This window comes from Sorex araneus, chromosome 6, assembly GCF_027595985.1.
Source record: "Sorex araneus isolate mSorAra2 chromosome 6, mSorAra2.pri, whole genome shotgun sequence".
Lineage (NCBI taxonomy): Eukaryota > Metazoa > Chordata > Mammalia > Eulipotyphla > Soricidae > Sorex > Sorex araneus.
The window spans coordinates 61777904-61849576 of NC_073307.1; positions in this window are offsets into that span (position 1 = coordinate 61777904).

The following is a 71673-nucleotide window of genomic DNA, read 5'->3' on the forward strand; positions in this document are numbered from 1 at the left end:
GAGCGCACTGCGCATGCGTGGCGGCCAGAGCGCAATGCGCATGCGTGGCGGCAATAGAGCACTGCGCATGCGTGGCGGCCAGAGCGCACAGCGCATGCGTGGCGGCCAGAGCACACAGCGCATGCGTGGCGGCCAGAGCACACTGCGCATGCATGTCGGCCAGAGCAGACAGCGCATACGTGGCGGCCAGAGCGCACTGCGCATGCGTGGCGACCAGAGAGCACTGCGCATGCGTGTTGGCCAAGGCGCACTGCGTATGCGTGGAGACCAGAGTGCACTGCGCATTCGTGGCAGCCAAGGCGCACTGCGCATGCGTGGTGGCCAAGGCGCACTGCGCATGCGTGGCGACCAGAGCGCACTGCGCATGCGTGTTGGCCAAGGCGCACTGCGCATGCGTGGCGACCAGAGCGCACTGCGCATTCGTGGTGGCCAAGGCGCACTGTGCTTGTGTGGCGGACAGAGCGCACTGTGCATTCATGTCGGCAAGAGTGCATTGCGCATGCGTGGAAGCCAGAGCGCATTGCGCATGCGTGGCGGCCACAGCGCATTGCGCATACTTGGTAGCCATGACAGAGTGACCTCATATGGGGTGATTGGCGGGAGCCAATAGATGAGCGCGACCTCATGTGGGGTGATTGGCGAGAGCTATAGACCAAGTCAGAGGCGGGGCAACCAGGCTATATAAGGACTGCCATTACCCGGGTTGTTGTTCTTTCTCATGCGTGGCGGCAGAGCGCATTTCGAATGCGTGGCGGCCAGAGCGCACTGCGCATGCGTGGGGGCCAGAGAGCACTGCGCATGCGTGGCGGCCAGAGCGCACTGTGCATGCGTGGCGGCCAGAGCGCACTGCGCATACGTGGGGGCCAGAGCACACTGCGCATACGTGGGGGCCAGAGCACACTGCGCATGCGTGGCGGACAGAGCACACTGCGCATGCGTGGCGGACAGAGCGCACAGCGCATGCGTGGCGGCCAGAGCGCACTGCGCATGCGTGGCGGCCAGAGAGCACTGCGAATTGGTGGCGGCCAGATCGCACTGCGCATGCATCGGGACCAGAGCGCAATGCGCATGCGTGGCGGCAATAGAGCACTGCGCATGCGTGGCGGCCAGAGCGCACTGCGCAGTCGTGGCGGCCAGAGCGCACGGCTCTTGCGTGGCGGCCAGAGCACACTGCGCATTCGTGGGGGCCAGAGCGCACTGCGCAAGCGTGGCGGCCAGAGCGCACTGTGCATGCGTGGTTGCCAGAGCGCACAGCGCATGCGTGGCGGCCAGAGCGCACAGCGCATGCGTGGCGGCCAGAGCACACAGCGCATGCGTGGCGGCCAGAGCGCACTGCGCATGCATGTCGGCCAGAGCAGACAGCGCATACGTGGCGGCCAGAGCGCACTGCGCATGCGTGGCGACCAGAGAGCACTGCGCATGCGTGTTGGCCAAGGCGCACTGCGTATGCGTGGAGACCAGAGTGCACTGCGCATTCGTGGCAGCCAAGGCGCACTGCGCATGCGTGGTGGCCAGGCGCACTGGGCATGCGTGGCGACCAGAGCGCACGGCGCATGCGTGTTGGCCAAGGCGCACTGCGCATGCGTGGCGACCAGAGAGCACTGCGCATTCGTGGTGGCCAAGGCGCACTGTGCTTGCGTGGCGGACAGAGCGCACTGTGCATTCATGTCGGCAAGAGTGCATTGCGCATGCGTGGAAGCCAGAGCGCCTTGCGCATGCGTGGTGGCCACAGCGCATTGCGCATACTTGGTAGCCATGACAGAGTGACCTCATATGGGGTGATTGGCGGGAGCCAATAGATGAGCGCCACCTCATGTGGGGTGATTGGCGAGAGCTATAGACCAAGTCAGAGGCGGGGCAACCAGGCTATATAAGGACTGCCATTACCCGGGTTGTTGTTCTTTCTCATGCGTGGCGGCAGAGCGCATTTCGAATGCGTGGCGGCCAGAGCGCACTGCGCATGCGTGGGGGCCAGAGCACACTGCGCATTCATGTCGGCCAGAGCGCACTGCGCATGCGTGACGGCCAGAGCGCACTGCGCATGCGTGCCCGCCAGAGCGCACTACGCATGCGTGTTGGCCAAGGCGCACTGCGCATGCCTGGCGACCAGAGCGCACTGCGCATTCGTGGCGGCCAAGGCGCACTGCGCATGCGTGGCGGCCAGCTCGCACTGCGCATGCTTGGGGGCCAGAGCGCACTGCGCATGCGTGGCGGCAAGAGCGCACTGCGCATGCGTGTCGGCCAGAGTAGACAGCGCATGCGTGGCGGCCAGAGCGCACTGCGCATGCGTGGCGGCCAGAGCGCACTGCGCATGCGTGTTGGCCAAGGCGCACCGCGCATGCGTGGCGGCCAGAGCGCACTGCGCATGCGTGTTGGCCAAGGCGCACTGCGCAAGCGTGGCGACCAGAGCGACTCGGCATTCTTGGCGGCCAAGGCGCACTGCGCATGCGTGGCGGCCAGAGTGCATTGCGCATGCTTGGGGGCCACAGAGCACTGCGCATTCGTGGCGGCCAAGGCGCACTGCGCATGCGTGGCGGCCAGAGCGCACTGCGCATGCGTGGCGGCCAGAGCACATTGCGCATGCGTGGCGGCCAGAGCGCATTGCGCATGCGTGGGGGCCACAGAGCACTGCGCATGCGTGGCGGCCAGAGAGCACTGCGCATGCGTGTTGGCCAAGGCGCACTGCGCATGCGTGGCGACCAGAGCGCACTGCGCATGCGTGGCGGCCAAGGCGCACAGCGCATGCGTGGCGGCCAGAGCGCACTGCGCATGCGTGGGGGCCAGAGCGCACTGCGCATGCCTGGCAGCCAGAGCTCATTGCGCATGCGGGCGGCCAGAGCGCACTGCGCATGCGTGGCGGCCAGAGCGCACTGCGCATGCGTGTTGGCCAAGGCGAACTGCGCATGCGTGGCGACCAGAGTTCACTGCGCATTCGTGGCGGCCAAGGCGCACTGCGCATGCGTGGTGGCCAGAGCGCACTGCGCATGCGTGGGGGCCAGAGCGCACTGCGCATGCGTGGCGGCCAGAGCGCACTGCGCATGCGTGTCGGCCAGAGCAGACAGCGCATGCGTGGCGGCCAGAGCGCACTGCGCATGCGTGGCGACCAGAGCGTGCTGCGCATGCGTGGAGGCCAGAGCGCATTGCGCATGCGTGGCCGCCAGAGCGCACTGCGCATGCGTGTTGGCCAAGGCGCACTGCGTATGCGTTCCGACCAGAGCGCACTGCGCATTCGTGGCGGCCAAGGCGCACTGCGCATGCGTGGCGACCAGAGCGCACTGCGCATTCGTGGTGGCCAAGGCGCACTGCGCATGCGTGGCGGCCAGAGCGCACTGCGCATGCGTGTTGGAAAAGGCGCACTGCGCATGCGTGGCGGCCAGAGCGCACTGCGCATGCGTGTTGGCCAAGGCGCACTGCGCATTCGTGGCGACCAGAGCGCACTGCGCATGCGTGTTGGCCAAGGCGCACTGCGCTTGCGTGGCGGACAGAGCGCACTGTGCATTCATGTCGGCAAGAGTGCATTGCGCATGCGTGGAAGCCAGAGCGCACTGCGCATGCATGTTGGAAAAGGCGCACTGCGCATGCGTGGCGGCCAGAGCGCACTGCGCATGCGTGTTGGCCAAGGCGCACTGCGCATGCGTGGCGACCAGAGCGCACTGCGCATGCGTGTTGGCCAAGGCGCACTGCGCATGCGTGGCGACCAGAGCGCACTGCGCATGCGTGTTGGCCAAGGCGCACTGCGCATGCGTGGCGGCCAGAGCGCACTGCGCATGCGTGTTGGCAAAGGCGCACTGCGCATGCGTGGCGACCAGAGCGCACTGCGCATTCGTGGTGGCCAAGGCGCACTGCGCATGCGTGGCGGCCAGAGCGCACTGCGCATGCGTGTTGGCCAAGGCGCACTGTGCTTGCGTGGCGGACAGAGCGCACTGTGCATTCATGTCGGCAAGAGTGCATTGCGCATGCGTGGAAGCCAGAGCGCATTGCGCATGCGTGGTGGCCACAGCGCATTGCGCATACTTGGTAGCCATGACAGAGTGACCTCATATGGGGTGATTGGCGGGAGCCAATAGATGAGCGCGACCTCATGTGGGGTGATTGGCGAGAGCTATAAACCACATCAGAGGCGGGGCAACCAGGCTATATAAGGACTGCCATTACCCGGGTTGTTGTTCTTTCTCATGCGTGGCGGCCAGAGCGCACTGCGCATGCGTGGGGGCCAGAGCGCACTGCGCATGCGTGGCGCCCAGAGCGCATTGCGCATGCGTGGAGGCCAGAGCTCATTGCGCATGCGTGGCGGCCAGAGTGCACTGCGCATGCATGGCGACCAGAGCACATTGCGTATGTGTGGCGGCCAGAGCTCATTGCGCATGCGTGGCGGCCAGAGCGCACTGTGCATGCGTGGCGGCCAGAGCGCACTGCGCATGCGTTGGGGCCAGAGCACATTGCGCATGCGTGGCGGCCAGAGCGTACTGCGCATGCCTGGAGGCCAGAGCGCTCTGAGCATGCGTGGCGGCCAGAGCGCACTGCGCATTCCTGGCGGCCAAGGCACACTGCGCATGCGTGGCGGCCAGAGAGCAATGCGCATACTTGGTAGCCATGACAGAGTGACCTCATATGGGGTGATTGGCGGGAGCCAATATATGAGCGCCACCTCATGTGGGGTGATTGTCGAAAGCCAATAGACCACGTCAGAGGCGGGGCAACCAGGCTATATAAGGACTGCCATTACCCGGGTTGTTGTTCTTTCTCATGCGTGGGGGCCAGAGCGCACTGCGCATTCGTGGCGGCCAGAGCGCATTGCGCATTCGTGGTGGCCAGAGCGCATTGCGCATGCGTGGGTGCCAGAGCGCACTGCGCATTCATGGTGGCTAGAGCGCATTGCGCATGCGTGGGGGCCAGAGCGCATTGCGCATGTGTGTCGACCAGAGCGCACTACGCATGCATGGCGGCGATAGCGCATTGCGCATGCGTGGGGTCCAGAGCGCACTGCGCATGCGTGGCGGCCATGACAGAGTGACCTATATGGGGTGATTGGCGGGAGCCAATAGATGAGCACCACCTCATATGGTATGATTGGTGAGAGCCAATAGATGAGCGCCACCTCATATGGGGACTGCCATTACCCGGGTTGTTGTTCTTTCTCATGCGTGGCGCCCAGAGCGCATTGCGCATGCGTGGAGGCAAGAGCTCATTGCGCATGCGTGGCGGCCAGAGCGCACTGCGCATGCCTAGCGGCCAGAGCGCACGGCGCAAGCGTGGCGGCCAGAACGCACTGCGCATGCGTGGGGGCCAGAGCGCACTGCGCATTCATGTCGGCCAGAGCGCACTGCGCATGCGTGACCGATAGAGCGCACTGCGCATGCGTGGCCGCCAGAGCGCACTGCGCATGCGTGTTGGCCAAGGCGTACTGCGCATGCGTGGCGACCAGAGCGCTCTGCACATTCGTGGCGGCGAAGGCGCACTGCGCATGCGTGGCGGCCAGCGCGCACTGCGCATTCGTGGGGGCCAGAGCGCACTGTGCATGCGTGGCGGCCAGAGCGTACTGTGCATGCGTGGCGGCCAGAGCGCACAGCGCATGCGTGGCGGCCAGAGCGCACTGCGCATTCGTGGCGGCCAGAGAGCACTGCGAATTTGTGGCGGCCAGAGCGCCCTCCGCATTCATCGGGGCCAGAGCGCATTACGCATGCGTGGTGACCAGAGCGCATTGCGCATGCGTGGCGGCCAGAGCGCAGTGCGCCTGCGTGGCGGCCAGAGCGCCTTTCGCATGCGTGGCCGCCAGAGCGCATTGCTCATGCGTGGAGGCCAGAGCGCATTACGCATGCGTGGCGGCCAGAGCGCACTGCGCATGCAGGCGGCCAGAGCGCACTGCGCATGCAGGCGGACAGAGCGCATTGCGCATGCGTGGGGGCCAGAGCGCATTGCGCATGCGTGGCGGCCAGAGCGCACTGCGTATGCTTGGCGGCCAGAGCGAACTGCGCATGCGTGGCCGCAAGAGCGCACTGCGCATGCGTTGGGGCCAGAACGCATTGCGATTGCGTGGCGGCTAGAGCGCACTGCTCTGCGTGGCGACCAGAGCGCACTGCGCATGCGTGTCGGCCAGAGTAGACAGCGCATTCGTGGCGGCCAGAGCACACTGCGCATGTGTGGCGGCCAGAGCGCAATGCGCATGCGTGGCGGCCAGAGCGCACTGCGCATGCGTGGCGACCAGAGAGCACTGCGCATGCGTGTTGGCCAAGGCGGACTGCGTATGCGTGGAGACCAGAGTGCACTGCGCATTCGTGGCAGCCAAGGCGCACTGCGCATGCGTGGTGGCCAAGGCGCACTGCGCATGCGTGGCGACCAGAGCGCACTGCGCATGCGTGTTGGCCAAGGCGCACTGCGCATGCGTGGCGACCAGAGCGCACTGCGCATTCGTGGTGGCCAAGGCGCACTGCGCATGCGTGGCGGCCAGAGCGCACTGCGCATGTAAGTTGGAAAAGGCGCACTGCGCATGCGTGGCGGCCAGAGCGCACTGCGTATGCGTGTTGGCCAAGGCGCACTGCGCATGCGTGGCGACCAGAGCGCACTTCGCATGCGTGTTGGCCAAGGCGCACTGTGCTTGCGTGGCGGACAGAGCGCACTGTGCATTCATGTCGGCAAGAGTGCATTGCGCATGCGTGGAAGCCAGAGCGCATTGCGCATGCGTGGCGGCCACAGCGCATTGCGCATACTTGGTAGCCATGACAGAGTGACCTCATATGGGGTGATTGGCGGGAGCCAATAGATGAGCGCGACCTCATGTGGGGTGATTGGCGAGAGCTATAGACCAAGTCAGAGGCGGGGCAACCAGGCTATATAAGGACTGCCATTACCCGGGTTGTTGTTCTTTCTCATGCGTGGCGGCAGAGCGCATTTCGAATGCGTGGCGGCCAGAGCGCACTGCGCATGCGTGGGGGCCAGAGAGCACTGCGCATGCGTGGCGGCCAGAGCGCACTGTGCATGCGTGGCGGCCAGAGCGCACTGCGCATACGTGGGGGCCAGAGCACACTGCGCATGCGTGGCGGACAGAGCACACTGTGCATGCGTGGCGGCCAGAGCGCACAGCGCATGCGTGGCGGCCAGAGCGCACTGCGCATGCGTGGCGGCCAGAGAGCACTGCGAATTGGTGGCGGCCAGAGCGCACTGCGCATGCATCGGGACCAGAGCGCATTGAGCATGCATGGCGGCCAGAGCCCACTGCGCATGCGTCGGGGCCAGAGCCCATTGCGCATGCGTGGCGGCCAGAGCGCCTTTCGCATGCGTGGCGGCCAGAGCGCATTGCGCATGCGTGGCGGCCAGAGCGCATTGCGCATGCGTGGCGGCCAGAGCGCACTGCGCATGCAGGCGGCCAGAGCGCACTGCGCATGCAGGCGGACAGAGCGCATTGCGCATGCGTGGGGGCCAGAGCGCATTGCGCATGCGTGGCGTCCAGAGCGCACTCGCATGCATGGCGGCTAGAGCGCATTGCGCATGTGTGGCGGCCAGAGCTCATTGCGCATGCGTGGCGGCCAGAGTGCACTGCGCATGCGTTGCGGCTAGAGCGCACTGCGCATGCGTTGGGGCCAGAGCGCATTGCGATTGCGTGGCGGCCAGAGCACACTGCGCATGCGTGGGGGCCAGAGCGCACTGGGCATGCCTGCGGGCCAGAGCGCACTGTGCTTGCGTGGCGGCCAGAGCGCACAGCGCATGCGTGGCGGCCAGAGCGCACTGCGCATGCGTGGCGGCCAGAGAGCACTGCGAATTCGTGGCGACCAGAGCGCACTGCGCATGCGTCGGGGCCAGAGCGCATTGCGCATGCATGGCGGCCATTGCGCACTGCGCATGCGTGGAGCCCAGAGCGCACTGCGCATGCGTTTCGGCCAGAGCGCACTGCACATGCGTGGTGGCCAGAGCGCATTTCGCATGCGTGGTGGCCAGAGAGCATTGCGCATGCGTGGCGGCCAGAGCGCATTGCCCATGCTTCGCGGCCAGAGCGCATTGCACATACGTGGTGGACATGACAGAGAGACCTCATATGGGGTGATTGGCGAGAGCCAATAGACCACGTCAGAGGCGAGGAAACCAGGCTATATAAGGACTGCCATTACCCGGGTTGTTGTTCTTTCTCATGCGTGGCGGCCAGAGCGCATTGCGCATGCATGGCGGCCAGAGAGCATTGCGCATGCGTGGCGGCCAGAGCGCATTGCGCATACGTGGTGGCCATGACAGAGAGACCTCATATGGGGTGATTCGCGGGAGCCAATAGATGAGCGCGACCTCATAGGTGTGATTGACGAGAGCCAATAGATGAGCGCCACCTCATATGGGGTGATTGGCGAAAGCCAATAGACCACGTCAGAGGCGGGGCATCCAGGCTATATAAGGACTGCCATTACCCGGGTTGTTGTTCTTTCTCATGCGTGGTGGCCAGAGCGCACTGCGCATGCGTGGGGGCCAGAGAGCACTGCGCATGCGTGGCGGCCAGAGCGCACTGTGCCTGCGTGGCGGCCACAGCGCACTGCGAACGCGTGGCGGCCAGAGCGCCCTGCGCATGCGTTGCGGCCAGAGCACACTGCGCATGCGTGGCGGCCAAAGAGCACTGCGCATGCGTGGCGGCCAGAGCGCATTGTGCTTGCGTGGTGGCCATAGCGCATTGCGCATACGTGGTGGCCATGATAGACAGACCTTATATGGGGTGATTGGCGGGAGCCAATAGATGAGCGCGAACTCATACGGGATGATTGGCGAGAGCCAATTGATGAGCGCCACCTCATATGGGGTGATTGGCGAGAGCCAATAAAGCACGTCAGAGGCGGGGCAACCAGGCTATATAAGGACTGCCATTACCCGGGTTGTTGTTCTTTCTCATGCGTGGCGGCAAGAGCGCATTTCGCATGCGTGGCCGCCATGACAGAGTGACCTATATGGGGTGATTGGCGGGAGCCAATAGATGAGCACCACCTCATATGGGGTGATTGGTGAGAGCCAATAGATGAGCGCCACCTCATATGGGGACTGCCATTACCCGGGTTGTTGTTCTTTCTCATGCGTGGCGGCCAGAGCGCACTGCGCATGTCTAGCGGCCAGAGCGCACGGCGCAAGCGTGGGGGCCAGAGCGCACTGCGCATGCGTGGTGGCCAGAGTTCACTGCGCTTGCGTGGCGGCCAGAGCGCACTGCGCATGCGTGGGGGCCAGAGCGCACTGCGCAGGCGTGGCGGCCAGAGCGCACGGCTCTTACGTGGCGGCCAGAGCACACTGCGCATTCGTGGTGGACATGACAGAGAGACCTCATATGGGGTGATTGGCGAGAGCCAATAGACCACGTCAGAGGCGGGGCATCCAGGCTATATAAGGACTGCCATTATCCGGGTTGTTGTTCTTTCTCATGAGTGGCGGCCAGAGCGCATTGCGCATGCATGGCGGCCAGAGAGCATTGCGCATGCGTGGCGGCCAGAGCGCATTGCGCATACGTGGTGGCCATGACAGAGAGACCTCATATGGGGTGATTCGCGGGAGCCAATAGATGAGCGCGACCTCATAGGTGTGATTGACGAGAGCCAATAGATGAGCGCCACCTCATATGGGGTGATTGGCGAGAGCCAATAGACCACGTCAGAGGCGGGGCATCCAGGCTATATAAGGACTGCCATTACCCGGGTTGTTGTTCTTTCTCATGCTTGGCGGCCACAGCGCATTGCGCATGCGTGGCTGCCAGTGCGCATTGCCCATGCGTGGCAGCCATAGCGCACTGCGCATGCGTCGCAGCCAGAGCGCACTGCGCATGCGTGGCGGCCAGAGCGCACTGCACAAGCGTGGCGGTCAGAGTGCACTGCGCTTGTGTGGCGGCCAGAGCGCACTGCGCATGCGTGTGGGCCTGACCGCACTGCGCATGCGTGTTGGCCACAGCGCACTGCGCACGCGTGGCGGCCGGAGCGCACCTCGCATGCGTTGCGGCCAGAGCACACTGCGCACGCGTGGCGGCCAAAGAGCACTGCGCATGCGTGGCGGCCAGAGCGCATTGCGCATGCGTGGTGGCCATAGCGCATTGCGCATACGTGGTGGCCATGATAGACAGACCTCATATGGGGTGATTGGCGGGAGCCAATAGATGAGCGCGAACTCATATGGGATGATTGGCGAGAGCAAATTGATGAGCGCCACCTCATATGGGGTGATTGGCGAGAGCCAATAAAGCACGTCAGAGGCGGGGCAACCAGGCTATATAAGGACTGCCATTACCCGGGTTGTTGTTCTTTCTCATGCGTGGCGGCAAGAGCGCATTTCGCATGCGTGGCGGCCATGACAGAGTGACCTATATGGGGTGATTGGTGGGAGCCAATAGATGAGCACCACCTCATATGGGGTGATTGGTGAGAGCCAATAGATGAGCGCCACCTCATATGGGGACTGCCATTACCCGGGTTGTTGTTCTTTCCCATGCGTGGCGGCCAGAGCTCACTGCGCATACCTGGCGGCCAGAGCGCACATCGCATGCGTGGCAGCCAAGGCGCACTGCGCATGCCTGGCGACCAGAGCGCACTGCGCATGCGTGTCGGCCAGAGTAGACAGCGCATTCGTGGCGGCCAGAGCGCACTGCGCATGCGTGGCGGCCAGAGCGCAATGCGCATGCGTGGCGGCAATAGAGCACTGCGCATGCGTGGCGGCCAGAGCGCACAGCGCATGCGTGGCGGCCAGAGCACACAGCGCATGCGTGGCGGCCAGAGCACACTGCGCATGCATGTCGGCCAGAGCAGACAGCGCATACGTGGCGGCCAGAGCGCACTGCGCATGCGTGGCGACCAGAGAGCACTGCGCATGCGTGTTGGCCAAGGCGCACTGCGTATGCGTGGAGACCAGAGTGCACTGCGCATTCGTGGCAGCCAAGGCGCACTGCGCATGCGTGGTGGCCAAGGCGCACTGCGCATGCGTGGCGACCAGAGCGCACTGCGCATGCGTGTTGGCCAAGGCGCACTGCGCATGCGTGGCGACCAGAGCGCACTGCGCATTCGTGGTGGCCAAGGCGCACTGTGCTTGCGTGGCGGACAGAGCGCACTGTGCATTCATGTCGGCAAGAGTGCATTGCGCATGCGTGGAAGCCAGAGCGCATTGCGCATGCGTGGCGGCCACAGCGCATTGCGCATACTTGGTAGCCATGACAGAGTGACCTCATATGGGGTGATTGGCGGGAGCCAATAGATGAGCGCGACCTCATGAGGGGTGATTGGCGAGAGCTATAGACCAAGTCAGAGGCGGGGCAACCAGGCTATATAAGGACTGCCATTACCCGGGTTGTTGTTCTTTCTCATGCGTGGCGGCAGAGCGCATTTCGAATGCGTGGCGGCCAGAGCGCACTGCGCATGCGTGGGGGCCAGAGAGCACTGCGCATGCGTGGCGGCCAGAGCGCACTGTGCATGCGTGGCGGCCAGAGCGCACTGCGCATATGTGGGGGCCAGAGCACACTGCGCATGCGTGGCGGACAGAGCACACTGTGCATGCGTGGGGGCCAGAGCGCACAGCGCATGCGTGGCGGCCAGAACGCACTGCGCATGCGTGGCGGCCAGAGAGCACTGCGAATTGGTGGCGGCCAGAGCGCACTGCGCATGCATCGGGACCAGAGCGCAATGCGCATGCGTGGTGGCAATAGAGCACTGCGCATGCGTGGCGGCCAGAGCGCACTGCGCAGTCGTGGCGGCCAGAGCGCACGGCTCTTGCGTGGCGGCCAGAGCACACTGTGCATTCGTGGGGGCCAGAGCGCACTGCGCATGCGTGGCGGCCAGAGCGCACTCTGCATGCGTGGTTGCCAGAGCGCACAGTGCATCCGTGGCGGCCAGAGCGCACAGCGCATGCGTGGCGGCCAGAGCACACAGCGCATGCGTGGCGGCCAGAGCGCACTGCGCATGCATGTCGGCCAGAGCAGACAGCGCATACGTGGCGGCCAGAGCGCACTGCGCATGCGTGGCGACCAGAGAGCACTGCGCATGCGTGTTGGCCAAGGCGCACTGCGTATGCGTGGAGACCAGAGTGCACTGCGCATGCGTGGCGACCAGAGCGCACTGCGCATTCGTGGTGGCCAAGGCGCACTGTGCTTGCGTGGCGGACAGAGCGCACTGTGCATTCATGTCGGCAAGAGTGCATTGCGCATGCGTGGAAGCCAGAGCGCATTGCGCATGCGTGGCGGCCACAGCGCATTGCGCATACTTGGTAGCCATGACAGAGTGACCTCATATGGGGTGATTGGCGGGAGCCAATAGATGAGCGCGACCTCATGTGGGGTGATTGGCGAGAGCTATAGACCAAGTCAGAGGCGGGGCAACCAGGCTATATAAGGACTGCCATTACCCGGGTTGTTGTTCTTTCTCATGCGTGGCGGCAGAGCGCATTTCGATGCGTGGCGGCCAGAGCGCATTGCGCATACTTGGTAGCCATGACAGAGTGACCTCATATGGGGTGATTGGCGGGAGCCAATAGATGAGCGCCACCTCATGTGGGGTGATTGGCGAGAGCTATAGACCAAGTCAGAGGCGGGGCAACCAGGCTATATAAGGACTGCCATTACCCGGGTTGTTGTTCTTTCTCATGCGTGGCGGCAGAGCGCATTTCGAATGCGTGGCGGCCAGAGCGCACTGCGCATGCGTGGGGGCCAGAGAGCACTGCGCATACGTGGCGGCCAGAGCACACTGTGCATGCGTGGCGGCCAGAGCGCACTGCGCATACGTGGGGGCCAGAGCACACTGCGCATGCGTGGCGGACAGAGCGCACTGTGCATGCGTGGCGGCCAGAGCGCACAGCGCATGCGTGGCGGCCAGAGCGCACTGCGCATGCGTGGCGGCCAGAGAGCACTGCGAATTGGTGGCGGCCAGAGCGCACTGCGCATGCATCGGGACCAGAGCGCATTGAGCATGCATGGCGGCCAGAGCGCACTGCGCATGCGTCGGGGCCAGAGCCCATTGCGCATGCGTGGCGGCCAGAGCGCCTTTCGCATGCGTGGCGGCCAGAGCGCAGTGTGCATGCGTGGCGGCCAGAGCGACTTTCGCATGCATGGCGGCCAGAGCGCATTGCGCATGCGTGGCTGCCAGAGCGCATTGCGCATGCGTGGCGGCCAGAGCGCACTGCGCATGCAGGCGGCCAGAGCGCACTGCGCATGCAGGCGGACAGAGCGCATTGCGCATGCGTGGGAGCCAGAGCGCATTGCGCATGCGTGGCGTCCAGAGCGCACTGCGCATGCATGGCGGCCAGAGCGCATTGCGCATATGTGGCGGCCAGAGCTCATTGCGCATGCGTGGCGGCCAGAGCGCACTGCGCATGCGTGGCGGCTAGAGCGCACTGCGCATGCGTTGGGGCCAGAGCGCATTGCGATTGCGTGGCGGCCAGAGCGCACTGCTCTTGCGTGGCGACCAGAGCGCACTGCGCATGCTTGGCGGCCAGAGTGCACTGCGCATGCAGGCGGTCAGAACGCACTGCGCATTCGTGGCGGCCAGAGCGCACTGCGCATGCGTGCCGGCCACAGCGCACAGCGCATGCGTGGCGGCCAGAGCGCACTGCGAATGCGTGGTGGCCAAAGCGCACTGCGCTTGCGTGGCGGCCAGAGCGCACTGCGCATGCGTGGGGGCCAGAGCGCACTGGGCATGCCTGCGGGCCAGAGCGCACTGTGCATGCGTGGCGGCCAGAGCGCACAGTGCATGCGTGGCGGCCAGAGCGCACTGCGCATGCGTGGCGGCCAGAGAGCACTGCGAATTCGTGGCGACCAGAGCGCACTGCGCATGCGTCGTGGCCAGAGCGCATTGCGCATGCATGGCGGCCAGAGCGCACTGCGCATGCGTGGAGCCCAGAGCGCACTGCGCATGCGTTTCAGCCAGAGCGCACTGCACATGCGTGGTGGCCAGAGCGCATTTCGCATGCGTGGCGGCCAGAGAGCATTGCGCATGCGTGGCGGCCAGAGCGCATTGCCCATGCTTCGCGGCCAGAGCGCATTGCACATACGTGGTGGACATGACAGAGAGACCTCATATGGGGTGATTGGCGAGAGCCAATAGACCACGTCAGAGGCTAGGAAACCAGGCTATATAAGGACTGCCATTACCCGGGTTGTTGTTCTTTCTCATGCGTGGCGGCCAGAGAGCATTGCGCATGCATGGCGGCCAGAGAGCATTGCGCATGCGTGACGGCCAGAGCGCATTGCGCATACGTGGTGGCCATGACAGAGAGACCTCATATGGGGTGATTCGCGGGAGCCAATAGATGAGCGCGACCTCATAGGTGTGATTGACGAGAGCCAATAGATGAGCGCCACCTCATATGGGGTGATTGGCGAGAGCCAATAGACCACGTCAGAGGCGGGGCAACCAGGCTATATAAGTACTGCCATTACCCGGGTTGTTGTTCTTTCTCATGCGTGGCGGCCAGAGCGCATTTCGCATGCGTGGCGGCCAGAGCGCACTGCGCATGCGTGGGGGCCAGAGAGCACTGCGCATGCGTGGGGGCCAGAGCGCACTGCGCATTCATGTCGGCCAGAGCGCACTGCGCATGCGTGACGGCCAGAGCGCACTGCGCATGCGTGCCCGCCAGAGCGCACTACGCATGCGTGTTGGCCAAGGCGCACTGCGCATGCGTGGCGACCAGAGCGCACTGCGCATTCGTGGCGGCCAAGGCGCACTGCGCATGCGTGGCGGCCAGCTCGCACTGCGCATGCTTGGGGGCCAGAGCGCACTGCGCATGCGTGGCGGCAAGAGCGCACTGCGCATGCGTGTCGGCCAGAGTAGACAGCGCATGCGTGGCGGCCAGAGCGCACTGCGCATGCGTGGCGGCCAGAGCGCACTGCGCATGCGTGTTGGCCAAGGCGCACCGCGCATGCGTGGCGGCCAGAGCGCACTGCGCATGCGTGTTGGCCAAGGCGCACTGCGCAAGCGTGGCGACCAGAGCGACTCGGCATTCTTGGCGGCCAAGGCGCACTGCGCATGCGTGGCGGCCAGAGTGCATTGCGCATGCTTGGGGGCCACAGAGCACTGCGCATTCGTGGCGGCCAAGGCGCACTGCGCATGCGTGGCGGCCAGAGCGCACTGCGCATGCGTGGCGGCCAGAGCACATTGCGCATGCGTGGCGGCCAGAGCGCATTGCGCATGCGTGGGGGCCACAGAGCACTGCGCATGCGTGGCGGCCAGAGAGCACTGCGCATGCATGTTGGCCAAGGCGCACTGCGCATGCGTGGCGACCAGAGCGCACTGCGCATGCGTGGCGGCCAAGGCGCACAGCGCATGCGTGGCGGCCAGAGCACACTGCGCATGCGTGGGGGCCAGAGCGCACTGCGCATGCCTGGCAGCCAGAGCTCATTGCGCATGCGGGCGGCCAGAGCGCACTGCGCATGCGTGGCGGCCAGAGCGCACTGCGCATGCGTGTTGGCCAAGGCGAACTGCGCATGCGTGGCGACCAGAGTTCACTGCGCATTCGTGGCGGCCAAGGCGCACTGCGCATGCGTGGTGGCCAGAGCGCACTGCGCATGCGTGGGGGCCAGAGCGCACTGCGCATGCGTGGCGGCCAGAGCGCACTGCGCATGCGTGTCGGCCAGAGCAGACAGCGCATGCGTGGCGGCCAGAGCGCACTGCGCATGCGTGGCGACCAGAGCGTGCTGCGCATGCGTGGAGGCCAGAGCGCATTGACATGCGTGGCCGCCAGAGCGCACTGCGCATGCGTGTTGGCCAAGGCGCACTGCGTATGCGTGGCGACCAGAGCGCACTGCGCATTCGTGGCGGCCAAGGCGCACTGCGCATGCGTGGCGACCAGAGCGCACTGCGCATTCGTGGTGGCCAAGGCGCACTGCGCATGCGTGGCGGCCAGAGCGCACTGCGCATGCGTGTTGGAAAAGGCGCACTGCGTATGCGTGGAGACCAGAGTGCACTGCGCATTCGTGGCAGCCAAGGCGCACTGCGCATGCGTGGTGGCCAAGGCGCACTGCGCATGCGTGGCGACCAGAGCGCACCGCGCATGCGCGTTGGCCAAGGCGCACTGCGCATGCGTGGCGACCAGAGCGCACTGCGCATTCGTGGTGGCCAAGGCGCACTGTGCTTGCGTGGCGGACAGAGCGCACTGTGCATTCATGTCGGCAAGAGTGCATTGCGCATGCGTGGAAGCCAGAGCGCATTGCGCATGCGTGGCGGCCACAGCGCATTGCGCATACTTGGTAGCCATGACAGAGTGACCTCATATGGGGTGATTGGCGGGAGCCAATAGATGAGCGCGACCTCATGTGGGGTGATTGGCGAGAGCTATAGACCAAGTCAGAGGCGGGGCAACCAGGCTATATAAGGACTGCCATTACCCGGGTTGTTGTTCTTTCTCATGCGTGGCGGCAGAGCGCATTTCGATGCGTGGCGGCCAGAGCGCATTGCGCATACTTGGTAGCCATGACAGAGTGACCTCATATGGGGTGATTGGCGGGAGCCAATAGATGAGCGCCACCTCATGTGGGGTGATTGGCGAGAGCTATAGACCAAGTCAGAGGCGGGGCAACCAGGCTATATAAGGACTGCCATTACCCGGGTTGTTGTTCTTTCTCATGCGTGGCGGCAGAGCGCATTTCGAATGCGTGGCGGCCAGAGCGCACTGCGCATGCGTGGGGGCCAGAGAGCACTGCGCATGCGTGGCGGCCAGAGCACACTGTGCATGCGTGGCGGCCAGAGCGCACTGCGCATACGTGGGGGCCAGAGCACACTGCGCATGCGTGGCGGACAGAGCGCACTGTGCATGCGTGGCGGCCAGAGCGCACAGCGCATGCGTGGCGGCCAGAGCGCACTGCGCATGCGTGGCGGCCAGAGAGCACTGCGAATTGGTGGCGGCCAGAGCGCACTGCGCATGCATCGGGACCAGAGCGCATTGAGCATGCATGGCGGCCAGAGCGCACTGCGCATGCGTCGGGGCCAGAGCCCATTGCGCATGCGTGGCGGCCAGAGCGCCTTTCGCATGCGTGGCGGCCAGAGCGCAGTGTGCATGCGTGGCGGCCAGAGCGACTTTCGCATGCATGGCGGCCAGAGCGCATTGCGCATGCGTGGCTGCCAGAGCGCATTGCGCATGCGTGGCGGCCAGAGCGCACTGCGCATGCAGGCGGCCAGAGCGCACTGCGCATGCAGGCGGACAGAGCGCATTGCGCATGCGTGGGAGCCAGAGCGCATTGCGCATGCGTGGCGTCCAGAGCGCACTGCGCATGCATGGCGGCCAGAGCGCATTGCGCATATGTGGCGGCCAGAGCTCATTGCGCATGCGTGGCGGCCAGAGCGCACTGCGCATGCGTGGCGGCTAGAGCGCACTGCGCATGCGTTGGGGCCAGAGCGCATTGCGATTGCGTGGCGGCCAGAGCGCACTGCTCTTGCGTGGCGACCAGAGCGCACTGCGCATGCTTGGCGGCCAGAGTGCACTGCGCATGCAGGCGGTCAGAACGCACTGCGCATTCGTGGCGGCCAGAGCGCACTGCGCATGCGTGCCGGCCACAGCGCACAGCGCATGCGTGGCGGCCAGAGCGCACTGCGAATGCGTGGTGGCCAAAGCGCACTGCGCTTGCGTGGCGGCCAGAGCGCACTGCGCATGCGTGGGGGCCAGAGCGCACTGGGCATGCCTGCGGGCCAGAGCGCACTGTGCATGCGTGGCGGCCAGAGCGCACAGTGCATGCGTGGCGGCCAGAGCGCACTGCGCATGCGTGGCGGCCAGAGAGCACTGCGAATTCGTGGCGACCAGAGCGCACTGCGCATGCGTCGTGGCCAGAGCGCATTGCGCATGCATGGCGGCCAGAGCGCACTGCGCATGCGTGGAGCCCAGAGCGCACTGCGCATGCGTTTCAGCCAGAGCGCACTGCACATGCGTGGTGGCCAGAGCGCATTTCGCATGCGTGGCGGCCAGAGAGCATTGCGCATGCGTGGCGGCCAGAGCGCATTGCCCATGCTTCGCGGCCAGAGCGCATTGCACATACGTGGTGGACATGACAGAGAGACCTCATATGGGGTGATTGGCGAGAGCCAATAGACCACGTCAGAGGCTAGGAAACCAGGCTATATAAGGACTGCCATTACCCGGGTTGTTGTTCTTTCTCATGCGTGGCGGCCAGAGAGCATTGCGCATGCATGGCGGCCAGAGAGCATTGCGCATGCGTGACGGCCAGAGCGCATTGCGCATACGTGGTGGCCATGACAGAGAGACCTCATATGGGGTGATTCGCGGGAGCCAATAGATGAGCGCGACCTCATAGGTGTGATTGACGAGAGCCAATAGATGAGCGCCACCTCATATGGGGTGATTGGCGAGAGCCAATAGACCACGTCAGAGGCGGGGCAACCAGGCTATATAAGTACTGCCATTACCCGGGTTGTTGTTCTTTCTCATGCGTGGCGGCCAGAGCGCATTTCGCATGCGTGGCGGCCAGAGCGCACTGCGCATGCGTGGGGGCCAGAGAGCACTGCGCATGCGTGGGGGCCAGAGCGCACTGCGCATTCATGTCGGCCAGAGCGCACTGCGCATGCGTGACGGCCAGAGCGCACTGCGCATGCGTGCCCGCCAGAGCGCACTACGCATGCGTGTTGGCCAAGGCGCACTGCGCATGCGTGGCGACCAGAGCGCACTGCGCATTCGTGGCGGCCAAGGCGCACTGCGCATGCGTGGCGGCCAGCTCGCACTGCGCATGCTTGGGGGCCAGAGCGCACTGCGCATGCGTGGCGGCAAGAGCGCACTGCGCATGCGTGTCGGCCAGAGTAGACAGCGCATGCGTGGCGGCCAGAGCGCACTGCGCATGCGTGGCGGCCAGAGCGCACTGCGCATGCGTGTTGGCCAAGGCGCACCGCGCATGCGTGGCGGCCAGAGCGCACTGCGCATGCGTGTTGGCCAAGGCGCACTGCGCAAGCGTGGCGACCAGAGCGACTCGGCATTCTTGGCGGCCAAGGCGCACTGCGCATGCGTGGCGGCCAGAGTGCATTGCGCATGCTTGGGGGCCACAGAGCACTGCGCATTCGTGGCGGCCAAGGCGCACTGCGCATGCGTGGCGGCCAGAGCGCACTGCGCATGCGTGGCGGCCAGAGCACATTGCGCATGCGTGGCGGCCAGAGCGCATTGCGCATGCGTGGGGGCCACAGAGCACTGCGCATGCGTGGCGGCCAGAGAGCACTGCGCATGCATGTTGGCCAAGGCGCACTGCGCATGCGTGGCGACCAGAGCGCACTGCGCATGCGTGGCGGCCAAGGCGCACAGCGCATGCGTGGCGGCCAGAGCACACTGCGCATGCGTGGGGGCCAGAGCGCACTGCGCATGCCTGGCAGCCAGAGCTCATTGCGCATGCGGGCGGCCAGAGCGCACTGCGCATGCGTGGCGGCCAGAGCGCACTGCGCATGCGTGTTGGCCAAGGCGAACTGCGCATGCGTGGCGACCAGAGTTCACTGCGCATTCGTGGCGGCCAAGGCGCACTGCGCATGCGTGGTGGCCAGAGCGCACTGCGCATGCGTGGGGGCCAGAGCGCACTGCGCATGCGTGGCGGCCAGAGCGCACTGCGCATGCGTGTCGGCCAGAGCAGACAGCGCATGCGTGGCGGCCAGAGCGCACTGCGCATGCGTGGCGACCAGAGCGTGCTGCGCATGCGTGGAGGCCAGAGCGCATTGACATGCGTGGCCGCCAGAGCGCACTGCGCATGCGTGTTGGCCAAGGCGCACTGCGTATGCGTGGCGACCAGAGCGCACTGCGCATTCGTGGCGGCCAAGGCGCACTGCGCATGCGTGGCGACCAGAGCGCACTGCGCATTCGTGGTGGCCAAGGCGCACTGCGCATGCGTGGCGGCCAGAGCGCACTGCGCATGCGTGTTGGAAAAGGCGCACTGCGCATGCGTGGCGGCCAGAGCGCACTGCGCATGCGTGTTGGCCAAGGCGCACTGCGCATTCGTGGCGACCAGAGCGCACTGCGCATGCGTGTTGGCCAAGGCGCACTGCGCTTGCGTGGCGGACAGAGCGCACTGTGCATTCATGTCGGCAAGAGTGCATTGCGCATGCGTGGAAGCCAGAGCGCACTGCGCATGCATGTTGGAAAAGGCGCACTGCGCATGCGTGGCGGCCAGAGCGCACTGCGCATGCGTGTTGGCCAAGGCGCACTGCGCATGCGTGGCGACCAGAGCGCACTGCGCATGCGTGTTGGCCAAGGCGCACTGCGCATGCGTGGCGACCAGAGCGCACTGCGCATGCGTGTTGGCCAAGGCGCACTGCGCATGCGTGGCGGCCAGAGCGCACTGCGCATGCGTGTTGGCCAAGGCACACTGCGCATGCGTGGCGACCAGAGCGCACTGCGCATTCGTGGTGGCCAAGGCGCACTGCGCATGCGTGGCGGCCAGAGCGCACTGCGCATGCATGTTGGAAAAGGCGCACTGCGCATGCGTGGCGGCCAGAGCGCACTGCGCATTCGTGTTGGCCAAGGCGCACTGCACATGCGTGGCGACCAGAGCGCACTGCGCATGCCTGTTGGCCAAGGCGCACTGTGCTTGCGTGGCGGACAGAGCGCACTGTGCATTCATGTCGGCAAGAGTGCATTGCGCATGCGTGGAAGCCAGAGCGCATTGCGCATGCGTGGTGGCCACAGCGCATTGCGCATACTTGGTAGCCATGACAGAGTGACCTCATATGGGGTGATTGGCGGGAGCCAATAGATGAGCGTGACCTCATGTGGGGTGATTGGCGAGAGCTATAAACCACATCAGAGGCGGGGCAACCAGGCTATATAAGGACTGCCATTACCCGGGTTGTTGTTCTTTCTCATGCGTGGCGGCCAGAGCGCACTGCGCATGCGTGGGGGCCAGAGCGCAATGCGCATGCGTGGCGCCCAGAGCGCATTGCGCATGCGTGGAGGCCAGAGCTCATTGCGCATGCGTGGCGGCCAGAGTGCACTGCGCATGCATGGCGGCCAGAGCACATTGCGTATGTGTGGCGGCCAGAGCTCATTGCGCATGCGTGGCGGCCAGAGCGCACTGTGCATGCGTGGCGGCCAGAGCGCACTGCGCATGCGTTGGGGCCAGAGCGCATTGCGAATGCGTGGCGGCCAGAGCGTACTGCGCATGCCTGGAGGCCAGAGCGCACTGAGCATGCGTGGCGGCCAGAGCGCACTGCGCATTCGTGGCGGCCAAGGCGCACTGCGCATGCGTGGCGGCCAGAGAGCAATGCGCATACTTGGTAGCCATGACAGAGTGACCTCATATGGGGTGATTGGCGGGAGCCAATATATGAGCGCCACCTCATGTGGGGTGATTGTCGAAAGCCAATAGACCACGTCAGAGGCGGGGCAACCAGGCTATATAAGGACTGCCATTACCCGGGTTGTTGTTCTTTCTCATGCGTGGGGGCCAGAGCGCACTGCGCATTCGTGGCGGCCAGAGCGCATTGCGCATTCGTGGTGGCCAGAGCGCATTGCGCATGCGTGGGGGCCAGAGCGCACTGCGCATTCGTGGTGGCTAGAGCGCATTGCGCATGCGTGGGGGCCAGAGCGCATTGCGCATGTGTGTCGACCAGAGCGCACTACGCATGCATGGCGGCGATAGCGCATTGCGCATGCGTGGGGTCCAGAGCGCACTGCGCATGCGTGGCGGCCATGACAGAGTGACCTATATGGGGTGATTGGCGGGAGCCAATAGATGAGCACCACCTCATATGGTATGATTGGTGAGAGCCAATAGATGAGCGCCACCTCATATGGGGACTGCCATTACCCGGGTTGTTGTTCTTTCTCATGCGTGGCGCCCAGAGCGCATTGCGCATGCGTGGAGGCCAGACCTCATTGCGCATGCGTGGCGGCCAGAGCGCACTGCGCATGCCTAGCGGCCAGAGCGCACGGCGCAACCGTGGCGGCCAGAGCGCACTGCGCATGCGTGGGGGCCAGAGCGCACTGCGCATTCATGTCGGCCAGAGCGCACTGCGCATGCGTGACCGATAGAGCGCACTGCGCATGCGTGGCCGCCAGAGCGCACTGCGCATGCGTGTTGGCCAAGGCGCACTGCGCATGCGTGGCGACCAGAGCGCTCTGCACATTCGTGGCGGCGAAGGCGCACTGCGCATGCGTGGCGGCCAGCGCGCACTGCGCATTCGTGGGGGCCAGAGCGCACTGTGCATGCGTGGCGGCCAGAGCGTACTGTGCATGCGTGGCGGCCAGAGCGCACAGCGCATGCGTGGCGGCCAGAGCGCACTGCGCATTCGTGGCGGCCAGAGAGCACTGCGAATTTGTGGCGGCCAGAGCGCCCTGCGCATTCATCGGGGCCAGAGCGCATTACGCATGCGTGGTGACCAGAGCGCATTGCGCATGGGTGGCGGCCAGAGCGCAGTGCGCATGCGTGGCGGCCAGAGCGCCTTTCGCATGCGTGGCCGCCAGAGCGCATTGCTCATGCGTGGAGGCCAGAGCGCATTACGCATGCGTGGCGGCCAGAGCGCACTGCACATGCAGGCGGCCAGAGCGCACTGCGCATGCAGGCGGACAGAGCGCATTGCGCATGCGTGGGGGCCAGAGCGCATTGCGCATGCGTGGCGGCCAGAGCGCACTGCGTATGCTTGGCGGCCAGAGCGAACTGCGCATGCGTGGCCGCAAGAGCGCACTGCGCATGCGTTGGGGCCAGAACGCATTGCGATTGCGTGGCAGCTAGAGCGCACTGCTCTGCGTGGCGACCAGAGCGCACTGCGCATGCGTGTCGGCCAGAGTAGACAGCGCATTCGTGGCGGCCAGAGCACACTGCGCATGCGTGGCGGCCAGAGCGCAATGCGCATGCGTGGCGGCAATAGAGCACTGCGCATGCGTGGCGGCCACTGCGCACTGCGCAGGCTTGGCGGCCAGAGCGCACGACTCTTGCGTGGCGGCCAGAGCACACTGCGCATTCGTGGGGGCCAGAGCGCACTGTGCATGCGTGGCGGCCAGAGCGCACTGTGCATGCGTGGTTGCCAGAGCGCACAGTGCATGCGTGGCGGCCAGAGCGCACAGCGCATGCGTGGCGTCCAGAGCACACAGCGCATGCGTGGCGGCCAGAGCGCACTGCGCATGCATGTCGGCCAGAGCAGACAGCGCATACGTGGCGGCCAGAGCGCACTGCGCATGCGTGGCGACCAGAGAGCACTGCGCATGCGTGTTGGCCAAGGCGGACTGCGTATGCGTGGAGACCAGAGTGCACTGCGCATTCGTGGCAGCCAAGGCGCACTGCGCATGCGTGGTGGCCAAGGCGCACTGCGCATGCGTGGCGACCAGAGCGCACTGCGCATGCGTGTTGGCCAAGGCGCACTGCGCATGCGTGGCGACCAGAGCGCACTGCGCATTCGTGGTGGCCAAGGCGCACTGCGCATGCGTGGCGGCCAGAGCGCACTGCGCATGTAAGTTGGAAAAGGCGCACTGCGCATGCGTGGCGGCCAGAGCGCACTGCGTATGTGTGTTGGCCAAGGCGCACTGTGCATGCGTGGCGACCAGAGCGCACTGCGCATGCGTGTTGGCCAAGGCGCACTGTGCTTGCGTGGCGGACAGAGCGCACTGTGCATTCATGTCGGCAAGAGTGCATTGCGCATGCGTGGAAGCCAGAGCGCATTGCGCATGCGTGGCGGCCACAGCGCATTGCGCATACTTGGTAGCCATGACAGAGTGACCTCATATGGGGTGATTGGCGGGAGCCAATAGATGAGCGCGACCTCATGTGGGGTGATTGGCGAGAGCTATAGACCAAGTCAGAGGCGGGGCAACCAGGCTATATAAGGACTGCCATTACCCGGGTTGTTGTTCTTTCTCATGCGTGGCGGCTAGAGCGCATTTCGAATGCGTGGCGGCCAGAGCGCATTGCGCATACGTGGTGGCCATGACAGAGAGACCTCATATGGGGTGATTCGCGGGAGCCAATAGATGAGCGCGACCTCATAGGTGTGATTGACGAGAGCCAATAGATGAGCGCCACCTCATATGGGGTGATTGGCGAGAGCCAATAGACCACGTCAGAGGCGGGGCAACCAGGCTATATAAGGACTGCCATTACCCGGGTTGTTGTTCTTTCTCATGCGTGGCGGCCAGAGCGCATTGCGCATGCGTGGCTGCCAGTGCGCATTGCGCATGCGTGGCAGCCAGAGCGCACTGCGCATGCGTGGCAGCCAGAGCGCACTGCGCATGCGTGGCGGCCAGAGCGCACTGCACATGCGTGGCGGTCAGAGCGCACTGCGCTTGTGTGGCGGCCAGAGCGCACTGCGCATGCGTGGGGGCCTGACCGCACTGCGCATGCGTGGTGGCAACAGCGATCTGCGCACGCGTTGCGGCCAGAGCACACTGCGCATGCGTGGCGGCCAAAGAGCACTGCGCATGCGTGGCGGCCGGAGCGCATTGCGCATGCGTGGTGTCCATAGCGCATTGCGCATACGTGGTGGCCATGATAGAGAGACCTCATATGGGGTGATTGGCGGGAGCCAATAGATGAGCGCGAACTCATATGGGATGATTGCCGAGAGCCAATTGATGAGCGCCACCTCATATGTGGTGATTGGCGAGAGCCAATAGATGAGCGCCACCTCATATGTGGTGATTGGCGAGAGCCAATAGACCACGTCAGAGGCGGGGCAACCAGGCTATATAAGGACTGCCATTACCCGGGTTGTTGTTCTTTCTCATGCGTGGCGGCAAGACCGCATTTCGCATGCGTGGCGGCCATGACAGAGTGACCTATATGGGGTGATTGGCGGGAGCCAATAGATGAGCACCACCTCATATGGGGTGATTGGTGAGAGCCAATAGATGAGCGCCACCTCATATGGGGACTGCCATTACCCGGGTTGTTGTTCTTTCTCATGCGTGGCGGCCAGAGCTCACTGCGCATACCTGGCGGCCAGAGCGCACATCGCATGCGTGGCAGCCAAGGCGCACTGCGCATGCCTGGCGACCAGAGCGCACTGCGCATTCGTGGCGGCCAAGGCGCACTGCGCATGCGTGGCGGCCAGAGCGCACTGCGCATGCATGGCGGCCAAGGCGCACTGCGCATGCGTGGCGGCCAGAGCGCACTGCGCATGCATGGCGGCCAAGGCGCACTGCGCATGCGTGGCGGCCAGAGCGCACTGCGCATTTGTGGTGGCCAGAGCGCATTGCGCATGCGTGGGGGCCAGAGCGCATTGCGCATGCGTGGCGGCCAGGGCGCATTGCGCATACTTGGTAGCCATAACAGAGTGACCTCATATGGGGTGATTGGCGGGAGCCAAAATATGATCGCCACCTCATGTGGGGTGATTGTCGAAAGCCAATAGACCACGTCAGAGGCGGGGCAACCAGGCTATATAAGGACTGCCATTACACGGGTTGTTGTTCTTTCTCATGCGTGGGGGCCAGAGCGCACTGCGCATTCGTGGCGGCCAGAGCGCATTGCGCATTCGTGGCGGCCAGAGCGCATTGGCATACGTGGGGGCCAGAGCGCACTGCGCATGCGTGGCGGCCAGAGCGCATTGCGCATGCGTGGGGGCCAGAGCACACTGCGCATTCGTGGCAGCCAGAACGCATTGCGTATGTGTGGGGGCCAGAGCGCACTGCGCATTCGTGGCGGCCAAGGCGCACTGTGCATGCGTGGCGGCCAGAGAGCACTGCGCATGTGTGGGGGCCAGAGCGCACTGCGCATGCGTGGGGGCCAGAGCGCATTGCGCATACTTGGTAGCCATGACAGAGTGACCTCATATGGGGTGATTGGCGGGCGCCAATAGATGAGCGCGACCTCATGTGGGGTGAATGTCCAAAGCCAATAGACCACGTCAGAGGCGGGGCAACCAGGCTATATAAGGACTGCCATTACCCGGGTTGTTGTTCTTTCTCATGCGTGGCGGCCAGAGCACATTTCGCATGCGTGGCGGCCATGACAGATTGACCTATAGGGGGTGATTGGCGGGAGCCAATAGATGAGCACCACCTCATATGGGGTGATTGGTGAGAGCCTATAGATGAGCGCCACCTCATATGGGGACTGCCATTACCCGGGTTGTTGTTCTTTCTCATGCGTGGCGGCCAGAGCGCACTGCGCATGCCTAGCGGCCAGAGCGCACGGCACAAGCGTGGGTGCCAGAGCGCACTGCGCATGCGTGGGGGCCAGAGCGCACTGCGCATTCATGTCGGCCAGAGCGCACTGCGCATGCGTGACGGCCAGAGCGCACTGCGCATGCGTGGCCGCCAGAGCGCACTACGCATGCGTGTTGGCCAAGGCGCACTGCGCATGCGTGGCGACCAGAGCGCACTGCGCATTCGTGGCGGCCAAGGCGCACAGCGCATGCGTGGCGGCCAGCTCGCACTGCGCATGCGTGGGGGCCAGAGCGCACTGCGCATGCGTGGCGGCAAGAGCGCACTGCCCATGCGTGTCGGCCAGAGTAGACAGCGCATGCGTGGCGGCCAGAGCGCACTGCGCATGCGTGGCGGCCAGAGCGCACTGCCCATGCGTTTTGGCCAAGGCGCACCGCGCATGCGTGGCGGCCAGAGTGCACTGCGCATGCGTGTTGGCCAAGGCACACTGCGCAAGCGTGGCGACCAGAGCGACTGCGCATTCGTGGCGGCCAAGGCGCACTGCGCATGCGTGGCGGCCAGAGTGCATTGCGCATGCGTGGGGGCCAGAGTGCACTGCGCATGCGTGGCTGCCAGAGCGCACTGAGCATGCGTGGCGGCCAGAGCAGACAGCGCATGCGTGGCGGCCAGAGTGCACTGCGCATGTGTGGCGGCCAGAGAGCACTGCGCATGCGTGGCGGCCAGAGCTCACTGCGCATGCATGGCGGCCAGAGCGCACTGCGCATGCATGGCGGCCAGAGCGCATTGCTCATTCGATCGGGCCAAAGCGCACTGCGCATTCGTGGGGCCAGAGCGCACGGTGCATTCATATCGGCCAGAGTGCATTGCGAATGCGTGGAGGCCATAGCGCATTGCGCATGCGTCGCGGCCACAGCGCATTGCGCATACTTGGTAGCCATGACAGAGTGACCTCATATGGGGTGATTGGCGGGAGCCAATAGATGAGCGTGACCTCATGTGGGGTGATTGGCGAGAGCTATAGACCACGTCAGAGGCGGGGCAACCAGGCTATATAAGGACTGCCTTTACCCGGGTTGTTGTTCTTTCTACTGCGTGGCGGCCAGAGCGCACTGCGCATGCGTGGCGCCCAGAGCGCACTGCGCATGCGTGGCGGCCAGAGCGCACTGCGCATGCGTGTCGGCCAGAGCACATTGCGCATATGTGGTGGACATGACAGAGAGACCTCATATGGGGTGATTGGCGAGAGCCAATAGACCACGTCAGAGGCGGGGCAACCAGGCTATATAAGGACTGCCATTACCCGGGTTGTTGTTCTTTCTCATGCGTGGGGGCCAGAGCGCACTGCGCATTCGTGGCGGCCAGAGGGCATTGCGCATTCGTGGTGGCCAGAGCGCATTGCGCATGCCTTGGGGCCAGAGCGCACTGCGCATTCGTGGTGGCTAGAGCGCATTGCGCATGCTTGGGGGCCAGAGCGCATTGCGCATGTGTGGCGACCACAGCGCACTGCGCATGCATGGCGGCCATAGCGCATTGCGCATGCGTGGGGTCCAGAGCGCACTGCGCATGCGTGGTGGCCATGACAGAGTGACCTATATGGGGTGATTGGCGGGAGCCAATAGATGAGCACCACCTCATATGGGGTGATTGGTGAGAGCCAATAGATGAGCGCCACCTCATATGGGGACTGCCATTACCCGGGTTGTTGTTCATTCTCATGCGAGGCGGCCAGAGCTCACTGCGCATGCCTAGCGGCCAGAGCGCACTGCGCATGCGTGGCGGCCAGAGCACACTGCGCATGCGTGGGGGCCAGAGCGCACTGCGCATTCATGTCGGCCAGAGCGCACTGCGCATGCGTGACCGATATAGCGCACTGCGCATGCGTGGCCGCCAGAGCGCACTGCGCATGCGTGTTGGCCAAGGCGCACTGCGCATGCGTGGCGACCAGAGCGCACTGCGCATTCGTGGCGGCGAAGGCGCACTGCGCATGCGTGGCGGCCAGCGCGCACTGCGCATGCGTGGGGGCCATAGCGCACTGTGCATGCGTGGCGGCCAGAGCGCACTGTGCATGCGTGGCGGCCAGAGCGCACAGCGCATGCGTGGCGGCCAGAGCGCACTGTGCATGCGTGGCGGCCAGAGCGCACTGTGCATGCGTGGCGGCCATAGTGCACAGAGCATGCGTGGAGGCCAGAGCGCACTGCGCATGCGTGGTGGCCAGAGAGCACTGCAAATTCTTGGCGGCCAGAGCGCACTGCGCATGCGTCGGTGCCAGAGCGCATTGCGCATGCATGGTGGCCAGAGCGCACTGCGCATGCGTGGCGCCCATAGCGCACTGCGCATTCGTGGCGGCCAGAGCGCATTGCGCATGCGTGGCGGCCAGAGTATATTGCGCATGCGTGGCGGCCAGACCGCATTGCGCATGAGTGGCTGCCAGAGCGCATTGCGCATACTTGGTAGCCATGACAGAGTGACCTCATATGGGGTGATTGGCGGGAGCCAATAGATGAGAGCGACCTCATGTGGAGTGATTTTCGAAAGCCAATAGACCACGTCAGAGGCGGGGCAACCAGGGTATATAAGGACTGCCATTACCCGGGTTGTTGTTCTTTCTCATGCGTGGCGGCCAGAGCGCATTTTGCATGCGTGGGGGCCAGAGCGAACTGCGCATGTGTGGGGGCCAGAGCGCACTGCGCATGCGTGGCAGCCAGAGCACACTGTGCATGCGTGGCGGCCAGAGCGCACAGCGCATGCGTGGCGGCCAGAGCGCACTGCGCATGCGTGGCGGTCAGAGAGCACTGCGAATTTGTGGCGGCCAGAGCGCCCTGCGCATTCATCGGGGCCAGAGCGCATTGCGCATGCATGGCGGCAAGAGCGCACTGCGCATGCGTCGGGGCCAGAGCGCATTGCGCATGCGTGGTGACCAGAGCGCATTGCGCATGCGTGGCGGCCAGAGCGCAGTGCGCATGCGTGGCGGCCAGAGCGCCTTTTGAATGCGTGGCCGCCAGAGCGCATTGCGCATGCGTGGCGGTCAGAGCGCATTACGCATGCGTGGCGGCCAGAGCGCACTGCGCATGCAGGCGGCCAGAGCGCACTGCGCATGCAGGCGGACAGAGCGCATTGCGCATGCGTGGGGGCCAGAGCGCATTGCGCATGCTTGGCGTCCAGAGCGCACTGCGCATGCATGGCGGCCATAGCGCATTGCGCATGTGTGGCGGCAGTGCTCATTGCGCATGCGTGGCGGCCAGAGCGCACTGCGTATGCATGGCGGCCAGAGCGCACTGCGCATGCGTGGCGGCTAGAGCGCACTGCGCATGCGTTGGGGCCAGAGTGCACTGCGCATGCGTGGCTGCCAGAGCGCACTGAGCATGCGTGGCGGCCAGAGTGCATTGCGCATGCGTGGGGGCCAGAGTGCACTGCGCATGCGTGGCTGCCAGAGCGCACTGAGCATGCATGGCGGCCAGAGCAGACAGCGCATGCGTGGCGGCCAGAGTGCACTGCGCATGTGTGGCGGCCAGAGAGCACTGCGCATGCGTGGCGGCCAGAGCTCACTGCGCATGCATGGCGGCCAGAGCGCACTGCGCATGCATGGCGGCCAGAGCGCATTGCTCATTCGATCGGGCCAAAGCGCACTGCGCATTCGTGGGGCCAGAGCGCACGGTGCATTCATATCGGCCAGAGTGCATTGCGAATGCGTGGAGGCCATAGCGCATTGCGCATGCGTCGCGGCCACAGCGCATTGCGCATACTTGGTAGCCATGACAGAGTGACCTCATATGGGGTGATTGGCGGGAGCCAATAGATGAGCACGACCTCATGTGGGGTGATTGGCGAGAGCTATAGACCACGTCAGAGGCGGGGCAACCAGGCTATATAAGGACTGCCTTTACCCGGGTTGTTGTTCTTTCTAATGCGTGGCGGCCAGAGCGCACTGCGCATGCGTGGCGCCCAGAGCGCACTGCGCATGCGTGGCGGCCAGAGCGCACTGCGCATGCGTGTCGGCCAGAGCACATTGCGCATATGTGGTGGACATGACAGAGAGACCTCATATGGGGTGATTGGCGAGAGCCAATAGACCACGTCAGAGGCGGGGCAACCAGGCTATATAAGGACTGCCATTACCCGGGTTGTTGTTCTTTCTCATGCGTGGGGGCCAGAGCGCACTGCGCATTCGTGGCGGCCAGAGAGCATTGCGCATTCGTGGTGGCCAGAGCGCATTGCGCATGCCTTGGGGCCAGAGCGCACTGCGCATTCGTGGTGGCTAGAGCGCATTGCGCATGCTTGGGGGCCAGAGCGCATTGCGCATGTGTGGCGACCACAGCGCACTGCGCATGCATGGCGGCCATAGCGCATTGCGCATGCGTGGGGTCCAGAGCGCACTGCGCATGCGTGGCGGCCATGACAGAGTGACCTATATGGGGTGATTGGCGGGAGCCAATAGATGAGCACCACCTCATATGGGGTGATTGGTGAGAGCCAATAGATGAGCGCCACCTCATATGGGGACTGCCATTACCCGGGTTGTTGTTCATTCTCATGCGAGGCGGCCAGAGCTCACTGCGCATGCCTAGCGGCCAGAGCGCACTGCGCATGCGTGGCGGCCAGAGCACACTGCGCATGCGTGGGGGCCAGAGCGCACTGCGCATTCATGTCGGCCAGAGCGCACTGCGCATGCGTGACCGATATAGCGCACTGCGCATGCGTGGCCGCCAGAGCGCACTGCGCATGCGTGTTGGCCAAGGCGCACTGCGCATGCGTGGCGACCAGAGCGCACTGCGCATTCGTGGCGGCGAAGGCGCACTGCGCATGCGTGGCGGCCAGCGCGCACTGCGCATGCGTGGGGGCCATAGCGCACTGTGCATGCGTGGCGGCCAGAGCGCACTGTGCATGCGTGGCGGCCAGAGCGCACAGCGCATGCGTGGCGGCCAGAGCGCACTGTGCATGCGTGGCGGCCAGAGCGCACTGTGCATGCGTGGCGGCCATAGTGCACAGAGCATGCGTGGAGGCCAGAGCGCACTGCGCATGCGTGGTGGCCAGAGAGCACTGCAAATTCTTGGCGGCCAGAGCGCACTGCGCATGCGTCGGTGCCAGAGCGCATTGCGCATGCATGGTGGCCAGAGCGCACTGCGCATGCGTGGCGCCCATAGCGCACTGCGCATTCGTGGCGGCCAGAGCGCATTGCGCATGCGTGGCGGCCAGAGTATATTGCGCATGCGTGGCGGCCAGACCGCATTGCGCATGAGTGGCTGCCAGAGCGCATTGCGCATACTTGGTAGCCATGACAGAGTGACCTCATATGGGGTGATTGGCGTGAGCCAATAGATGAGAGCGACCTCATGTGGAGTGATTTTCGAAAGCCAATAGACCACGTCAGAGGCGGGGCAACCAGGGTATATAAGGACTGCCATTACCCGGGTTGTTGTTCTTTCTCATGCGTGGCGGCCAGAGCGCATTTTGCATGCGTGGGGGCCAGAGCGAACTGCGCATGTGTGGGGGCCAGAGCGCACTGCGCATGCGTGGCGGCCAGAGCACACTGTGCATGCGTGGCGGCCAGAGCGCACAGCGCATGCGTGGCGGCCAGAGCGCACTGCGCATGCGTGGCGGTCAGAGAGCACTGCGAATTTGTGGCGGCCAGAGCGCCCTGCGCATTCATCGGGGCCAGAGCGCATTGCGCATGCATGGCGGCAAGAGCGCACTGCGCATGCGTCGGGGCCAGAGCGCATTGCGCATGCGTGGTGACCAGAGCGCATTGCGCATGCGTGGCGGCCAGAGCGCAGTGCGCATGCGTGGCGGCCAGAGCGCCTTTTGCATGCGTGGCCGCCAGAGCGCATTGCGCATGCGTGGCGGTCAGAGCGCATTACGCATGCGTGGCGGCCAGAGCGCACTGCGCATGCAGGCGGCCAGAGCGCACTGCGCATGCAGGCGGACAGAGCGCATTGCGCATGCGTGGGGGCCAGAGCGCATTGCGCATGCTTGGCGTCCAGAGCGCACTGCGCATGCATGGCGGCCATAGCGCATTGCGCATGTGTGGCGGCAGTGCTCATTGCGCATGCGTGGCGGCCAGAGCGCACTGCGTATGCATGGCGGCCAGAGCGCACTGCGCATGCGTGGCGGCTAGAGCGCACTGCGCATGCGTTGGGGCCAGAGCGCATTGCGATTGCGTGGCGGCCAGAGCGCACTGCTCATGCGTGGCGACCAGAGCGCACTGCGCATGCGTGTCGGCCAGAGTAGACAGTGCATGCATGGCGGCCAGAGCGCACTGCGCATGCGTGGCGGCCAGAGCGCAATGCGCATGCGTGGCGGCAATAGAGCACTGCGCATGCGTCGCTGCCAGAGCGCACTGCGCAGGCGTGGCGGCCAGAGCGCACTGCTCTTGCGTGGGGGCCAGAGCGCACTGCGCATTCGTGGGGGCCAGAGCGCACTGTGCATGCGTGGCGGCCAGAGCGCACTGTGCATGCGTGGCGGCCAGAGCGCACTGCGCTTGCATGTCGGCCAGTGAGCACTGCAAATTCGTGGTGGCCAGAGCGCACTGCGCATGCGTCGGTGCCAGAGCACATTGCGCATACATGGTGGACATGACAGAGAGACCTCATATGGGGTGATTGGCGAGAGCCAATAGACTACGTCAGAGGCGGAGAAACCAGGCTATATAAGGACTGCCATTACCCGGGTTGTTGTTCTTTCTCATGCATGGGGGCCAGAATGCATTGCGCTAGCATGGCGGCCAGAGAGCATTGCGCATGCGTGGCGGCCAGAGTGCATTGCGCATACGTGGTGGCCATGACAGAGAGACCTCATATGGGGTGATTTGCGGGAGCCAATACATGAGCGCGACCTCATAGGTGTGATTGGCGAGAGCCAATAGATGAGCGCCACCTCATATGGGGTGATTGGCTAGAGCCAATAGACCACGTCAGAGGCGGGGCAACCAGGCTATATTAGGACTGCCATTACCCGGGTTGTTGTTCTTTCTCATGCGTGGCGGCCAGAGCGCATTGCGCATGCGTGGCTGCCGGTGCGTATTGCGCATGCGTGGCGGCCAGAGCGCACTGCGCATGCGTGGCGGCCAGAGAGAACAGCGCATGCGTGGCGGCCAGAGCGCACTGCGCTTGTGTGGCGGCCAGAGCGCACTGCGCATGCGTGTGGGCCAGATCGCACTGCGCATGCGTGGCGGCCAGAGCGCACTGCGCATGCCTGGCGGCCAGAGAGCACTGCGCATGCGTGGCGGCCAGAGCGCACATCGCATGCGTGGCGGCAAAGGCGCACTGCGCATGCGTGGCGACCAGAGCGCACTGCGCATTCGTGGCGGCCAAGGCGCACGGCGCATGCGTGGCGGCCAGAGCGCACTGCGCATGCATGGCGGCCAAGGCGCACTGCGCATGCGTGTCGGCCAGAGCACACTGCGCATTCGTGGCGGCCAGAGCGCATTGCGCATGCGTGGCGGCCAGAGCGCATTGCGCATGCGTGGCGGCCAGAGCGCACTGCGCATGCGTGGCGGCTAGAGTGCACTGCGCATGCGTTGGGGCCAGAGCGCATTGCGATTGCGTGGCGTCCAGAGCGCACTGCTCTTGCGTGGCGACCAGAGCGCACTGCGCATGCTTGGCGGCCAGAGTGCACTGCGCATGCAGGCGGCCAGAACGCACTCGCATGCGTGGCGGCCAGAGCGCACTGCGCATGCGTGGCGGGCAGAGCTCATTGCGCATGCGTGGCGGCCAGAGCGCACTGCGCATGCTTGGCGGCCAGAGCGCACTGCGCATGCGTGGCCGCCGAGCGCACTGCGCTTGCGTGGCGGCCAGAGCGCACTGCGCATGCCTGCGGGCCAGAGCGCACTGTGCATGGGTGGCGGCCAGAGCCCACAGCGCATGCGTGGCGGCCCGAGCGCACTGCGCATGCGTGGCGGCCAGAGAGCACTGCGAATTCTTGGCGACCAGAGCGCACTGCGCATGCGTCAGGGCCAGAGCGCATTGCGCATGCATGGTGGCCAGAGCGCACTGCGCATGCGTGGAGCCCAGAGCGCACTGCGCATGCGTTTCGGCCAGAGCGCACTGCACATGCGTGGTGGCCAGAGCGCATTTCGCATGCGTGGCGGCCAGAGAGCATTGCGCATGCGTGGCAGCCAGAGCGCATTGCCCATGCTTCGCGGCCAGAGCGCATTGCACATACGTGGTGGACATGACAGAGAGACCTCATATGGGGTGATTGGCGAGAGCCAATAGACCACGTCAGAGGCGAGGAAACCAGGCTATATAAGGACTGCCATTACCTGGGTTGTTGTTCTTTCTCATGCGTGGCGGCCAGAGCGCATTGCGCATGCATGGCGGCCAGAGAGCATTGCGCATGCGTGGCGGCCAGAGCGCATTGCGCATACGTGGTGGCCATGACAGAGAGACCTCATATGGGGTGATTCGTGGGAGCCAATAGATGAGCGCGACCTCATAGGTGTGATTGACGAGAGCCAATAGATGAGCGCCACCTCATATGGGGTGATTGGCGAGAGCCAATAGACCACGTCAGAGGCGGGGCAACCAGGCTATATAAGGACTGCCATTACCCGGGTTGTTGTTCTTTCTCATGCGTGGCGGCCAGAGCGCATTGCTCATGCGTGGCTGCCAGTGCGCATTGCGCATGCGTGGCAGCCAGAGCGCACTGCGCATGCGTGGCAGCCAGAGCGCACTGCGCATGCGTGGCGGCCAGAGCGCACTGCACATGCGTGGCGGTCAGAGCGCACTGCGCTTGTGTGGCGGCCAGAGCGCACTGCGCATGCGTGGGGGCCTGACCGCACTGCGCACGCGTGGTGGCCACATCGCACTGCGCACGCGTTGCGGCCAGAGCACACTGCGCATGCGTGGCGGCCAAAGAGCACTGCGCATACGTGGCGGCCAGAGAGCACTGCGCATACGTGGCGGTCAGAGCGCACAGCGCATGCGTGGCGGCCAGAGCGCACTGCGCATGCGTGGCGGCCAGAGCGCACTGCGCATGCGTGGCGGCCAGAGCGCACAGCACATGCATGGCGGCCAGAGCGCATTGCTCATGCGTTCGGGCCAGAGAGCACTGCGCATGCGTGGCGGCCAGAGCGCACAGCACATGCATGGCGGCCAGAGCGCACTGCGCATGCATGGCGGCCAGAGCGCATTGCTCATGCGTTCGGGCCAGAGAGCACTGCGCATGCGTGGCGGCCAGAGCGCACAGCACATGCATGGCGGCCAGAGCGCATTGCTCATGCGTTCGGGCCAGAGAGCACTGCGCATGCGTGGCGGCCAGAGCGCACAGCACATGCATGGCGGCCAGAGCGCAATGCGCATGCATGGCGGCCAGAGCGCATTGCTCATGCGTTCGGGCCAGAGCGCACAGCACATGCGTGGCGGCCAGAGCGCACTGTGCTTGCGTGGTGGCCCGAGCGCACCGCGCTTGCGTGGCGGCCAGAGCGCACTGCGCATGCGTGGGGGCCAGACCGCACTGCGCATGCGTGGCGGCCACAGCGCACTGCCCATGCGTGGCGGCAAGAGCGCAGCGCATGCGTTGCCGCCAGAGCGCACTGCGCATGCGTGGCGGCCAGAGAGCATTGCGCATGCGTGGCGGCCAGAGCGCATTGCGCATGCGTGGCCGCCAGAGCGCATTGCGCATACGTGGTAGCCATGATAGAGAGACCTCATATGGGGTGATTGGCGGGAGCCAATACATGAATGCGACCTCATATGGGGTGATTGGCGAGAGCGAATTGATGAGCGCCACCTCATATGGGGTGATTGGCGAGAGCCAATAGAGCACGTCAGAAGCGGGGCAACCACGCTATATAAGAACTACCATTACCCGGTTTGTTGTTCTTTCTCATGCGTGGTGGACAAGCGCATTGCGCATGTGTGGCGGCCATAGCGCATTGCGAATGCTTGTCGGCCAGAGCGCACTGCGCATGCATGGCGCCCAGAGCACATTGCGCATGCGTGGAGGCCAGAGCTCATTGCGCATGCGTGGCGGCCAGAGCGCACTGCGCATGCATGGCGGCCAGAGCGCATTGCGCATGTTTGGCGGCCAGTACTCATTGCGCATGCGTGGCGGCCAGAGCGCATTGAGCATGCATGGCGGCCAGAGCGCACTGCGCATGCGTGGCGCCGAGAGCGCACTGCGCATGCATGGTGGCCAGAGCGCATTGCGCATGCGTGTCGGCCAGAGAGCATTGCGCATGCGTGGCGGCCAGAGCGCATTGCTCATTCTTCGCGGCCAGAGCGCATTGCGCATACGTGGTGGACATGACAGAGAGACCTCATATGGGGTGATTGACGAGAGCCAATAGACCAAGTCTGAGGCGGGGAAACCAGGCTGTATAAGGACTGCCATTACCCGGGTTGTTGTTCTTTCTCATGCGTGGCGGCCAGAGCGCATTGCGCATGCATGGCGCCAGAGAGCATTGCGCATGCGTGGCGGCCAGAGTGAATTGCGCATACGTGATGGCCATGACAGAGAGACCTCATATGGGGTGATTGGCGGGAGCCAATACATGAGCGCGACCTCATAGGTGTGATTGGCGAGAGCCAATAGATGAGCGCCACCTCATATGGGGTGATTGGCTAGAGCCAATAGACCACGTCAGAGGCGGGGCAACCAGGCTATATAAGGACTGCCATTACCCGGGTTGTTGTTCTTTCTCATGCGTGGCGTCTAGAGCGCATTGCGCATGCGTGGTGTCCGGTGCGTATTGCGCATGCGTGGCAGCCAGAGCGCACTGCGCATTCGTGGCGGCCAGAGCGCACTGCGCATGCGTGTGGGCCAGATCGCACTGCGCATGCGTGGCGGACAGAGCGCACTGTGCATTCGTGGCGGCAAGAGCGCACTGCGCATGCGTGCCGGCCAGAGCGCACTGCGCATGCGTGGCGGACAGAGCGCATTGCGCATGCTTGGTGTCCAGAGCGCACTGCGCTTGCGTGACGGCCAGAGCGCACTGCGCATGCGTGGGGGCCAGAGTGCACTGCGCATGCGTGGCGGCCAGAGCGCACAGCGCATGCGTGGCGGCCAGAGCGCACTTCGCATGCGTGGCGGCCAGAGCGCACTGCGCATGTGTGGCGGCCAGAGCGCATTGCGCATGCCTGGCGGCCAGAGTGCATTGCGCATGCGTGGCGGGCAGAGCGCATTGCGCATGCGTGGCGTCCAGAGCACATTGCGCATACTTGGTAGCCATGACAGAGTGACCTCATATGGGGTGATTGGCGGGAGCCAATAGATGAGCGCGACCTCATGTGGGCTGATTGTTGAAAGCCAATAGACCACGTCAGAGGCGGGGCAACCAGGCTATATAAGGACTGCCATTACCCGGGTTGTTGTTCTTTCTCATGCGTGGCGGCCAGAGCGCATTTCGCATGCGTGGCGGCCATGACAGTGTGACCTATATGGGGTGATTGGCGGGAGCCAATAGATGAGCACCACCCTTATGGGTTGCTTGCTGAGAGCCAATAGATGAGCGCCACCTCATATGGGGACTGCCATTACCCGGGTTGTTGTTCTTTCTCATGGGTGGGGGCCAGAGCGCACTTCGCATGCCTAGCGGCCAGAGCGCACTGCGCATGCGTGGCGGCCAGAGCGCACTGCGCATTCATATCGGCCAGAGCGCACTGCGCATGCGTGATGGCCAGAGCGCACTGCGCATGTGTGGCCGCCAGAGCGCACTTCGCATGCGTGTTGGCCAAGGCTCACTGCGCATGCGTGGTGACCAGAGCGCCCTGCGCATTCGTGGCGGCCATGGCGCACTGCGCATGCGTGGCGACCAGAGCGCACAGCGAATGCGTGTTGGCAAAGGCGCACTGCGCATGCGTGGCGACCAGAGCGCACTGCGCATTCGTGGTGGCCAAGGTGCACTGAACATGCGTGGCGGCCAGAGCGCACTGTGCATGCGTGTTGGCCAAGGCGCACTGCGCATGCGTGGCGGCCAGAGCGCACTGCGCATGCGTGTTGGCCAAGGAGCACTCCGCTTGCGTGGCGACCAGAGCGACTGCTAATTCGTGGCGGCCAAGGCGCACTGCGCTTGCGTGGCGGCCAGAGCGCACTGCGCATGCGTGGGGGCCAGTGCGCACTGCGCATGCGTGGCGGCAAGAGCGCACTGCGCAAGCGTGTCGGCAAGAGCAGACAGTGCATGCGTGGCGGCCAGAGCGCACTGCGCATGCGTGGCGGCCAGAGAGCACTGCACATACGTGTCGGCCAGAGCGCACCGCGCATGCGTGGCGGCCAGAGAGCACTGCACATGCATGGCGGCCGGAGCGCATTGCTCATGCGTTCGGGCCAGAGAGCACTGCGCATGCATGCCGGCCAGAGCGCACAGCACATGTGTGGCGGCCAGAGCGCACTGCGCCTGCGTGGTGGCCAGAGCGCACCGCGCTTGCGTGGCGGCCAGAGCGCACTGCGCATGCATGGCGGCCAGAGCGCATTGCTCATGCGTTCGTGCCAGAGCGCACTGCGCATGCGTGGCGGCCAGAGCGCACAGCACATGCGTGGCGGCCAGAGCGCACTGCGCATGCGTGGGGGCCAGACCGCACTGCGCATGCGTGGCGGCCACAGCGCACTGCGCATGCGTGGCGGCAAGAGCGCAGCGCATGCGTGGCGGCCAGACCGCACTGCTCATGCGTGGCGGCCCGAGAGCATTGCGCATGCGTGGCGGACAGAGCGCATTGCGCAGACGTGGTGGCCATGATAGAGCGACCTCATATGGGGTGATTGGCGGGAGCCAATACATGAGTGCGACCTCATATGGGGTGATTGGCGAGAGCCAATTGATGAGCGCCACCTCATATGGGGTGATTGGCGAGAGCCAATAGAGCACGTCAGAAGCGGGGCAAGCATGCTATATAAGAACTACCATTACCCGGGTTGTTGTTCTTTCTCATGCGTGGTGGCCAAGCGCATTGCGCATGTGTGGCGGCCAGAGCGCATTGCGAATGCGTGGCGGCCAGAGCGCACTGCGCATGCGTGGCGCCCAGAGCACATTGCGCATGCGTGGAGGCCTGAGCTCATTGCGCATGCGTGGCGGCCAGAGCGCACTGCGCATGCATGGCGGCCAGAGCGCATTGCGCATGCGTGGCGGCAAGAACTCATTGCGCATGCGTGGCGGCCAGAGCGCATTGCGCATGCGTGGCGCCCAGAGCACATTGCGCAAGCGTGGAGACCAGAGCTCATTGCGCATGCGTGGCGGACAGAGCGCACTGCGCATGCATGGCGGCCAGAGCGCATTGCGCATGTGTGGCGGCCAGAACTCATTGCGCAGGCGTAGCGGCCAGAGCGCACTGCACATGCGTGGCGGCCAGAGCGCACTGCGCATGCGTGGCTGCCAGAGCGCTCTGCGCATGCGTGGGGTCCAGAGCGCATTGCGCATGCGTGGCGGCCAGAGCGCACTGCGCATGCCTGGCAGCCAGCGCGCACTGCGCATGCGTGGCGGCCAGAGCGCACATCGCATGCGTGGCAGCCACGGCGCACTGCGCATGCGTGGCGACCAGAGCGCACTACGCATGCGTGGCGACCACAGCACACCTCGATTGTGTGGCGGCCATAGCGCACTGCGCATGCGTGGGGGCCTGACCGCACTGCGCATGCGTGGTGGCCACAGCGCACCACGCATGCGTGGCGGCCAGAGCGCACAGCGGATGCGTGGCGGCCAGAGCACACTCCGCATGCGTGGCGGCCAGAGAACACTGCGCATGCGTGGCGGCCTGAGCGCATTGCGCATGTGTGGTGGCCAGAGCGCATTGCGCATACATGGTGGCCATGATAGAGAGACCTCATATGGGGTGATTGGCGGGAGCCAATAGATGAGCGCGAACTCATATGGGGTGATTGGCGAGAGCCAATTTATAAGCGCCACCTCATATGGGGTGATTGGCGAGAGCCAATAGAGCACGTCAGAAGCGGGGCAACCAGGCTATATAAGAACTACCATTACCCGGGTTGTTGTTCTTTCTCATGCGTGGTGGCCAGAGCGCATTGCGCATGAGTGGCGGCCAGAGCACATTGCGAATGCGTGGCGGCCAGAGCGCACTGCGCATGCGTGGCGCCCAGAGCACATTGCGCATGAGTGGAGGTCAGAGCTCATTGCGTATGCGTGGCGGCCAGAGCGCACTGCGCATGCATGGCGGCCAGAGCGCATTGCGCATGTGTGGCGCCCAGAGCTCATTGCGCATGCGTGGCGGCCAGAGCGCACTGCGCATGCGTGGCGGCCAGAGCGCACTGCGCATGCGTGGGGGCCAGAGCGCATTGCGCATGCGTGGCGGCCAGAGCGCACTGCGCATGCCTGGCGGCCAGAGCGCACTGCGCATGCGTGGCGGCCAGAGCGCACATCGCATGCGTGGCGGCCAGAGCGCACATCGCATGCGTGGCGGCAAAGGCGCACTGCGCATGCGTGGCGACCAGAGCGCACTGCGTATTCGTGGCGGCCAAGGCGCACTGCGCATGCGTGTCGGCCAGAGCGCCCTGCGCATTCATCGGGGCCAGAGCGCATTGCGCATGCCTGGCGGCCAGAGCGCACTGCGCATGCGTCGGGGCCAGAGCGCATTACGCATTCGTGGTGACCAGAGCGCATTGCGCATGCGTGGCGGCCAGAGCGCAGTGCGCATGCGTGGCGGCCAGAGCGCCTTTCGAATGCGTGGCCGCCAGAGCGCATTGCGCATGCGTGGAGGCCAGAGCGCATTACGCATGCGTGGCGGCCAGAGCGCACTGCGCATGCAAGCGGACAGAGCGCATTGCGCATGCGTGGGGGCCAGAGCGCATTGCGCATGCGTGGCGGCCAGAGCGCACTGCGTATGCTTGGCGGCCAGAGCGAACTGCGCATGCGTGGCCGCAAGAGCGCACTGCGCATGTGTTGGGGCCAGAACGCATTCCGATTGCGTGGCGGCCAGAGCGCACTGCTCATGCGTGGCGACCAGAGCGCACTGCGCATGCGTGTCGGCCAGAGTAGACAGCGCATTCGTGGCGGCCAGAGCGCACTGCGCATGCGTGGCGGCCAGAGCGCAGTGCGCATGCGTGGCGGAAATAGAGCACTGCGCATGCGTGGCGGCCAGAGCGCACTGCGCAGGCGTGGCGGCCAGAGCGCACGGCTCTTGCGTGGCGGCCAGAGCACACTAAGCTTTCGTGGCGGCCAGAGCGCACTGTGCATGCGTGGCGGCCAGAGCGCACTGTGCATGCGTGGTTGCCAGAGCGCACAGTGCATGCGTGGCGGCCAGAGCGCACAGCGCATGCGTGGCGGCCAGAGCACACAGCACATGCGTGGCGGCCAGAGCGCACTGCGCATGCATGTCGGCCAGAGCAGACAGCGCATACGTGGCGGCCAGAGCGCACTGCGCATGCGTGGCGACTAGAGAGCACTGCGCATGCGTGTTGGCCAAGGCGCACTGCGTATGCGTGGAGACCAGAGTGCACTGCGCATTCGTGGCAGCCAAGGCGCACTGCGCATGCGTGGTGGCCAAGGCGCACTGCGCATGCGTGGCGACCAGAGCGCACTGCGCATGCGTGTTGGCCAAGGCGCACTGCGCATCCGTGGCGACCAGAGCGCACTGCGCATTATTGGTGGCCAAGGCGCACTGCGCATGCGTGGCGGCCAGAGCGCACTGCGCATGCATGTTGGAAAAGGCGCACTGCGCATGCGTGGCGGCCAGAGCGCACTGCGCATGCGTGTTGGCCAAGGCGCACTGCGCATGCGTGGCGACCAGAGCGCATTGCGCATGCGTGTTGGCCAAGGCGCACTGTGCTTGCGTGGCGGACAGAGCGCACTGTGCATTCATGTCGGCAAGAGTGCATTGCGCATGCATGGAAGCCAGAGCGCATTGCGCATGCGTGGTGGCCACAGCGCATTGCGCATACTTGGTAGCCATGACAGAGTGACCTCATATGGGGTGATTGGCGGGAGCCAATAGATGAGCGCGACCTCATGTGGGGTGATTGGCGAGAGCTATAGACCACGTCAGAGGCGGGGCAACCAGGCTATATAAGGACTGCCATTACCCGGGTTGTTGTTCTTTCTCATGCGTGGTGGCCAGAGCGCATTTCGCATGCGTGGCGGCCAGAGCGCACTGCGCATGCGTGGGGGCCAGAGAGCACTGCGCATGTGTGGCGGCCAGAGCGCACTGTGCATGCGTGGCGGCCAGAACGCACTGCGCATACGTGGGGGCCAGAGCACACTGCGCATGCGTGGCGGACAGAGCGCACTGTGCATGCGTGGCGGCCGGAGCGCACAGCGCATGCGTGGCGGCCAGAGCGCACTGCGCATGCGTGGCGGCCAGAGAGCACTGCGAATTGGTGGCGGCCAGAGCGCACTGCGCATGCATCGGGGCCAGAGCGCATTGAGCATGCATGGCGGCCAGAGCGCACTGCGCATGCGTCGGGGCCAGAGCGCATTGCGCATGCGTGGCGGCCAGAGCGCCTTTCGCATGCGTGGCGGCCAGAGCGCAGTGTGCATGCTTGCCGGCCAGAGCGCCTTTCGCATGCGTGGCGGCCAGAGCGCATTGCGCATGCGTGGCGGCCAGAGCGCATAGCGCATGCGTGGCGTCCAGAGCGCACTGCGCATGCAGGCGGCCAGAGCGCACTGCGCATGCAGGCGGACAGAGCGCATTGCGCATGCGTGGGGGCCAGAGCGCATTGCGCATGCGTGGCGTCCAGAGCGCAATGCGCATGCATGGCGGCCAGAGCGCATTGCGCATGTGTGGCGGCCAGAGCTCATTGCGCATGCGGAGCGGCCAGAGAGCACTGCGCATGCTTGGCGGCCAGAGCGCACTGCGCATGCGTGGCGGGTAGAGCGCACTGCGCATGCGTTGGGGCCAGAGCGCATTGCGATTGCGTGGCGGCCAGAGCGCACTGCTCTTGCGTGGCGACCAGAGCGCACTGCGCATGCTTGGCTGCCAGAGTGCACTGCGCATGCAGGCGGCCAGAACGCACTGCGCATGCGTGGCGGCCAGAGCGCACTGCGCATGCGTGGCGGCCAGAGCGCACAGCGCATGCGTGGCGGCCAGAGCGCACTGCGAATGCGTGGTGGCCAAAGCGCACTGCGCTTGCCTGGCGGCCAGAGCGCACTGCGCATGCCTGCGGGCCAGAGCGCACTGTGCATGCGTGGCGGCCAGAGCGCACAGCGCATGCGTGGCGGCCAGAGCGCACTGCGCATGCGTGGCGGCCAGAGAGCACTGCGAATTCGTGGCGACCAGAGCGCACTGCGCATGCGTCGGGGCCAGAGCGCATTGCGCATGCATGGCGGCCAGAGAGCACTGCGCATGCGTGGAGCCCAGAGCGCACTGCGCATGCGTTTCGGCCAGAGCGCACTGCACATGCGTGGTGGCCAGAGCGCATTTCGCATGCATGGCGGCCAGAGAGCATTGCGCATGCGTGGCGGCCAGAGCGCATTGCCCATGCTTCGCGGCCAGAGCGCATTGCACATACGTGGTGGACATGACAGAGAGACCTCATATGGGGTGATTGGCGAGAACCAATAGACCACGTCAGAGGCGAGGAAACCAGGCTATATAAGGACTGCCATTACCCGGGTTGTTGTTCTTTCTCATGCGTGGCGGCCAGAGCGCATTGCGCATGCATGGCGGCCAGAGAGCATAGCGCATGCGTGGCGGCCAGAGCGCATTGCGCATACGTGGTGGCCATGACAGAGAGACCTCATATGGGGTGATTCGCGGGAGCCAATAGATGAGCGCGACCTCATAGGTGTGATTGACGAGAGCCAATAGATGAGCGCCACCTCAAATGGGGTGATTGGCGAGAGCCAATAGACCATGTCAGAGGCGGGGCAACCAGGCTATATAAGGACTGCCATCACCCGGGTTGTTGTTCTTTCTCATGCGTGGCGGCCAGAGCGCATTGCGCATGCGTGGCTGCCAGTGCGCATTGCGCATGCGTGGCAGCCAGAGCGCACTGCGCATGCGTGGCGGCCAGAGCGCACTGCGCATGCGTGGCGGCCAGAGCGCACTGCACATGCGTGGCGGTCAGAGCGCACTGCGCTTGTGTGGAGGCCAGAGCGCACTGCGCATGCGTGGGGTCTGACCGCACTGCGCATGCGTGGTGGCCATAGCGCATTGCGCATACGTGGTGGCCATGATAGAGACCTCATATGGGGTGATTGGCGGGAGCCAATAGATGAGCGCGAACTCATATGGGATGATTGGCGAGAGCCTATTGATGAGCGCCACCTCATATGGGGTGATTGGCGAGAGCCAATAAAGCACGTCAGAGGCGGGGCAACCAGGCTATATAAGGACTGCCATTACCCGGGTTGTTGTTCTTTCTCATGCGTGGCGGCAAGAGCGCATTTCGCATGCGTGGCGGCCATGACAGAGTGACCTATATGGGGTGATTTGCGGGAGCCAATAGATGAGCACCACCTCATATGGGGTGATTGGTGAGAGCCAATAGATGAGCGCCACCTCATATGGGGACTGCCATTACCCGGGTTGTTGTTCTTTCTCATGCGTGGCGGCCAGAGCTCACTGCGCATACCTGGCGGCCAGAGCGCACATCGCATGCGTGGCAGCCAAGGCGCACTGCGCATGCCTGGCGACCAGAGCGCACTGCGCATTCGTGGCGGCCAAGGCGCACTGAGCATGCGTGGCGGCCAGAGTGCACTGCGCATGCATGGCGGCCAAGGCGCACTGCGCATGCGTGGCGACCAGAGCGCACTGCGCATTCGTTGTGGCCAGAGCGCACTGCGCATGCATGGGGGCCAGAGCGCACTGCGCATGCGTGGTGGCCAGAGCGCACTGCGCATGTATGGTGGCCAGAGCGCATTGCTCATGCGATCGGGCCTAAGCGCACTGCGCATGCGTGGGGGCCAGAGCGCACTGCGCATTCATGTCGGCCAGAGCGAACTGCGCATGCGTGGGGGCCAGAGCGCACTGCGCATGCGTGGGGGCCAGAGCGCACTGCGCATGCGTGGGGGCCAGAGCGCATTGCGCATACTTGGTAGCCATGACAGAGTGACCTCATATGGGGTGATTGGCGGGCGCCAATAGATGAGCGCGACCTCATGTGGGGTGAATGTCGAAAGCCAATAGACCACGTCAGAGGCGGGGCAACCAGGCTATATAAGGACTCCCATTACCCGGGTTGTTGTTCTTTCTTGCGTGGTTGCCAGAGCGCACGGCGCAAGCGTGGGGGCCAGAGCGCACTGCGCATTCGTGGGGGCCAGAGCGCACTGCGCATTCATGTCGGCCAGAGCGCACTGCGCATGCGTGACGGCCAGAGCGCACTGCGCATGCGTGGCCGCCAGAGCGCACTACGCATGCCTGTTGGCCAAGGCGCACTGCGCATGCGTGGCGACCATAGCGCACTGCGCATTCGTGGCGGCCAAGGCGCACTGCGCATGCGTGGCGGCCAGCTCGCACTGCGCATGCGTGGGGGCCAGAGCGGACTGCGCATGCGTGGCGGCAAGAGCGCACTGCGCATGCGTGTCGGCCAGAGTAGACAGCGCATGCGTGGCGGCCAGAGCGCACTGCGCATGCGTGGCGGCCAGAGCGCACTGCCCATGCGTGTTGGCCAAGGCGAACCGCGCATGCGTGGGGGCCAGAGTGCACTGCGATGCGTGTTGGCCAAGGCGCACTGCGCAACCGTGGCGACCAGAGCGACTGCGCAATCGTGGCGGCCAAGGCGCACTGCGCATGCCTTGCGGCCAGAGTGCATTGCGCATGCATGGGGGCCAGAGCGCACTGCGCATGCGTGGCGGCCAGAGCGCACTGTGCATGCGTGGTTGCCAGAGCGCACAGTGCATGCGTGGCGGCCAGAGCGCACAGCGCATGCGTGGCGTCCAGAGCACACAGCGCATGCGTGGCGGCCAGAGCGCACTGCGCATGCATGTCGGCCAGAGCAGACAGCGCATACGTGGCGGCCAGAGCGCACTGCGCATGCGTGGCGACCAGAGAGCACTGCGCATGCGTGTTGGCCAAGGCGCACTGCGTATGCGTGGAGACCAGAGTGCACTGCGCATTCGTGGCAGCCAAGGCGCACTGCGCATGCGTGGTGGCCAAGGCGCACTGCGCATGCGTGGCGACCAGAGCGCACTGCGCATGCGTGTTGGCCAAGGCGCACTGCGCATGCATGGCGACCAGAGTGCATTGCGCATGCGTGGGGGAGAGAGCGCACTGCGCATGCGTGGCGGCCAGAGCGCACTGTGCATGCGTGGTTGCCAGAGCGCACAGTGCATGCGTGGCGGCCAGAGCGCACAGCGCATGCGTGGCGTCCAGAGCACACAGCGCATGCGTGGCGGCCAGAGCGCACTGCGCATGCATGTCGGCCAGAGCAGACAGCGCATACGTGGCAGCCAGAGCGCACTGCGCATGCGTGGCAACCAGAGAGCACTGCGCATGCGTGTTGGCCAAGGCGCACTGCGTATGCGTGGAGACCAGAGTGCACTGCGCATTCGTGGCAGCCAAGGCGCACTGCGCATGCGTGGTGGCCAAGGCGCACTGCGCATGCGTGGCGACCAGAGCGCACTGCGCATGCGTGTTGGCCAAGGCGCACTGCGCATGCGTGGCGACCAGAGCGCATTGCGCATGCGTGTTGGCCAAGGCGCACTGTGCTTGCGTGGCGGTCAGAGCGCACTGTGCATTCATGTCGGCAAGAGTGCATTGCGCATGCATGGAAGCCAGAGCGCATTGCGCATGCGTGGTGGCCACAGCGCATTGCGCATACTTGGTAGCCATGACAGAGTGACCTCATATGGGGTGATTGGCGGCAGCCAATAGATGAGCGCGACCTCATGTGGGGTGATTGGCGAGAGCTATAGACCACGTCAGAGGCGGGGCAACCAGGCTATATAAGGACTGCCATTACCCGGGTTGTTGTTCTTTCTCATGCGTGGTGGCCAGAGCGCATTTCGCATGCGTGGCGGCCAGAGCGCACTGCGCATGCGTGGGGGCCAGAGAGCACTGCGCATGCGTGGCGGCCAGAGCGCACTGTGCATGCGTGGCGGCCAGAACGCACTGCGCATACGTGGGGGCCAGAGCACACTGCGAATGCGTGGCGGACAGAGCGCACTGTGCATGCGTGGCGGCCGGAGCGCACAGCGCATGCGTGGCGGCCAGAGCGCATTGCGCATGCGTGGCGGCCAGAGCGCATTGAGCATACGTGGTGGCCATGATAGAGAGACCTCAGATGGGGTGATTGGCGGAGCCAATAGATGAGCGCGACCTCATATGGGGTGATTGGCGAGAGCCAATTGATGAGCACCACCTCATATGGGGTGATTGGCGAGAGCCAATAGAGCACGTCAGAAACGGGGCAACCAGGCTATATAAGAACTACCATTACCCGGGTTGTTGTTCTTTCTCATGCGTGGTGGCCAGAGCGCATTGCACATGTGTGGCGGCCAGAACGCATTGCGAAAGCGTGGCGGCCAGAGCGCACTGCGCATTCGTGGCGGCCAAGGCGCAATGGGCATGCGTGGCTGCCAGAGCGCACTGCGCATGCGTGGGGGCCAGAGCGCACTGCGCATGCGTGGCGGCCAGAGTGCATTGCGCATATGTGGCGGCCAGAGCGCATTGCGCATGCGTGGCGACCAGAGCGCATTGCGCATGCGTGTGGGCCAGAGCACATTGCGCATGCATGGCGGCCAAGGCGCACTGCGCATGCGTGTCGGCCAGAGCGCACTGCGCATTCGTGGCGGCCAGAGCTCACTGCGCAAGCGTGGCGCCCTGAGCGCACTGCGCAAGCGTGGCGCCCAGAGCGCACTGCGCATGCGTGGCGGCCAGAGCGCATTGCTCATGCGTGGCGGCCAGAGAGCATTGCGCATCGTGGCGGCCAGAGCGCATTGTGCATGCTTGGCGGCCAGAGCGCATTGCGCATACATGGTGGCCATGACAGAGAGACCTCATATGGGGTGATTGGCGAGAGCCAATAAACCACGTCAGAGGCGGGGCAACCAGGCTATATAAGGACTGCCATTACCCGGGTTGTTGTTCTTTCTCATGCGTGGCGGCCAGAGCGCATTGCGCATACTTGGTAGCCATGACAGAGTGACCTCATATGGGGTGATTCGCGGGAGCCAATAGATGAGCGCGACCTCATGTGGGGTGATTGTCGAAAGCCAATAGACCATGTCAGAGGCGGGGCAACCAGGCTATATAAGGACTCCCATTACCCGGGTTGTTGTTCTTTCTTGCGTGGTGGCCAGAGCGCATTGTGCATGCGTGGCGGCCAGAGCGCATTGCGCATACTTGGTAGCCATGACAGAGTGACCTCATATGGGGTGATTGGCGGGAGCCAATAGATGAGCGCGACCTCATGTGGGGTGATTGTCGAAAGCCAATAGACCATGTCAGAGGCGGGGCAACCAGGCTATATAAGGACTCCCATTACCCGGGTTGTTGTTCTTTCTTGCGTGGTGGCCAGAGCGCATTTCGCAAGCGTGGCGGCCATGACAGAGTGACCTATATGGGGTGATTGGCGGGAGCCAATAGATGAGCACCACCTCATATGGGGTGATTGATGAGAGCAATAGATGAGCGCCATCTCATATGGGGACTGCCATTACCCGGGTTGTTGTTCTTTCTCATGCGTGGCGGCCAGAGCGCACTGCGCATGCCTGGCGGCCAGAGCGCACTGCTCATGCGTGGCGACCAGAGCGCACTGCGCATGCGTGGGGGCAAGAGCGCACTGCGCATTCATGTCGGCCATAGCAAACTGTGCATGCGTGACGGCCAGAGCGCACTGCGCATGTGTGGCCGCCAGAGCGCACTGCGCATGCGTGTTGGCCAAGGCGCACTGCGCATGCATGGCGACCAGAGCGCACTGCGCATTCTTGGCGGCCAAGGCGCACTGCGCATGTGTGGCGGCCAGAGCGCACTGCGCATGCGTTGCGCCCAGAGCACATTGCGCATGCATGGAGGCTAGAGCTCATTGCGCATGCGTGGCAGCGAGAGCGCACTGCGCATGCATGGCGGCCAGAGCGCACTGCGCATGCGTGTTGGCCAAGGCGCTCTGCGCATGCGTGGCGACCAGAGCGTACAGCGCATGCGTGGCGGCCAGAGCACACTGCGCATGCGTGGGGGCCAGAGCGCATTTCGCAATCGTGGCGGCCATGACAGAGTGACATATATTGGGTGATTGGTGGGAGCCAATAGATGAGCACCACCTCATATGGGGTGATTGATGAGAGCCAATAGATGAGCGCCATCTCATATGGGGACTGCCATTACCCGGGTTGTTGTTCTTTCTCATGCGTGGCGACTAGAGCGACTGCGCATTCGTGGCGGCCAAGGCGCAATGCGCATTCATGTCGGCCACAGCGTACTGCGCATGCGTGACGGCCAGAGCGCACTGCGCATGCGTGGCCGCCAGAGCGCACTGCGCATGCGTATTGGCCAAGGCGCACTGCGCATGCGTGGGCGCCAGAGCGCACTGCGCATTCATGTAGGCCAGAGTGCATTGCGCATGCGTGGAGGCCAGAGCGCATTGCGCATGAGTGGCGGCCACAGCGCATTGCGCATACTTGGTAGCCATGACAGAGTGACCTCATATGGGGTGATTGGCGGGAGGCAATAGATGAGCGCGACCTCATGTGGGGTGATTGGCGAGAGCTATAGACCACGTCAGAGGCGGGGCAACCAGGCTATATAAGGACTGCCATTACCCGGGTTGTTGTTCTTTCTCATGCGTGGGGGCCAGAGCGCACTGCGCATGCGTGGTGGCCAGAGCGCACTGCGCTTGCGTGTCGGCCAGAGCAGACAGCACATGCGTGGCGGCCAGAGAGCACTGCGCATACGTGGCGGCCACAGCGAACTGCGCATGCGTGGCGGCCAGAGCGCACTGCGAATGCATGGCGGCCAGAGCGAACTGTGCATGCGTGGCGGCCAGAGCGCACTGCTCATGCGTGGCGGCCAGAGCGCATTGCTCATGCGTGGCGGCCAGAGCACATTGCGCATGCGTGGCGGCCAGAGCTCATTGCGCATGCTTCTCGGCCAGAGCACATTGCGCATACGTGGTGGACATGACAGAGAGACCTCATATGGTGTGATTGGCGAGAGCCAATAGACCACGTCAGAGGCGGGGCAACCAGGCTATATAAGGACTGCCATTACCCGGGTTGTTGTTTTTTCTCATGCGTGGCGGCCAGAGCGCATTGCGCATGCGTGGCTGCCAGTGCGCATTGCGCATACGTGGTGGCCATGACAGAGAGACCACATATGGGGTGATTGGCGGGAGCCAATCGATGAGCACGACCTCATAGGTGTCATTGGCGAGAGCCAATAGATGAGCGCCACCTCATATGGGGTGATTGGCGAGAGCCAATAGACCACGTCAGAGGCGGAGCAACCAGGCTATATAAGGACTGCCATTACCCGGCTTGTTGTTCTTTTTCATGCGTGGCGGCCAGAGTGCATTGCGCATGCGTGGCGGCCCGTGCGCACTGCGCATGCGTGGGGGCCAGAGCGCACTGCTCATGCGTGTCGGCCGGAGTGCACTGCGCATGCGTGGTGTCCAGAGAGCACTGCTCTTGCGTGGCGGCCAGAGCGCACTGCGCATGCGTGGCGGCCAGAGCGCACAGCGCATGCGTGGCGGCCAGAGCGCACTGCGCATGCGTGGCGGCCAGAGAGCACTGCGCATGCGTGGCGGCCAGAGAGCATTGCGCATTCGTGGCAGCCAGAGCGCATTGCGCATACGTGGTGGCCATGATAGAGAGACCTCATATGGGGTGATTGGCGCAGCCAATAGATGAGCGCGACCTCATATGGGGTGATTGGCGAGAGCCAATAGAGCACGTCAGAAGCGGGGCAACCAGGCTATATAAGAACTCCATTACCCGGGTTGTTGTTCTTTCTCATGCGTGGTGGCCAGAGCGCATTGCGCATGTGTGGCGGCCAGAGCGCAATGCGAATGCGTGGCGGCCAGAGCGCACTGCGCATGCGTAGTGCCCAGAGCTCATTGCGCATGCGTGGCGGCCAGAGCGCACTGCGAATGCATGGCTGCCAGAGCGCATTGCGCATGCTTGGCGGCCAGAGCGCAGTGCGCATACGTGGCGGCCAGAGCGCATTGCGCATGCCTGGCGGCCAGAGCGCATTGCGCATACGTGGTGGCCATGACAGAGAGACATCATATGGGGTGATTGGCAGAGCCAATAGACCACGTTAGAGGCCTGGCAACCAGACTATATAAGGACTGCCATTAACCGGGTTGTTGTTCTTTCTCATGCGTGGCAGCCAGATCGCACTGCGCATGCGTGGCGGCCAGAGCGCACAGCGCATGCATGGCGGCCAGAGCGAACTGTGCATGCGTGGCGGCCTGAGCGCACTGCGCATTCGTGGCGGCCAAGGCGCACTGCGCATGCGTGGCGGCCAGAGCGCACTGCGCATGCATGGCGGCCAGAGCGAACTGTGCATGCGTGGCGGCCAGAGCGCACTGCTCATGCATGGCGGCCAGAGCGCATTGCTCATGCGTGGCGGCCAGAGCACATTGCACATGCGTGGCGGCCAGAGCGCATTGCGCATGCTTCTCGGCCAGAGCGCATTGCGCATACGTGGTGGACATGACAGAGAGACCTCATATGGTGTGATTGGCGAGAGCAAATAGACCACGTCAAAGGCGGGGCAACTAGGCTATATAAGGACTGCCATTACCCGGGTTGTTGTTCTTTCTCATGCGTGGTGGCCAGAGCGCATTGCGCATGCGTGGCGGCCAGTGCGCATTGCGCATACGTGGTGGCCATGACAGAGAGACCACATATGGGGTGATTGGCGGGAACCATCGATGAGCACGACCTCATAGGTGTTATTGGCGAGAGCCAAAAGATGAGCACCACATCATATGGGTGATTGGCGAGAGCCAATAGACCACGTCAGAGGCGGGGCAACCAGGCTATATAAGGACTGCCATTACCCGGGTTGTTGTTCTTTCTCATGCGTGGCGGCCAGAGTGCACTGCGCATGCCTAGCGTCCAGAGCGCACTGCGCATGCATGGCGGCAAGAGCGCACTGCGCATGCGTGGGGGCCAGAGCGCACTGCGCATTCATGTCGGCCAGAGCGCACTGCGCATGCGTGGCGGCCAGAGAGCACTGCGCATGCGTGGCGGCCAGAGCGCATTGCGCATGCGTGGCGGCCTGAGCGCATTGAGCATACGTGGTGGCCATGATAGAGAGACCTCATATGGGGTGATTGGCGGAGCCAATAGATGAGCGCGACCTCATATGGGGTGATTGGCGAGAGCCAATTGATGAGCGCCACCTCATATGGGGTGATTGGCGAGAGCCAATAGAGCACGTCAGAAACGGGGCAACCAGGCTATATAAGAACTACCATTACCCGGGTTGTTGTTCTTTCTCATGCGTGGTGGCCAGAGCGCATTGCGCATGTGTGGCGGCCAGAGCGCATTGCGAAAGCGTGGCGGCCAGAGCGCACTGAGCATTCGTGGCGGCCAAGGCGCAATGCGCATGCGTGGCTGCCAGAGCGCACTGCGCATGCGTGGGGGCCAGAGCGCACTGCGCATGCGTGTCGGCCAGAGCGCACTGCGCATTCGTGGCAGCCAGAGCTCACTGCGCAAGCGTGGCGCCCAGAGCGCACTGCGCATGCGTGTCGGCCAGAGCGCACTGCGCATGCGTGGCGGCCAGAGCGCACTGCGCATGCGTGGCCCCAGAGCGCACTGCGCATGCGTGGCGGCCAGAGCGCATTGCTCATGCGTGGCGGCCAGAGAGCATTGCGCATCATGGCGGCCAGAGCGCATTGTGCATGCTTGGCGGCCAGAGCGCATTGCGCATGTGTGGCGGCCAGAGCTCATTGCGCATGCGTGGCGGCCAGAGCGCACTGCGAATGCGTGGCGGCCAGAGTGCATTGCGCATGCTTGGCGGCCAGAGCGCATTGCGCATGCGTGGCGGCCAGAGCGCATAGCGCATGCGTGGTGGCCAGAGCGCATTGCGCATGCGTTGCGGCCAGAGCGCATTGCGCATGCGTGGCGGCCAGAGCGCATTGCGCATACTTGGTAGCCATGACAGAGTGACCTCATATGGGGTGATTGGCGGGAGCCAATAGATGAGCGCGACCTCATGTGGGGTGATTGGTGAGAGCTATAGACGACGTCAGAGGCGGGGCAACCAGGCTATATAAGGACTGCCATTACCCGGGTTGTTGTTTTTTCTCATGCGTGGCGGCCAGAGCGCATTGCGCATGCGTGGCTGCCAGTGCGCATTGCGCATACGTGGTGGCCATGACAGAGAGACCACATATGGGGTGATTGGCGGGAGCCAATCGATGAGCACGACCTCATAGGTGTCATTGGCGAGAGCCAATAGATGAGCGCCACCTCATATGGGGTGATTGGCGAGAGCCAATAGACCACGTCTGAGGCGGAGCAACCAGGCTATATAAGGACTGCCATTACCCGGCTTGTTGTTCTTTTTCATGCGTGGCGGCCAGAGTGCATTGCGCATGCGTGGCGGCCCGTGCGCACTGCGCATGCGTGGGGGCCAGAGCGCACTGCTCATGCATCTCGGCCGGAGTGCACTGCGCATGCGTGGTGTCCAGAGAGCACTGCTCTTGCGTGGCGGCCAGAGCGCACTGCGCATGCGTGGCGGCCAGAGCGCACAGCGCATGCGTGGCGGCCAGAGCGCACTGCGCATGCGTGGCGGCCAGAGAGCACTGCGCATGCGTGGCGGCCAGAGAGCATTGCGCATTCGTGGCAGCCAGAGCGCATTGCGCATACGTGGTGGCCATGATAGAGAGACCTCATATGGGGTGATTGGCGCAGCCAATAGATGAGCGCGACCTCATATGGGGTGATTGGCGAGAGCCAATAGAGCACGTCAGAAGCGGGGCAACCAGGCTATATAAGAACTCCATTACCCGGGTTGTTGTTCTTTCTCATGCGTGGTGGCCAGAGCGCATTGCGCATGTGTGGCGGCCAGAGCGCAATGCGAATGCGTGGCGGCCAGAGCGCACTGCGCATGCGTAGTGCCCAGAGCTCATTGCGCATGCGTGGCGGCCAGAGCGCACTGCGAATGCATGGCTGCCAGAGCGCATTGCGCATGCTTGGCGGCCAGAGCGCAGTGCGCATACGTGGCGGCCAGAGCGCATTGCGCATGCCTGGCGGCCAGAGCGCATTGCGCATACGTGGTGGCCATGACAGAGAGACATCATATGGGGTGATTGGCAGAGCCAATAGACCACGTTAGAGGCCTGGCAACCAGACTATATAAGGACTGCCATTAACCGGGTTGTTGTTCTTTCTCATGCGTGGCAGCCAGATCGCACTGCGCATGCGTGGCGGCCAGAGCGCACAGCGCATGCATGGCGGCCAGAGCGAACTGTGCATGCGTGGCGGCCTGAGCGCACTGCGCATTCGTGGCGGCCAAGGCTCACTGCGCATGCGTGGCGGCCAGAGCGCACTGCGCATGCATGGCGGCCAGAGCGAACTGTGCATGCGTGGCGGCCAGAGCGCACTGCTCATGCATGGCGGCCAGAGCGCATTGCTCATGCGTGGCGGCCAGAGCACATTGCACATGCGTGGCGGCCAGAGCGCATTGCGCATGCTTCTCGGCCAGAGCGCATTGCGCATACGTGGTGGACATGACAGAGAGACCTCATATGGTGTGATTGGCGAGAGCAAATAGACCACGTCAAAGGCGGGGCAACTAGGCTATATAAGGACTGCCATTACCCGGGTTGTTGTTCTTTCTCATGCGTGGTGGCCAGAGCGCATTGCGCATGCGTGGCGGCCAGTGCGCATTGCGCATACGTGGTGGCCATGACAGAGAGACCACATATGGGGTGATTGGCGGGAACCATCGATGAGCACGACCTCATAGGTGTTATTGGCGAGAGCCAAAAGATGAGCACCACATCATATGGGTGATTGGCGAGAGCCAATAGACCACGTCAGAGGCGGGGCAACCAGGCTATATAAGGACTGCCATTACCCGGGTTGTTGTTCTTTCTCATGCGTGGCGGCCAGAGTGCACTGCGCATGCCTAGCGTCCAGAGCGCACTGCGCATGCATGGCGGCAAGAGCGCACTGCGCATGCGTGGGGGCCAGAGCGCACTGCGCATTCATGTCGGCCAGAGCGCACTGCGCATGCGTGGCGGCCAGAGAGCACTGCGCATGCGTGGCGGCCAGAGCGCATTGCGCATGCGTGGCGGCCTGAGCGCATTGAGCATACGTGGTGGCCATGATAGAGAGACCTCATATGGGGTGATTGGCGGAGCCAATAGATGAGCGCGACCTCATATGGGGTGATTGGCGAGAGCCAATTGATGAGCGCCACCTCATATGGGGTGATTGGCGAGAGCCAATAGAGCACGTCAGAAACGGGGCAACCAGGCTATATAAGAACTACCATTACCCGGGTTGTTGTTCTTTCTCATGCGTGGTGGCCAGAGCGCATTGCGCATGTGTGGCGGCCAGAGCGCATTGCGAAAGCGTGGCGGCCAGAGCGCACTGAGCATTCGTGGCGGCCAAGGCGCAATGCGCATGCGTGGCTGCCAGAGCGCACTGCGCATGCGTGGGGGCCAGAGCGCACTGCGCATGCATGGCGGCCAGAGCGAACTGTGCATGCGTGGCGGCCAGAGCGCACTGCTCATGCGTGGCGGCCAGAGCGCATTGCTCATGCGTGGCGGCCAGAGCACATTGCACATGCGTGGCGGCCAGAGCGCATTGCGCATGCTTCTCGGCCAGAGCGCATTGCGCATACGTGGTGGACATGACAGAGAGACCTCATATGGTGTGATTGGCGAGAGCAAATAGACCACGTCAGAGGCGGGGCAACTAGGCTATATAAGGACTGCCATTACCCGGGTTGTTGTTCTTTCTCATGCGTGGTGGCCAGAGCGCATTGCGCATGCGTGGCGGCCAGTGCGCATTGCGCATACGTGGTGGCCATGACAGAGAGACCACATATGGGGTGATTGGCGGGAACCATCGATGAGCACGACCTCATAGGTGTTATTGGCGAGAGCCAAAAGATGAGCACCACATCATATGGGTGATTGGCGAGAGCCAATAGACCACGTCAGAGGCGGGGCAACCAGGCTATATAAGGACTGCCATTACCCGGGTTGTTGTTCTTTCTCATGCGTGGCGGCCAGAGTGCACTGCGCATGCCTAGCGTCCAGAGCGCACTGCGCATGCATGGCGGCAAGAGCGCACTGCGCATGCGTGGGGGCCAGAGCGCACTGCGCATTCATGTCGGCCAGAGCGCACTGCGCATGCGTGGCGGCCAGAGAGCACTGCGCATGCGTGGCGGCCAGAGCGCATTGCGCATGCGTGGCGGCCTGAGCGCATTGAGCATACGTGGTGGCCATGATAGAGAGACCTCATATGGGGTGATTGGCGGAGCCAATAGATGAGCGCGACCTCATATGGGGTGATTGGCGAGAGCCAATTGATGAGCGCCACCTCATATGGGGTGATTGGCGAGAGCCAATAGAGCACGTCAGAAACGGGGCAACCAGGCTATATAAGAACTACCATTACCCGGGTTGTTGTTCTTTCTCATGCGTGGTGGCCAGAGCGCATTGCGCATGTGTGGCGGCCAGAGCGCATTGCGAAAGCGTGGCGGCCAGAGCGCACTGAGCATTCGTGGCGGCCAAGGCGCAATGCGCATGCGTGGCTGCCAGAGCGCACTGCGCATGCGTGGGGGCCAGAGCGCACTGCGCATGCGTGTCGGCCAGAGCGCACTGCGCATTCGTGGCAGCCAGAGCTCACTGCGCAAGCGTGGCGCCCAGAGCGCACTGCGCATGCGTGTCGGCCAGAGCGCACTGCGCATGCGTGGAGGCCAGAGCGCACTGCGCATGCGTGGCGGACAGAGCGCACTGTGCATGCGTGGCGGCCGGAGCGCACAGCGCATGCGTGGCGGCCAGAGCGCACTGCGCATGCGTGGCGGCCAGAGAGCACTGCGAATTGGTGGCGGCCAGAGCGCACTGCGCATGCATCGGGGCCAGAGCGCATTGAGCATGCATGGCGGCCAGAGCGCACTGCGCATGCGTCGGGGCCAGAGCGCATTGCGCATGCGTGGCGGCCAGAGCGCCTTTCGCATGCGTGGCGGCCAGAGCGCAGTGTGCATGCTTGCCGGCCAGAGCGCCTTTCGCATGCGTGGCGGCCAGAGCGCATTGCGCATGCGTGGCGGCCAGAGCGCATAGCGCATGCGTGGCGTCCAGAGCGCACTGCGCATGCAGGCGGCCAGAGCGCACTGCGCATGCAGGCGGACAGAGCGCATTGCGCATGCGTGGGGGCCAGAGCGCATTGCGCATGCGTGGCGTCCAGAGCGCAATGCGCATGCATGGCGGCCAGAGCGCATTGCGCATGTGTGGCGGCCAGAGCTCATTGCGCATGCGGAGCGGCCAGAGAGCACTGCGCATGCTTGGCGGCCAGAGCGCACTGCGCATGCGTGGCGGGTAGAGCGCACTGCGCATGCGTTGGGGCCAGAGCGCATTGCGATTGCGTGGCGGCCAGAGCGCACTGCTCTTGCGTGGCGACCAGAGCGCACTGCGCATGCTTGGCTGCCAGAGTGCACTGCGCATGCAGGCGGCCAGAACGCACTGCGCATGCGTGGCGGCCAGAGCGCACTGCGCATGCGTGGCGGCCAGAGCGCACAGCGCATGCGTGGCGGCCAGAGCGCACTGCGAATGCGTGGTGGCCAAAGCGCACTGCGCTTGCCTGGCGGCCAGAGCGCACTGCGCATGCCTGCGGGCCAGAGCGCACTGTGCATGCGTGGCGGCCAGAGCGCACAGCGCATGCGTGGCGGCCAGAGCGCACTGCGCATGCGTGGCGGCCAGAGAGCACTGCGAATTCGTGGCGACCAGAGCGCACTGCGCATGCGTCGGGGCCAGAGCGCATTGCGCATGCATGGCGGCCAGAGAGCACTGCGCATGCGTGGAGCCCAGAGCGCACTGCGCATGCGTTTCGGCCAGAGCGCACTGCACATGCGTGGTGGCCAGAGCGCATTTCGCATGCATGGCGGCCAGAGAGCATTGCGCATGCGTGGCGGCCAGAGCGCATTGCCCATGCTTCGCGGCCAGAGCGCATTGCACATACGTGGTGGACATGACAGAGAGACCTCATATGGGGTGATTGGCGAGAACCAATAGACCACGTCAGAGGCGAGGAAACCAGGCTATATAAGGACTGCCATTACCCGGGTTGTTGTTCTTTCTCATGCGTGGCGGCCAGAGCGCATTGCGCATGCATGGCGGCCAGAGAGCATAGCGCATGCGTGGCGGCCAGAGCGCATTGCGCATACGTGGTGGCCATGACAGAGAGACCTCATATGGGGTGATTCGCGGGAGCCAATAGATGAGCGCGACCTCATAGGTGTGATTGACGAGAGCCAATAGATGAGCGCCACCTCAAATGGGGTGATTGGCGAGAGCCAATAGACCATGTCAGAGGCGGGGCAACCAGGCTATATAAGGACTGCCATCACCCGGGTTGTTGTTCTTTCTCATGCGTGGCGGCCAGAGCGCATTGCGCATGCGTGGCTGCCAGTGCGCATTGCGCATGCGTGGCAGCCAGAGCGCACTGCGCATGCGTGGCGGCCAGAGCGCACTGCGCATGCGTGGCGGCCAGAGCGCACTGCACATGCGTGGCGGTCAGAGCGCACTGCGCTTGTGTGGAGGCCAGAGCGCACTGCGCATGCGTGGGGTCTGACCGCACTGCGCATGCGTGGTGGCCATAGCGCATTGCGCATACGTGGTGGCCATGATAGAGACCTCATATGGGGTGATTGGCGGGAGCCAATAGATGAGCGCGAACTCATATGGGATGATTGGCGAGAGCCTATTGATGAGCGCCACCTCATATGGGGTGATTGGCGAGAGCCAATAAAGCACGTCAGAGGCGGGGCAACCAGGCTATATAAGGACTGCCATTACCCGGGTTGTTGTTCTTTCTCATGCGTGGCGGCAAGAGCGCATTTCGCATGCGTGGCGGCCATGACAGAGTGACCTATATGGGGTGATTTGCGGGAGCCAATAGATGAGCACCACCTCATATGGGGTGATTGGTGAGAGCCAATAGATGAGCGCCACCTCATATGGGGACTGCCATTACCCGGGTTGTTGTTCTTTCTCATGCGTGGCGGCCAGAGCTCACTGCGCATACCTGGCGGCCAGAGCGCACATCGCATGCGTGGCAGCCAAGGCGCACTGCGCATGCCTGGCGACCAGAGCGCACTGCGCATTCGTGGCGGCCAAGGCGCACTGAGCATGCGTGGCGGCCAGAGTGCACTGCGCATGCATGGCGGCCAAGGCGCACTGCGCATGCGTGGCGACCAGAGCGCACTGCGCATTCGTTGTGGCCAGAGCGCACTGCGCATGCATGGGGGCCAGAGCGCACTGCGCATGCGTGGTGGCCAGAGCGCACTGCGCATGTATGGTGGCCAGAGCGCATTGCTCATGCGATCGGGCCAAAGCGCACTGCGCATGCGTGGGGGCCAGAGCGCACTGCGCATTCATGTCGGCCAGAGCGAACTGCGCATGCGTGGGGGCCAGAGCGCACTGCGCATGCGTGGGGGCCAGAGCGCACTGCGCATGCGTGGGGGCCAGAGCGCATTGCGCATACTTGGTAGCCATGACAGAGTGACCTCATATGGGGTGATTGGCGGGCGCCAATAGATGAGCGCGACCTCATGTGGGGTGAATGTCGAAAGCCAATAGACCACGTCAGAGGCGGGGCAACCAGGCTATATAAGGACTCCCATTACCCGGGTTGTTGTTCTTTCTTGCGTGGTTGCCAGAGCGCACGGCGCAAGCGTGGGGGCCAGAGCGCACTGCGCATTCGTGGGGGCCAGAGCGCACTGCGCATTCATGTCGGCCAGAGCGCACTGCGCATGCGTGACGGCCAGAGCGCACTGCGCATGCGTGGCCGCCAGAGCGCACTACGCATGCCTGTTGGCCAAGGCGCACTGCGCATGCGTGGCGACCATAGCGCACTGCGCATTCGTGGCGGCCAAGGCGCACTGCGCATGCGTGGCGGCCAGCTCGCACTGCGCATGCGTGGGGGCCAGAGCGGACTGCGCATGCGTGGCGGCAAGAGCGCACTGCGCATGCGTGTCGGCCAGAGTAGACAGCGCATGCGTGGCGGCCAGAGCGCACTGCGCATGCGTGGCGGCCAGAGCGCACTGCCCATGCGTGTTGGCCAAGGCGAACCGCGCATGCGTGGGGGCCAGAGTGCACTGCGATGCGTGTTGGCCAAGGCGCACTGCGCAACCGTGGCGACCAGAGCGACTGCGCAATCGTGGCGGCCAAGGCGCACTGCGCATGCCTTGCGGCCAGAGTGCATTGCGCATGCATGGGGGCCAGAGCGCACTGCGCATGCGTGGCGGCCAGAGCGCACTGTGCATGCGTGGTTGCCAGAGCGCACAGTGCATGCGTGGCGGCCAGAGCGCACAGCGCATGCGTGGCGTCCAGAGCACACAGCGCATGCGTGGCGGCCAGAGCGCACTGCGCATGCATGTCGGCCAGAGCAGACAGCGCATACGTGGCGGCCAGAGCGCACTGCGCATGCGTGGCGACCAGAGAGCACTGCGCATGCGTGTTGGCCAAGGCGCACTGCGTATGCGTGGAGACCAGAGTGCACTGCGCATTCGTGGCAGCCAAGGCGCACTGCGCATGCGTGGTGGCCAAGGCGCACTGCGCATGCGTGGCGACCAGAGCGCACTGCGCATGCGTGTTGGCCAAGGCGCACTGCGCATGCATGGCGACCAGAGTGCATTGCGCATGCGTGGGGGAGAGAGCGCACTGCGCATGCGTGGCGGCCAGAGCGCACTGTGCATGCGTGGTTGCCAGAGCGCACAGTGCATGCGTGGCGGCCAGAGCGCACAGCGCATGCGTGGCGTCCAGAGCACACAGCGCATGCGTGGCGGCCAGAGCGCACTGCGCATGCATGTCGGCCAGAGCAGACAGCGCATACGTGGCAGCCAGAGCGCACTGCGCATGCGTGGCAACCAGAGAGCACTGCGCATGCGTGTTGGCCAAGGCGCACTGCGTATGCGTGGAGACCAGAGTGCACTGCGCATTCGTGGCAGCCAAGGCGCACTGCGCATGCGTGGTGGCCAAGGCGCACTGCGCATGCGTGGCGACCAGAGCGCACTGCGCATGCGTGTTGGCCAAGGCGCACTGCGCATGCGTGGCGACCAGAGCGCATTGCGCATGCGTGTTGGCCAAGGCGCACTGTGCTTGCGTGGCGGTCAGAGCGCACTGTGCATTCATGTCGGCAAGAGTGCATTGCGCATGCATGGAAGCCAGAGCGCATTGCGCATGCGTGGTGGCCACAGCGCATTGCGCATACTTGGTAGCCATGACAGAGTGACCTCATATGGGGTGATTGGCGGCAGCCAATAGATGAGCGCGACCTCATGTGGGGTGATTGGCGAGAGCTATAGACCACGTCAGAGGCGGGGCAACCAGGCTATATAAGGACTGCCATTACCCGGGTTGTTGTTCTTTCTCATGCGTGGTGGCCAGAGCGCATTTCGCATGCGTGGCGGCCAGAGCGCACTGCGCATGCGTGGGGGCCAGAGAGCACTGCGCATGCGTGGCGGCCAGAGCGCACTGTGCATGCGTGGCGGCCAGAACGCACTGCGCATACGTGGGGGCCAGAGCACACTGCGAATGCGTGGCGGACAGAGCGCACTGTGCATGCGTGGCGGCCGGAGCGCACAGCGCATGCGTGGCGGCCAGAGCGCATTGCGCATGCGTGGCGGCCAGAGCGCATTGAGCATACGTGGTGGCCATGATAGAGAGACCTCAGATGGGGTGATTGGCGGAGCCAATAGATGAGCGCGACCTCATATGGGGTGATTGGCGAGAGCCAATTGATGAGCACCACCTCATATGGGGTGATTGGCGAGAGCCAATAGAGCACGTCAGAAACGGGGCAACCAGGCTATATAAGAACTACCATTACCCGGGTTGTTGTTCTTTCTCATGCGTGGTGGCCAGAGCGCATTGCACATGTGTGGCGGCCAGAACGCATTGCGAAAGCGTGGCGGCCAGAGCGCACTGCGCATTCGTGGCGGCCAAGGCGCAATGGGCATGCGTGGCTGCCAGAGCGCACTGCGCATGCGTGGGGGCCAGAGCGCACTGCGCATGCGTGGCGGCCAGAGTGCATTGCGCATATGTGGCGGCCAGAGCGCATTGCGCATGCGTGGCGACCAGAGCGCATTGCGCATGCGTGTGGGCCAGAGCACATTGCGCATGCATGGCGGCCAAGGCGCACTGCGCATGCGTGTCGGCCAGAGCGCACTGCGCATTCGTGGCGGCCAGAGCTCACTGCGCAAGCGTGGCGCCCTGAGCGCACTGCGCAAGCGTGGCGCCCAGAGCGCACTGCGCATGCGTGGCGGCCAGAGCGCATTGCTCATGCGTGGCGGCCAGAGAGCATTGCGCATCGTGGCGGCCAGAGCGCATTGTGCATGCTTGGCGGCCAGAGCGCATTGCGCATACATGGTGGCCATGACAGAGAGACCTCATATGGGGTGATTGGCGAGAGCCAATAAACCACGTCAGAGGCGGGGCAACCAGGCTATATAAGGACTGCCATTACCCGGGTTGTTGTTCTTTCTCATGCGTGGCGGCCAGAGCGCATTGCGCATACTTGGTAGCCATGACAGAGTGACCTCATATGGGGTGATTCGCGGGAGCCAATAGATGAGCGCGACCTCATGTGGGGTGATTGTCGAAAGCCAATAGACCATGTCAGAGGCGGGGCAACCAGGCTATATAAGGACTCCCATTACCCGGGTTGTTGTTCTTTCTTGCGTGGTGGCCAGAGCGCATTGTGCATGCGTGGCGGCCAGAGCGCATTGCGCATACTTGGTAGCCATGACAGAGTGACCTCATATGGGGTGATTGGCGGGAGCCAATAGATGAGCGCGACCTCATGTGGGGTGATTGTCGAAAGCCAATAGACCATGTCAGAGGCGGGGCAACCAGGCTATATAAGGACTCCCATTACCCGGGTTGTTGTTCTTTCTTGCGTGGTGGCCAGAGCGCATTTCGCAAGCGTGGCGGCCATGACAGAGTGACCTATATGGGGTGATTGGCGGGAGCCAATAGATGAGCACCACCTCATATGGGGTGATTGATGAGAGCAATAGATGAGCGCCATCTCATATGGGGACTGCCATTACCCGGGTTGTTGTTCTTTCTCATGCGTGGCGGCCAGAGCGCACTGCGCATGCCTGGCGGCCAGAGCGCACTGCTCATGCGTGGCGACCAGAGCGCACTGCGCATGCGTGGGGGCAAGAGCGCACTGCGCATTCATGTCGGCCATAGCAAACTGTGCATGCGTGACGGCCAGAGCGCACTGCGCATGTGTGGCCGCCAGAGCGCACTGCGCATGCGTGTTGGCCAAGGCGCACTGCGCATGCATGGCGACCAGAGCGCACTGCGCATTCTTGGCGGCCAAGGCGCACTGCGCATGTGTGGCGGCCAGAGCGCACTGCGCATGCGTTGCGCCCAGAGCACATTGCGCATGCATGGAGGCTAGAGCTCATTGCGCATGCGTGGCAGCGAGAGCGCACTGCGCATGCATGGCGGCCAGAGCGCACTGCGCATGCGTGTTGGCCAAGGCGCTCTGCGCATGCGTGGCGACCAGAGCGTACAGCGCATGCGTGGCGGCCAGAGCACACTGCGCATGCGTGGGGGCCAGAGCGCATTTCGCAATCGTGGCGGCCATGACAGAGTGACATATATTGGGTGATTGGTGGGAGCCAATAGATGAGCACCACCTCATATGGGGTGATTGATGAGAGCCAATAGATGAGCGCCATCTCATATGGGGACTGCCATTACCCGGGTTGTTGTTCTTTCTCATGCGTGGCGACTAGAGCGACTGCGCATTCGTGGCGGCCAAGGCGCAATGCGCATTCATGTCGGCCACAGCGTACTGCGCATGCGTGACGGCCAGAGCGCACTGCGCATGCGTGGCCGCCAGAGCGCACTGCGCATGCGTATTGGCCAAGGCGCACTGCGCATGCGTGGGCGCCAGAGCGCACTGCGCATTCATGTAGGCCAGAGTGCATTGCGCATGCGTGGAGGCCAGAGCGCATTGCGCATGAGTGGCGGCCACAGCGCATTGCGCATACTTGGTAGCCATGACAGAGTGACCTCATATGGGGTGATTGGCGGGAGGCAATAGATGAGCGCGACCTCATGTGGGGTGATTGGCGAGAGCTATAGACCACGTCAGAGGCGGGGCAACCAGGCTATATAAGGACTGCCATTACCCGGGTTGTTGTTCTTTCTCATGCGTGGGGGCCAGAGCGCACTGCGCATGCGTGGTGGCCAGAGCGCACTGCGCTTGCGTGTCGGCCAGAGCAGACAGCACATGCGTGGCGGCCAGAGAGCACTGCGCATACGTGGCGGCCACAGCGAACTGCGCATGCGTGGCGGCCAGAGCGCACTGCGAATGCATGGCGGCCAGAGCGAACTGTGCATGCGTGGCGGCCAGAGCGCACTGCTCATGCGTGGCGGCCAGAGCGCATTGCTCATGCGTGGCGGCCAGAGCACATTGCGCATGCGTGGCGGCCAGAGCTCATTGCGCATGCTTCTCGGCCAGAGCACATTGCGCATACGTGGTGGACATGACAGAGAGACCTCATATGGTGTGATTGGCGAGAGCCAATAGACCACGTCAGAGGCGGGGCAACCAGGCTATATAAGGACTGCCATTACCCGGGTTGTTGTTTTTTCTCATGCGTGGCGGCCAGAGCGCATTGCGCATGCGTGGCTGCCAGTGCGCATTGCGCATACGTGGTGGCCATGACAGAGAGACCACATATGGGGTGATTGGCGGGAGCCAATCGATGAGCACGACCTCATAGGTGTCATTGGCGAGAGCCAATAGATGAGCGCCACCTCATATGGGGTGATTGGCGAGAGCCAATAGACCACGTCAGAGGCGGAGCAACCAGGCTATATAAGGACTGCCATTACCCGGCTTGTTGTTCTTTTTCATGCGTGGCGGCCAGAGTGCATTGCGCATGCGTGGCGGCCCGTGCGCACTGCGCATGCGTGGGGGCCAGAGCGCACTGCTCATGCGTGTCGGCCGGAGTGCACTGCGCATGCGTGGTGTCCAGAGAGCACTGCTCTTGCGTGGCGGCCAGAGCGCACTGCGCATGCGTGGCGGCCAGAGCGCACAGCGCATGCGTGGCGGCCAGAGCGCACTGCGCATGCGTGGCGGCCAGAGAGCACTGCGCATGCGTGGCGGCCAGAGAGCATTGCGCATTCGTGGCAGCCAGAGCGCATTGCGCATACGTGGTGGCCATGATAGAGAGACCTCATATGGGGTGATTGGCGCAGCCAATAGATGAGCGCGACCTCATATGGGGTGATTGGCGAGAGCCAATAGAGCACGTCAGAAGCGGGGCAACCAGGCTATATAAGAACTCCATTACCCGGGTTGTTGTTCTTTCTCATGCGTGGTGGCCAGAGCGCATTGCGCATGTGTGGCGGCCAGAGCGCAATGCGAATGCGTGGCGGCCAGAGCGCACTGCGCATGCGTAGTGCCCAGAGCTCATTGCGCATGCGTGGCGGCCAGAGCGCACTGCGAATGCATGGCTGCCAGAGCGCATTGCGCATGCTTGGCGGCCAGAGCGCAGTGCGCATACGTGGCGGCCAGAGCGCATTGCGCATGCCTGGCGGCCAGAGCGCATTGCGCATACGTGGTGGCCATGACAGAGAGACATCATATGGGGTGATTGGCAGAGCCAATAGACCACGTTAGAGGCCTGGCAACCAGACTATATAAGGACTGCCATTAACCGGGTTGTTGTTCTTTCTCATGCGTGGCAGCCAGATCGCACTGCGCATGCGTGGCGGCCAGAGCGCACAGCGCATGCATGGCGGCCAGAGCGAACTGTGCATGCGTGGCGGCCTGAGCGCACTGCGCATTCGTGGCGGCCAAGGCGCACTGCGCATGCGTGGCGGCCAGAGCGCACTGCGCATGCATGGCGGCCAGAGCGAACTGTGCATGCGTGGCGGCCAGAGCGCACTGCTCATGCATGGCGGCCAGAGCGCATTGCTCATGCGTGGCGGCCAGAGCACATTGCACATGCGTGGCGGCCAGAGCGCATTGCGCATGCTTCTCGGCCAGAGCGCATTGCGCATACGTGGTGGACATGACAGAGAGACCTCATATGGTGTGATTGGCGAGAGCAAATAGACCACGTCAAAGGCGGGGCAACTAGGCTATATAAGGACTGCCATTACCCGGGTTGTTGTTCTTTCTCATGCGTGGTGGCCAGAGCGCATTGCGCATGCGTGGCGGCCAGTGCGCATTGCGCATACGTGGTGGCCATGACAGAGAGACCACATATGGGGTGATTGGCGGGAACCATCGATGAGCACGACCTCATAGGTGTTATTGGCGAGAGCCAAAAGATGAGCACCACATCATATGGGTGATTGGCGAGAGCCAATAGACCACGTCAGAGGCGGGGCAACCAGGCTATATAAGGACTGCCATTACCCGGGTTGTTGTTCTTTCTCATGCGTGGCGGCCAGAGTGCACTGCGCATGCCTAGCGTCCAGAGCGCACTGCGCATGCATGGCGGCAAGAGCGCACTGCGCATGCGTGGGGGCCAGAGCGCACTGCGCATTCATGTCGGCCAGAGCGCACTGCGCATGCGTGGCGGCCAGAGAGCACTGCGCATGCGTGGCGGCCAGAGCGCATTGCGCATGCGTGGCGGCCTGAGCGCATTGAGCATACGTGGTGGCCATGATAGAGAGACCTCATATGGGGTGATTGGCGGAGCCAATAGATGAGCGCGACCTCATATGGGGTGATTGGCGAGAGCCAATTGATGAGCGCCACCTCATATGGGGTGATTGGCGAGAGCCAATAGAGCACGTCAGAAACGGGGCAACCAGGCTATATAAGAACTACCATTACCCGGGTTGTTGTTCTTTCTCATGCGTGGTGGCCAGAGCGCATTGCGCATGTGTGGCGGCCAGAGCGCATTGCGAAAGCGTGGCGGCCAGAGCGCACTGAGCATTCGTGGCGGCCAAGGCGCAATGCGCATGCGTGGCTGCCAGAGCGCACTGCGCATGCGTGGGGGCCAGAGCGCACTGCGCATGCGTGTCGGCCAGAGCGCACTGCGCATTCGTGGCAGCCAGAGCTCACTGCGCAAGCGTGGCGCCCAGAGCGCACTGCGCATGCGTGTCGGCCAGAGCGCACTGCGCATGCGTGGCGGCCAGAGCGCACTGCGCATGCGTGGCCCCAGAGCGCACTGCGCATGCGTGGCGGCCAGAGCGCATTGCTCATGCGTGGCGGCCAGAGAGCATTGCGCATCATGGCGGCCAGAGCGCATTGTGCATGCTTGGCGGCCAGAGCGCATTGCGCATGTGTGGCGGCCAGAGCTCATTGCGCATGCGTGGCGGCCAGAGCGCACTGCGAATGCGTGGCGGCCAGAGTGCATTGCGCATGCTTGGCGGCCAGAGCGCATTGCGCATGCGTGGCGGCCAGAGCGCATAGCGCATGCGTGGTGGCCAGAGCGCATTGCGCATGCGTTGCGGCCAGAGCGCATTGCGCATGCGTGGCGGCCAGAGCGCATTGCGCATACTTGGTAGCCATGACAGAGTGACCTCATATGGGGTGATTGGCGGGAGCCAATAGATGAGCGCGACCTCATGTGGGGTGATTGGTGAGAGCTATAGACGACGTCAGAGGCGGGGCAACCAGGCTATATAAGGACTGCCATTACCCGGGTTGTTGTTTTTTCTCATGCGTGGCGGCCAGAGCGCATTGCGCATGCGTGGCTGCCAGTGCGCATTGCGCATACGTGGTGGCCATGACAGAGAGACCACATATGGGGTGATTGGCGGGAGCCAATCGATGAGCACGACCTCATAGGTGTCATTGGCGAGAGCCAATAGATGAGCGCCACCTCATATGGGGTGATTGGCGAGAGCCAATAGACCACGTCTGAGGCGGAGCAACCAGGCTATATAAGGACTGCCATTACCCGGCTTGTTGTTCTTTTTCATGCGTGGCGGCCAGAGTGCATTGCGCATGCGTGGCGGCCCGTGCGCACTGCGCATGCGTGGGGGCCAGAGCGCACTGCTCATGCATCTCGGCCGGAGTGCACTGCGCATGCGTGGTGTCCAGAGAGCACTGCTCTTGCGTGGCGGCCAGAGCGCACTGCGCATGCGTGGCGGCCAGAGCGCACAGCGCATGCGTGGCGGCCAGAGCGCACTGCGCATGCGTGGCGGCCAGAGAGCACTGCGCATGCGTGGCGGCCAGAGAGCATTGCGCATTCGTGGCAGCCAGAGCGCATTGCGCATACGTGGTGGCCATGATAGAGAGACCTCATATGGGGTGATTGGCGCAGCCAATAGATGAGCGCGACCTCATATGGGGTGATTGGCGAGAGCCAATAGAGCACGTCAGAAGCGGGGCAACCAGGCTATATAAGAACTCCATTACCCGGGTTGTTGTTCTTTCTCATGCGTGGTGGCCAGAGCGCATTGCGCATGTGTGGCGGCCAGAGCGCAATGCGAATGCGTGGCGGCCAGAGCGCACTGCGCATGCGTAGTGCCCAGAGCTCATTGCGCATGCGTGGCGGCCAGAGCGCACTGCGAATGCATGGCTGCCAGAGCGCATTGCGCATGCTTGGCGGCCAGAGCGCAGTGCGCATACGTGGCGGCCAGAGCGCATTGCGCATGCCTGGCGGCCAGAGCGCATTGCGCATACGTGGTGGCCATGACAGAGAGACATCATATGGGGTGATTGGCAGAGCCAATAGACCACGTTAGAGGCCTGGCAACCAGACTATATAAGGACTGCCATTAACCGGGTTGTTGTTCTTTCTCATGCGTGGCAGCCAGATCGCACTGCGCATGCGTGGCGGCCAGAGCGCACAGCGCATGCATGGCGGCCAGAGCGAACTGTGCATGCGTGGCGGCCTGAGCGCACTGCGCATTCGTGGCGGCCAAGGCTCACTGCGCATGCGTGGCGGCCAGAGCGCACTGCGCATGCATGGCGGCCAGAGCGAACTGTGCATGCGTGGCGGCCAGAGCGCACTGCTCATGCATGGCGGCCAGAGCGCATTGCTCATGCGTGGCGGCCAGAGCACATTGCACATGCGTGGCGGCCAGAGCGCATTGCGCATGCTTCTCGGCCAGAGCGCATTGCGCATACGTGGTGGACATGACAGAGAGACCTCATATGGTGTGATTGGCGAGAGCAAATAGACCACGTCAAAGGCGGGGCAACTAGGCTATATAAGGACTGCCATTACCCGGGTTGTTGTTCTTTCTCATGCGTGGTGGCCAGAGCGCATTGCGCATGCGTGGCGGCCAGTGCGCATTGCGCATACGTGGTGGCCATGACAGAGAGACCACATATGGGGTGATTGGCGGGAACCATCGATGAGCACGACCTCATAGGTGTTATTGGCGAGAGCCAAAAGATGAGCACCACATCATATGGGTGATTGGCGAGAGCCAATAGACCACGTCAGAGGCGGGGCAACCAGGCTATATAAGGACTGCCATTACCCGGGTTGTTGTTCTTTCTCATGCGTGGCGGCCAGAGTGCACTGCGCATGCCTAGCGTCCAGAGCGCACTGCGCATGCATGGCGGCAAGAGCGCACTGCGCATGCGTGGGGGCCAGAGCGCACTGCGCATTCATGTCGGCCAGAGCGCACTGCGCATGCGTGGCGGCCAGAGAGCACTGCGCATGCGTGGCGGCCAGAGCGCATTGCGCATGCGTGGCGGCCTGAGCGCATTGAGCATACGTGGTGGCCATGATAGAGAGACCTCATATGGGGTGATTGGCGGAGCCAATAGATGAGCGCGACCTCATATGGGGTGATTGGCGAGAGCCAATTGATGAGCGCCACCTCATATGGGGTGATTGGCGAGAGCCAATAGAGCACGTCAGAAACGGGGCAACCAGGCTATATAAGAACTACCATTACCCGGGTTGTTGTTCTTTCTCATGCGTGGTGGCCAGAGCGCATTGCGCATGTGTGGCGGCCAGAGCGCATTGCGAAAGCGTGGCGGCCAGAGCGCACTGAGCATTCGTGGCGGCCAAGGCGCAATGCGCATGCGTGGCTGCCAGAGCGCACTGCGCATGCGTGGGGGCCAGAGCGCACTGCGCATGCATGGCGGCCAGAGCGAACTGTGCATGCGTGGCGGCCAGAGCGCACTGCTCATGCGTGGCGGCCAGAGCGCATTGCTCATGCGTGGCGGCCAGAGCACATTGCACATGCGTGGCGGCCAGAGCGCATTGCGCATGCTTCTCGGCCAGAGCGCATTGCGCATACGTGGTGGACATGACAGAGAGACCTCATATGGTGTGATTGGCGAGAGCAAATAGACCACGTCAGAGGCGGGGCAACTAGGCTATATAAGGACTGCCATTACCCGGGTTGTTGTTCTTTCTCATGCGTGGTGGCCAGAGCGCATTGCGCATGCGTGGCGGCCAGTGCGCATTGCGCATACGTGGTGGCCATGACAGAGAGACCACATATGGGGTGATTGGCGGGAACCATCGATGAGCACGACCTCATAGGTGTTATTGGCGAGAGCCAAAAGATGAGCACCACATCATATGGGTGATTGGCGAGAGCCAATAGACCACGTCAGAGGCGGGGCAACCAGGCTATATAAGGACTGCCATTACCCGGGTTGTTGTTCTTTCTCATGCGTGGCGGCCAGAGTGCACTGCGCATGCCTAGCGTCCAGAGCGCACTGCGCATGCATGGCGGCAAGAGCGCACTGCGCATGCGTGGGGGCCAGAGCGCACTGCGCATTCATGTCGGCCAGAGCGCACTGCGCATGCGTGGCGGCCAGAGAGCACTGCGCATGCGTGGCGGCCAGAGCGCATTGCGCATGCGTGGCGGCCTGAGCGCATTGAGCATACGTGGTGGCCATGATAGAGAGACCTCATATGGGGTGATTGGCGGAGCCAATAGATGAGCGCGACCTCATATGGGGTGATTGGCGAGAGCCAATTGATGAGCGCCACCTCATATGGGGTGATTGGCGAGAGCCAATAGAGCACGTCAGAAACGGGGCAACCAGGCTATATAAGAACTACCATTACCCGGGTTGTTGTTCTTTCTCATGCGTGGTGGCCAGAGCGCATTGCGCATGTGTGGCGGCCAGAGCGCATTGCGAAAGCGTGGCGGCCAGAGCGCACTGAGCATTCGTGGCGGCCAAGGCGCAATGCGCATGCGTGGCTGCCAGAGCGCACTGCGCATGCGTGGGGGCCAGAGCGCACTGCGCATGCGTGTCGGCCAGAGCGCACTGCGCATTCGTGGCAGCCAGAGCTCACTGCGCAAGCGTGGCGCCCAGAGCGCACTGCGCATGCGTGTCGGCCAGAGCGCACTGCGCATGCGTGGAGGCCAGAGCGCACTGCGCATGCGTGGCGGCCAGAGCGCATTGCTCATGCGTGGCGGCCAGAGAGCATTGCGCATCATGGCGGCCAGAGCGCATTGTGCATGCTTGGCGGCCAGAGCGCATTGCGCATGTGTGGCGGCCAGAGCTCATTGCGCATGCGTGGCGGCCAGAGCGCACTGCGAATGCGTGGCGGCCAGAGTGCATTGCGCATGCTTGGCGGCCAGAGCGCATTGCGCATGCGTGGCGGCCAGAGCGCATAGCGCATGCGTGGTGGCCAGAGCGCATTGCGCATGCGTGGCGGCCAGAGCGCATTGCGCATGCGTGGCGGCCAGAGCGCATTGCGCATACTTGGTAGCCATGACAGAGTGACCTCATATGGGGTGATTGGCGGGAGCCAATAGATG